This window comes from Macaca fascicularis, chromosome 16 (genome assembly GCF_037993035.2).
Source record: "Macaca fascicularis isolate 582-1 chromosome 16, T2T-MFA8v1.1".
NCBI lineage: Eukaryota > Metazoa > Chordata > Mammalia > Primates > Cercopithecidae > Macaca > Macaca fascicularis.
This window is the reverse complement of record NC_088390.1, coordinates 37,179,881-37,251,969: the sequence shown is the minus strand read 5'-3', so window position 1 is coordinate 37,251,969 and position 72,089 is coordinate 37,179,881. Positions and strand designations below refer to the sequence as shown.

The 72,089-nt window shown below is 46.4% G+C and overlaps 1 pseudogene across 1 annotated transcript; it reads left to right on the top strand.

Annotated features, from left to right (window-relative positions):
* Positions 1-11,872: 11,872 nt before the first annotated feature.
* Positions 11,873-38,723, top strand: TBC1D29P (TBC1 domain family member 29, pseudogene; annotated as a pseudogene). The gene is made up of 13 exons (XR_012425051.1): positions 11,873-12,069; positions 14,186-14,250; positions 32,120-32,160; positions 32,647-32,727; positions 33,159-33,266; positions 33,596-33,705; positions 34,957-35,005; positions 35,531-35,655; positions 36,364-36,457; positions 36,826-36,891; positions 37,353-37,456; positions 37,823-37,970; positions 38,666-38,723. The product of XR_012425051.1 is annotated as a TBC1 domain family member 29, pseudogene (transcript).
* The last annotated feature ends 33,366 nt before the right edge of the window (positions 38,724-72,089 follow it).

The following is a 72,089-nucleotide window of genomic DNA, read 5'->3' as shown; positions in this document are numbered from 1 at the left end:
CAGAGCAAAACCTTGCCTCAAAAAAAAGAAAAGAAAAGAAAAGAAATTAGTAATCAAGATATCCTCCACAACCCTCAAATTCTCTGGTCCTGATAATTCCATAGGTGAGTTTCACCAAACTTGCAAGGAATAAAACCTCATGTCTTGTGCAAGTTGTTCCAGAAAATAAAAATAGAAAGTTACTCAAATCCTTCTGTGGAGCTGGTATAAACTTGATTCTAAAGTCATATAAAACAGTAAAAGAAAATAAAATTAGGCTCATTTTACTTATCAACAAAAATGGGAAAATTCTAAATAAAATATTAGTAAATCAAATAGAAAAGAGGACAAAAGTCGGGCTCATCAAAGTAATGTGACATTAGAAAATTAATCAGTATAAAAGCAAAACAAGGCCAGGCAAGGTGGCTCGTGCCTGCAATCCCAGCACTTCGGGAGGCTGAGGTGGGCGGATCACCTGAGGTTGGGAATTTGAGACCAGCCTGACCAACATGGAGAAACCCTGTCTTTACTAAAAATAAAAAAAAAAAATTAGCCGAGTGTGGTGGTGCATGCCTGCAATCCCAGCTACTAGGGAGGCTGAGGCAGGAGAATTGCTTGAACCCAGGAGGCGGAGGTTGTGGTTAGCTGAGATTGCGCCATTGCACTCCAGCCTGGGCAACAAGAGCAAAATTGTGACTCAAAAAAAAAAAAAAAAAAGAAAGAAAGAAAAAAAAAAGCAAAAACATACAGGTATCTCAGTAAATGCAGAAAAAGCATTTGGCAAAGGTAAACAGCTATTTATGGTTTTTTAAAAACTATCAGAAAGTTAGGAATAGAATATCTCTAACTTGACATCTACTAAAAACCTACAGAAAGACATTATAGTTGGATGAGAAATTTCAGACTCATTTTGCTTTGAATTGGGGAAAAAAGGTAAAGATAGCCATTGTCAAAACTACCTTTAATTGTAGTATTGGAGGTCTTTGCCATCATTATAAGGCAAGAAAAATAAATTAGAGTTATAAGCATTATGAGGGAAGCAAAAAATTTATGAGTCAGAAAGTTCACCAACGTTGCTGTGTAAATGATCACTTAAAAAATGAATAGCCAGGCGTGGTGGCTCACGCCTGTAATCCCAGCACTTCGGGAGGCTGAGGTGGGCAGATCACAGGGTCAAGAGATCAAGACCATCCTGGCCAACATGGTGAAACCCCATCTCTACTAAAAATACAAAAATTAGCTAGGTGTGGTGGCACACACCTATAGTCCCAGTTACTGGGGAGGCTGAGGCAGGAAAATGGCGTGAACCTGGGAGGTGGAGGTTGCAGTGAGCCGAGATCGCACCACTGCACTCCAGCCTGGGCAACAGAGCAAGACTCCGTCTCAAAAAAAAAAAAAAATTAATAGTCAGGGATCTCTAGAGAAACAGAATCAGTAGGGTGCATTCATTTATTATAAGGAATAAAAAATGACTTATTAGAAGGAATTGGCTTGTGCGATTATGGAGGCTGGCAAATCCAAATCAACCCAAGTCTGAGTCGATGTCTCAGTTTAAGTCCAAAGTAAGGAAGCTACTGTAGAACCAGGAAGAGCCAATGACTCATTTCAAAGGCCACGAGGCAGGAGAATTCTCCTCCTTGTGGGATGGCCAGCCTTTTGTTCTGATCAGGCCTTCAACTTATTGGATGAGGCCCACCCACATTATGGAGGACAATCTGCTTGACTCAGTTTACCAATTTAAATTAAGCTCACCAAAAAACACCCTCACAGAAACACCCAGAATAATGTGTGACCAAATACCTGGGCACCCCATGGCCCAGTCAAGTTGACACATAAATCTAACCAATACAGTGTTCCTCCTCACTAAGGTAAAATATTAAAAACTATCTCCAGTGAATCATGCCTCTCCGGACCCACCCCTTTGCAATGTGCCTTTGCTCTCCTGCCCACCAGCAGGCCCTCAGACATGTTAATGAAGCCATCTTGAAGCCTCTAAGAAAGTCCAGTCACCCCACTGATGTCATGTGGAGCACTTTCTGCAGAGAGCTGCCTGAAACTCTGACCCCCAGAATCATGAGTAATAAGATGGTTGTGTGTGTGTGTTTTTGTTTTTTTTTTTTTTTGAGATGGAGTCTTGCTCTGTCTGTAGCCCAGGCTGGAGTATAGTGGTGTAATCTTGGCTCACTGCAACCTTCGCCTCCCGAGTTCAAGCAATTCTCCTGCCTCAGCCTCCCGAGTAGTTGGGATTACAGGCGCCTGCCACCACGCCTGGTTCATTTTTTTGTACTTTTAGTAGACACGGGGTTTCGCCATGTTGGCCAGGGTGGTCTTGAACTCCTGACCTCAGGTGATCTGCCCGCCTTGGCCTCCCAAAGTGCTGGGATTACAGTTGTGAGCCACTGCACCTGGCCCGGTTATGTTCATTCACTGAGTTTAGGGAGTGGTTTATTATGCAGCCATACATAAGTGATATAACTGATACTACTGATTTAGTAAGTAATGAGAAAATATGAATTAAGATATGACACAATAGCACCAGAAATTATTGTGTATCCTGGAATTAACCTAACACAAATGCACAAAATCTTTATGAGGAAAAATATAAAACTCTTTCAAAGGGTGTTTTAAAAGACTCAGATAAAAGGCATGACTTTTTTTTTTTTTTTTTTTTTTTGTGACGGGGTCTCACTCCATCACCCAAGCTGGAGTACAAGTGGCATGATCTCTGTTCACTGCAACCTCTGCCTCCCAGGCTCAAGAGATCCTCCCATCTCAGTCTCCCAAATAGCTGGGACCACAGGTGCACATGACCACACCTGGCTAATTTTTTTGTACTTCTGGCAGTGGTGGGGTTTTGCCATGTTGCCCAGGCTGGTCTTGAACTCCTGGGCTCAAGCAATCTGCCCACCTTGGCCTTCCAAAGTGCTGGGATTACAGGTGTGAGCCACTGCACCTGGTGACGTGCCATCTTTATACAGTTTTATTGAAGTGTAGCTGATCTACAGTTGGCAGTACATTTTAAAGTGAACAATGTAAGTTTTGACATATGTATATACTTGTGCAATCACCACTCCTAGAACTACTGAACATATATCCATCATTCCCAAAGGTCTTCTCAAGTGCTTTTGTAACGCTTCCCTCTTACCTCTCCCTGAACCCTTGTCCCTGTCCCCAAGCAGCTACTAACCTTTCTGTATCACTATAGATTAATTTTCATTTCTAGAATTTTATACAAATAGAATGATCCAGCAATCTTTGTGTCTGGCTTCTTTAGCTCAGCATAATTATTTGAGATTCATCCCTGGAGTTGTGTGTATCAATAATTTATTCCTTTTTATTGCTGAGTAGTGTTATTCCATGGTTTGTATATACCATAATTTATTCATTCACCTATCGATGCACATTTGGATTGTCTCCAGTTTTGAACTAATATAAATGAAGCTGCCATGAATATTCATATCCAAGTCTTTATATTGACTTACACTTACACTCTCATATCTCTTGGATAAATACTTAGGAGTAGAATGGCTGGGTCTTTCAGGAGGTATTCCAGAAGAAGGAATTGTTAACACAGGAGAGGACAGCTCCATGCGTGTTATTTCCCCTGAAGTCCTTCCAGTGGGACAAGACGTGGAGGTGGAAGACAGTGATATATTAGTGATATTGATGATCCTGACTATTTGTAGGCCCAGACTAATGTGTGTGTTTGTGTCTTAGTTTTGGACAAAAAACCTAAAAACTAAAACAACAACAACAACAACACAAACTTTTTAATAGACAAATGCTTATAGAATAACGATATGAAGAAAGAAAATAATTTTGTGCAGTTTTACAATGTGTGTTTTCCACTAAGTGTTATTCCTAAAAAGTCAAAAATTTAAAAATATTAAGAAAACAAGTTAAAAAGTTACAATAAGCTAAGGTTAATTTATTATTGAAGAAAGAAAAATAGTTAAAAAATAGGCTAGTGCAGTGGATGGCTCACGCCTGTAATCCCAGCACTTTGGGAGGCCGAGGTGGGCAGATCACCTGAGGTTGGGAGTTTGAGACCAGCCTGGCCAACATGGTGAAACCCCATCTCTACTAAAAACAGAAAAATTGGCCGGGTGTGGTGGCTCACGCCTGTAATCCCAGCACTTTGGAAGGCTGAGGCCGGTGGATCATGAGGTCAGGAATTTGAGACCAGCTTGGCCAATATGGTGAAACCCCGTCTCTACTAAAAATACAAAAATTAGCCCAGTGTGGTGATGTGCGCCTGTAATCCCAGCTACTCGGGAGGCTGAGGGAGGAGAATTGCTTGAACCCGAGAGGCGGAGGTTGCAGTGAGCCGAGATCATGCCACTGCACTCCAGTCTGGGCGACAGAGCAAGACTCCGTCCCAAAGAAAAAAAAAAATTAGCCGGGCGTGGTTGCAGGCGCCTGTAATCCCAGCTACTCGGGAGGCTGAGACAGGGAGAATTGCTTGAACCTTGGAGGCAGAGGTTGCAGTGAGCCTAGATCACGCCATTGCACTCCAGCCTGGAGTACAATGACAGCCTGACAGAGCGAGACACCATCTCAAAATAAATAAATAAATAAATAAATAAATAAATAAATAAATTTCGTATAGCCTAAGTGTACAGTGTTTAAGAAGTCCACGGTAGTTACAGTAATGTCTTAGGCCTTCACAGTGATTCACCCTCATTCACTGACTCACTCAGAGCAACTTCCAGTCCTGCAAGCTCCATTGACAGGTAAATGCCCTATCGAGGTGTACCATTTTCTATGTTGTATGCCATATTTTTACTGTACCACTTCTATGTTTAGATACATAAATACTTCCCGTTGTGTTACAATTGCCTACAGTATGCAAGACAGTAACATGCTGTACAAGTTTGTAGCCCATCCAATAGGCTATCCCATATATCCTAGGTGTATAGTAGGTCATACCATCTAGCTTTGCATAGTACACTCTACGATGTTTGCACAATGATAGAATCATCTGACAATGCATTTCTCAGAACATATCTCTGTTGCTAAGTGACACACGACTGTACTTATTTGCCATCTACATGTCTTCTTTGGTAAAATATCTGTTCAAATATTTTGCCGATTTAAAAGAATTGAGTTCTTACTACCGAGTGTTCAGAGTTCTGAGTGGATTCTGGATCCAAGTCCTTTATTAAATATATGATTTTCAAATATTTACTGCAGTCTCTGGGCTGTCTTTTTATTGTCTTACCAAGATCTTTCAAAGAGCAGAGATTCTTAATTTTGCTGAAGTCCAGTTTATCAATTTCTTCTTTTATGGATTATGTTTTTGGTGTAGATAAGAAATCATTGCCTAATGCAAGGTCACAAAAATTTTCTTCTATATTTCTTCTAGAAATTTTAGTGTTTTAGATTTTACCTTTGGGTCTATGATATATTTGAGTTAATTTTCGAATATGTTGTGAGACAGGAATCAAAATCCATTTATTCGGATGTGAACGTCCAATCACTCTTGTACCATTTATTTAAAAGACTGTCCTTTGTCCACTGAGTTGTCTTCGCACTTCTATAAAAAACCAGTTGTCCGTATATGTGCAGGTCTATTTCTGGACTCTGTTCGAGTCCATTGATCTATTTTTCTCATGTCAATGTTGTCAGTCTCCACCTTAAGAATCTTTTTTTTTTTTTTTTTTTTTTTTTTGAGATGGAGTCTCACTCTGTTGCCCAGGCTGGAGTGCAGTGGCGCGATCTCGGTTCACTGCAAGCTCTGCCTCCCGGGTTCACGCCATTCTCTAGCCTCTGGGACTACAGGCACCCGCCACCAAGCCCGGCTAATTTTGTTTCTGTATTTTTAGTAGAGACAGGGTTTCACCGTGTTAGCCAAGATGGTCTCCATCTTCTGACCTCGTGATCCGCCCGCCTCGGCCTCCCAAAGTGCTGGGATTACAGACCTGAGCCACCGCACCTGGCCCACCTTAAGATTCTTAAAAAAGAAGAGCAAATTAAATCCAAAGTAATCAGAAGAAAGGAAATCGCAAAGATTAGAGTGGAAATCAACACGCTAGACAACAGAAAAACGATATAAAAAAATTCAGTGAAACAAAAAGCTCTTTGTTTGAGAAGATCAGTAAGATTGGAAACCTCTAGCCACACTAATCAGGAAAGAAAGGGAGGATACAAATTAGCGATATCAGGGATGAGACAGCCAACATCCCCACAGACTCTCAGATATTAGGGAATGATAAGGAAATTCTATGAACAATTTAATGACTTTCTTTTGAGATAAGATCTCACTCTGTCACCCAGGCTAACTGCAGTGGCATGATCATAGCTCATTGCAGCCTCAAACTCCTAGACTCAAGTGATCTGCCCACCTCAGACCCCTGAGTAGCTGGGACTACAGGCATGTACCATCACACCCAGCTAATTTTAAAAAATGTTTCGAAGCGACAGGGTCTTGTGATGTTGCTCAGGCTGGTCTCAAACTCCAAACCTCTGACGATCTCCCACCTCTCTGGGATTACAAGTGTGAGCCACCATGCCTAACCTTAGGAGAATTTATATGACAACTTAGATGAAATGGAAAAATTTCTTGAAAGACACAAACTGCCAAAAGTTATTTAATAAGAAATAGATAACCTGAATAGCCCTTATCTATTAAAGAAATATAATCTGAAGTTAAAAATCCTTCCAGAGAAAAATTCAGGCTCAGGTAACTTCTCTGGTGAATTCTATCACATTTAAGGAATAAATAATGCCAATTCTACACAAACTCTTTCAGAAAATTGAAGAGGAGTTAATACCCCCCAACTCATTCTATGAGGCCAACATTACACTGATACTAACCCAGAAAAAGAGTTTGCAAGGAAGAAGAAAAGAAACAATTCCAAACCAAACAGCTACAGACCAATATCCCTCATGACAAATATCTCTCTTAAAATTTTAGCTGCTGGGCGCGGTCGCTCACGCCTGTAATCCCAGGACTTTGGGAGGCCAAGGTGGGCGGATCACCTGAGGTCAGGAGTTCGAGACCATCCTGGCCAACATGGTGAAACCCTGTCTCTACTAAAACTACAATGATTAGCTGGGCATGGTGGTGAAAGTTTGTAATCCCAGTTACGTGGGAGGCTGAGGCAGGAGAATTGCTTGAACCCAGGAGGCAGAAGTTGCAGTGAGCCAAGATCACACCACTGCAGTCCAGTCTAGGCAATAGAACAATACTCTGTCTCAAAGAAAAAAAAAAAGTTAGCAACATGTTCATGGATAAGATGACCTTAACAATTCTAAGATGTCAATTATCTCCCCAATTCATTGACAAATTTATGCAAGTCCATTCAAAATTCCAACAGGACTTTTTCAAGTAAAATTTGAAATGAAGTATATACAATGTAGAGAAATCTACACCAATCATAAGTATGCAGCACAATAGATTTTTGCAAAATGAATAGCTCGTATAAACATGACTCAGATTAAAAAACAAAACAAACAACAAAACAAAAAAAACACTAAAGTATTATCTGCACCTCAGGAACACCCCCAGCATCCCCAACCCTGGTAACTAGAGAATAGCTTTGCCTATTTTGTACCTCATATAAATGGAGTGTAGGCCAGAGCCTGTAATCCCAACACTTTAGGAGGCCAAGGTGGAATTCCTGGGCTCAGATCACTTGAGCCCAGGAATTCGAGGCTAGCCTAGGCAACATGGTGAAACCCCACCTCTACAAAAAATACAAAAAAGTTAGCTGGGTCTGGTGGCACGCACCTGTAGTCCCAGCTACTCAGGAGGCTGAGGCAGGCAGATTGATTGAGCCCGGGAGGTTGAGGCTATAGTAAGCTGTGATTGCACCACTGCATTCCAGCCTGGGCAACAGAGTGAGACCTTGTCTCAAAAAAAAAAAAAAAAAAAAAAAAAAAAAAAGACTGCAGATAGTGTAAAAAAGGAAAGTGCATAATTGAATAAAGCAAGATCATTTCCTTGGTGATGATAATGTACCATTAATTGAGAGGTATGATGAATTCAACTGTCTCCACCTGAGAGATCTCCAAAAACCTACAAAACTAGCAGAAAATAAAGCCTTCTGGTAAGCCTACCTTACCAAGTCGAAACATGTCTGAATTCCAGTGGTAGACACAGTTTAGGTTCTTCCTGTTTCCATCTCCCCCACCCCCACCAGCTCCAAATAGAATGAAGTACTTTTGGGACTGATAACATCCTAGACTGGGTGGGTGTTAGGCGCTCCTCATTCTTGTAGTTGGGCTCTTCTCATCGCTCAGTTTCTTCATCTACTAAATGGGTTTACTTGTCCTATCTAATTCACAAGCATTTGAGGAGGAAGATCAAAATAGGATGAGATATCTGAGAACAACTAGTTAACTGTAAAAGTATTGTTAAAATAAAAACCACTGTAATTATTTATAAAGAAAAGTGGCCAGAGTTTGAGGCCAGCCTGGGCAATACGATGAAACTCTATCTCTACTAAAATACAAAAAATTAGCTGGCGTGGCAGTGTGCGCCTGTAGTCCCAGCTACTGGGGAGCCTGAGGCAAGAGAATTGCTTGAACCTGGGAGGTGGAAGTTACAGTGAGCAGAGATCACGCCACTGCGCTCCAGCCTGGGCAATAGAGTGAGACACTGTCTCACAAAAAACAAAAAAAGGCCGGGCGCGGTGGCTCAAGCCTGTAATCCCAGTACTTTGGGAGGCCGAGACGGGCGGATCACGAGGTCAGGAGATCGAGACCATCCTGGCTAACACGGTGAAATCCTGTCTCTACTAAAAAATACAAAAAACTAGCCGGGCGAGGTGGCGGGCGCCTGTAGTCCCAGCTACTCGGGAGGCTGAGGCAGGAGAATGGCGTAAACCCAGGAGGTGGAGCTTGCAGTGAGCCCAGATCCGGCCACTGTGCTCCAGCATGGGTGACAGAGCGAGACTCCATTTCCAAAAAAAAAAAAAAAACAGAAAAGTTTCAGGCCTATGTAACAGTGCTGCACATCCTGTACCGCTGAATTTAAAATAAAAATTGAAGAAAAAAAAAGTTTCAAACAACTCCAGCCTGGATTTAAAAAAAAAAAAAAAAAAAACAAACCCTTTATTTTATAATGTGAAATATTTTAAGACAATATAAGTATTTTGACTTGTGGGAGAAAATGAGCCTCTAAATTGAACTCTTAAGTGCTATGGTTTGTGTATATTGCTTATTTATTGATGTGTTAAACTTCAGATTACTTGCAATAAACTGTTTGTGGTGCAATGCTATTGATTTCCCTGCATTAGAAGCTGAATTAAATGTGCATTACTCTGGGGCTGGTCATCATAGGGGAAGCTTAAAAGTTTTGACCAAAAATAAGTGAAGAACATTAAGGCTTGCTAGGCCCCACCTCCCGCTGATCCCTACCACCCCAGGGAAGTTTTACTGCTATTTGGTCGTGTGGACATCCTTGTTTTAATGCTTCCTCTAATGGTATCTAATGGCTGCTTGGCTACATCACTTACTTTATAAAGACAAGGCTGCCTTCTCCAACCTTGTCTTGGGCACATTCTAGAAAAAAGTGGCACTTTGGAGTATATCCTGTATGAAATACAAAATTCCATGCTGAGTCTCTTTTGTTTCATGTGTTCATTTGCTCATTCATTCATTCAACTAACACTTACTGAATATTTATTGTTCTAGGCATTTGGCCCGTTGGTCTTCATCACCAAATTTATCACCACATAGACAAATAATACTTCGTCTCTGTGATCAGTACTTGGAAATGAATTACTACTCACTTGTCCTTGGAGAATGCCAGATTATTGGGAAAAGCAAAGAGGTGGAGTCCTGGATTAAGATCCCACCTCCCTTCCCACCCAGGTGGGCTGCCTTGGTCAAGTTACTTTTCAGAATTGAGATCTTCCTTGTGGCCTAGTATATAATCAGTTTCTATAAATACTGATTATATGTTTGGAGAAAATGATATTTACTGTGTATGGGGTACAAAGTTTAGTGTGGAGACATTAAATCGATACAGTAAATTGTTCATTAGAATTTTCCAAATTCGTATAGTGTTTTTTCTTATTTTTCAAATTTAAAATGTGATCAGACTGCATTTAGACCTTGTTTAAATTAATTCAGCCCAACACTGTGTGACCTTTTGAGCTTCAAAGTTTACTATATTCACTTGAATGTTTTCCCCTGCTTGACTCTTTAATTGCTTCTATTTTTATTTTACTTTAATTAATTAATTAATTTTAGAGAGACAGAGTTTTGCTCTGTTGCCTAGGCTGGAGTGCAGTGGCACAATCATAGCTCACTGCAGCCTCAAACTCATGAGGTGAAGAGCTCCTCCTGTCTCAGCTTCCCTAGTAACTGGTACTACAGGCACGTGCTTCCACACCCAGTTATTTAAAAATATTTTTTATAGAGATAGGGTCTCGTATGTTGCCCAGGCTGATCTTGAACTCCTGTCCTCAAGTAATCCTCCTGCCACAGGCTATTGCTTCTATTTTATCTGCCCTGTGCCTTTCTTCTGGGATTTCTATTATAGGTGCCTTTAGCCACAATTCCAAAATTCTGAAGTCTGAAAACCCAAAATGTTCCCATGAGTTGGCAACATGTATTTGGCAGTAAACGCTGACCGAACATGATGTGAGACTATTTGTCGTCTTTATTTCCCTCTGTGTTTTCCTGCAAAAGTGTCGATGGTTTTGATTACAGGGTACTGACCTAGACTTTGCTGGGAGGTGTATATAATACCAGCACAAGCCCCACACTGTCTTTCTAAAATCCTCCAGTGCTGAATTTTGGAACACACCTGACTACAGGCGTTTTGTTGGATTGTTGGTCTGTACATATGTCTACATTGGATCTCCTGAACAAATCTTCCACACATCACTCTTGATTTTGTGGTTTTCATATTTCTTGTCTGCATTCTAGGTGAATTTCTTGTGTGTCTACACTAAATTAGTGTTTGGCATTTCTGCCTCTATGTAGTTTCCTTCTCCGTGAAAATCTTTTTGGATCTAGAGTGATTCCTCCTTTGGACTTCTTGCTCTGTATCGGTCAATGGTCCCTTCAGTTTGACTGGAAGAAAACATGAAGCAGAAGCTCCGCTTGCCAGAACACGTCAAATGCAAGAAATAAAAACCCGGCTGGAACTGGCTTTAGGAGAAAGGGAACGTTACTGGGAAGATACTGGGGAAGGTGGTGAAACCAGGACATCTCCAGGAACCTCAGAGAGAGACTGGAACCAGGTGCTTTTCTATCTCTCTCTCTTTCTTTCTCATCTGTCCCTGGCTTCACTGGCTTCATTTCCTCTCTCTCTGCAGTTAGATTTGTGTCCCTTGGTTAGAAACAGGAACACTAGTAGCGTCAAATTCACCTCCTTTCAGCTCCGGATAGAGTTTCTCTTTTCCAGCTTCAGGGAAACATTTCAGGAGAGGCTGATTGGCCTAGCCTCGGTGTCATTCCCAGAACGGTGTCCAATGGATGAGGCCAATTATTATTATTTTTTTTTTTGAGACAGAATTTTTTTTTTTTTTTTTTTTTTTTGAGACAGAGTCTCACTGTCATCCAGGCTGGAGTGCAGTGGTGTGATCTCAGCTCACTGCAACCTCCGCTTCCCGGGTTCAAGCGATTCTTCTGCCTCAGCCTTCCAAGTAGCTGGGATTACAGGTGTGCACCACCGCGCCCAGCTAATTTTTGTATTTTTAGTAGAGACGAGGTTTTCCTGTGTTGGTCAGGCTGGTCTGGAATTCCTGAGATCATCTGTCTCAACCTCCCAAAGTGCTGGGATTATAGACGTGAGCCACCCACCCTGCTGAGGCCAATTATCAAAAGAGGTAGGGGAGGGATGCTGAACAGATTAAACAGCAACATCCACTTTCTACCTTTTCTGAAATGTTGATACATTCACTTCAAGTTGGGGAGTTTCTCCTGCTTCTCCCGGATGGTCGTCTTTGATTTGCAGCGTCCTTTCCCGCATTTGCTCACGTGGGAGGAAGCCCTGCGGGGTGGATCTGCTGCCTGGTTCAGCGAGAAGGCTGTGCGGTGCAGGCCTCCTGCGTGCTGGGTCGGCCCGCCCCCGGCCCTCCAAGACGGGAGAGGAGAAGGGCTCTGTCAGGGTTCCCCTGTGCTGGCGGCAAGGTGGCTGCCACAATTCTAGGCCTCACCTGACAACATCCCCAGGAAGACAGCCTTTTCCAGCAGCGATCTCTTCAGCACCCGGGTGAAATGTCCCAGAAGCTGCCAGCAGACTTCTCCTTACATCTCAGTGACTCCAACCCCTTTGTGAACCCATCCCCGTGTCCAGGGAGATGTCATGTGCGAATCCGCTCAGGCCTGGATTCCTGAAACAATCAATGGTTGGAGATAGAAATCCTCTTAGGCCAATTGGACCAATCCCTGGTGCTGGCAGTGAGGTCAGTCTTGAAGCGCACGGGTTCCGTGAGGGAAGGTGGGAATCTGAATAAAAGTTGGGATACTGTAGGGCAGAAGGAAATGGGTGCTGGGTAGGAAACCCCTTAACGAGCACTCTGCCTCCTTTCCTTTCGGTGTCTGAGCCAAGTCCCTGCCATCCCAAACTCTGTTGGAAATTCCCCCGTGAGAATCCGGGAGGGGAGATAAACTAAATGTTCACACTCACCTTGCCATTGTATCCCCCAAACCCTTAGCCACCACCCAATTCAAACCCCTCATTTCACAGATAATGAGGCTCAGAGAGGAAAGTGACTGCCCAAGGTCATGCTGTGGCTACAGTTGGCTGAAAAGTCATTCAAACCTTTCCAGGTCTTTTTCTGAGACCTGTCTATGATGGGTCGTTTTATGTGTTAACTTGGCTAGGCCACAATACCCAGATATTTGAGCAAACATTATTTTAGATGTTTCTATAAAGGTATTTTTTACATGAGATTAACATTTAAATCAATAGACTTTGAGTAAAGCAGATGACCTTCGATAAGGTAGGTGGGCCTCGACCAATCAGTTGAAGGCCTTAATAGGAAAATGATTACCTGCCCAGAAGAAGAGGGGATCCTGTGAGTGGACTGCCTTTGGGCTCAGCTGTACCTCTTCCGTGGGTCTCCAGCCTGCCTGCTGACCCTGCAGATTTTGGACTTTGCCAGCCTCCACAATGGTGTGAGTCAATTTGTAAAATTAAATCCCTCTCCCTGTGCATATATATTCCATTGGTTCTGTTTCTCCAGAGAACTCTGACTTCCCTAAAGGCTCAACCTATTCTTTATCCTGACTTTGGACCTACACCTATGTTTAGAAAAGTAATATTCTAAACGAGTGGCTGCTCAGCAATGGGTATAGGATTATTGAATACCTAGTTTTCAGTTAGTGATGAGCTGGTGGAGTGTATAGACTAATGTTAGGGTTCTCACCACTGCAGCAATAATGTAACTGAAGAAAAGAGGCTTACCCTGTTGATGTTCAACATCAGCAAAGATCTTTTTCTCCCTGCTGCAGCTCGTCCTGCTTGAGACAAAGTGTCCATGTTATCAGGATCTGCTCTGGGCCATCAGGCTCCCTTTAGTTGCCCTTTGGGCCACCCACATCCCTTTCCTCTTCCAAACTTCCTTTTGGGGCGTTACCCTTCCCCAGTGTGAGTGGCTAATTGTGGCTGGTGCTCCTACTAGGGATGCTTAAGGGGCCAGACCTATCTCTCCTGGCTCCAGTTCAGCCAGAGTGTGAGCACGTAACTTCAGCCCGGCCAATCATGGAACTCTCTCTGGGACTTTCAATCAAGTGACACTAGAGTAAGACTGTATTAGTCCATTCTCATGCTGCTGTGAAGAAATACCCGTGTCTGGGTAATTTATAAAGCAAAAAGGTTTAATTGACTCAGTTCCGCGGGGCTGGCAGACCTCAGGAAACTTCCAATCACGGCAGAAGGGAAAGCAAGCATGTCCTTCTTAACATGGTGGCAGCAGGGAGAAGTGCAGAGTGAAGGGGAAGAGCCTCTTATGAAACCATCGGATCTTGTGAGAACTCACTCGCTATCACGAGAACAGCATGGGGGTAACTGCCTCCACGATTCCATTACCTCCCATCAGGTCTCTCCCACCACACATGAGGACTCTTGGAACTACAATTCGAAATGAGATTTGGGTGGGGACACAGTCAAACTATATGAGAAGGTTGGTGCCATGCATTGCAGAAGAGGCAGTAGAGGCATCAACCTTTCAAACCGGCTCCTCTGGTTATGAGATGATTTATGTACTTTCTGTGAACTCTCTCCAGCTTCTTGGCCTTCCAGCGTGCTCGTGCTTCCAGCCATTTCCAAGCCTGACTATCGGGCTCCTGTCAATTCTGCAAGCCCCTGTGAGTCTTTGCTTTGGTTATCCAGGATTGGCATCTAACCAGCAACCAAGTTCCCCGGCTGATACAGACCGTTGAGTACTGTTTCCAGCTCTGCTTTAACTTAGTGATGTCATTTCACTTCCCCAAGCCTCAGTTTTCTCATATATAAAATTAGGGAAGGAGCCTAGATCTGTGTTCAGCAAATATGTTTCAAACACAAGAAATTTCATGCAAACAAATTTTCCTCATGGGAGCAGAAAAGTAAAACTTGTCAATGCAGTGCTGCTCTGGTTAAAGGGAATCCTGTCCTCTTGGCGCTTTCTCAGTAGTGCCCTGCTGTGACTCCTGCAGGGTTCCACGGAGCACACTGGACTGGACACTCTCTAACACCATAAAGGGACAGGGGTGTACTCTCCCTCCCTCATGGCAACGAAAAATAGTCTGGGTTGATTTCATTAACTCAGGGAGGCATCATATCCACAGTTTCTTATTGACAAAAACTTGTTTCTTCTCTTCTTGAAGGAAATGTGCCTAGCAAATGTTTATGAAATGTTTACACACACACAACCCCGCCCCCCCCGATTTAGCTGGCAAGTTTTAAGAGCACTTTTTATCATGGAGAAGGCACAGCAAAACCACAAAAAGCAAACAACAACAACAAAATAGTGGAGTGGGGATGTTTTAAAACATTTAAAGTGTCTCTTTTTTTTTGTTTTGTTTTTTGTTTTTGAGACGGAGTCTCGCTCTGTCGCCCAGGCTGGAGTGCAGTGGCCGGATCTCAGCTCACTGCAAGCTCCGCCTCCTGGGTTTACGCCATTCTCCTGCCTCAGCCTCCCGAGTAGCTGGGACTACAGGCGCCCGCCACCTCGCCCGGCTAGTTTTCTGTACTTTTTTAGTAGAGACGAGGTTTCACCGTGTTAACCAGGATGGTCTCGATCTTCTGACCTCGTGATCCGCCCGTCTCGGCCTCCCAAAGTGCTGGGATTACAGGCTTGAGCCACCGCGCCCGGCCTAAAGTGTCTCTTTTTAACATTTTTATTTTTTAATGAATTAATTAATTTTGAGACTGTATTATAAGACTGGCTAATTTTTTTATTTTGGTAGAGATGGGGTTTTGCCATGTTGCCCAGGCTGGTCTCAAACTCCTGGGGTCAAGCGATCCACCTGCTTCAGCCTCCCAAAGTGCTGGGATTACAGATGTGAGCCATTGTGCCTGGCCTAAAGTGTCTCTTTAAGGCATTTGTGAATAGAATCTTGTCCGTTTTAGATTATTTTATTGGGTCTTTGAGATATGGAATTGAGTATTTCTCCATGATAAATGTATAAATCAGCACTTTTTTTTTTGGTGAGAAAAACAGAACTAGCGTAACTTCCACCATTAAGATCTGCTGTAGGGGCTGGGCGTGGCGGCTCATGCCTGTAACCCCAGCACTTTGGAAGGCCAAGGTGGCTGGATCACTTGAGCCCAGGAGTTTGAGACAAGCCTGGGCAACATGGCAAAAGCCATCTTTACAAAAAATACAAAAAATTAGCTGATGTGGTGGTGCCTGTGGTCCCAGATACTTGGGAGGCTGAGATGGGAGGATTGCTTGAGTCTAGAAGGTTGAGGCTGCAGTGAGCCAAAATTAAGCCACTGCACTCCAGCCTGGACAGCAGAGTGAGACCCTGTCTGAAGTTTTTTAAAAAAATCTGGTTTAGGCCTGGCGTGGTGGCTCACACACCTGTAATCCCAGTGCTTTGCTGGGCTAAGGTAGGAGGCAGGAGGACCACTTGAGGCCAGGAGTTTGAGATCAGCTTGAGCAACATAGCAAGATTCTGTTTCTACAAACAATTAAAAGAAAAAATAATTAGCTAGTCATGGCGGCATGTGCCTGTAGTTCCAGCTACTCAGGAGGCTGAGGTGGAAGGATCACTTCAAGGCTGCAGTAAGCTGTTACTGTGCCACTGCACTCCAGCTTGGGTAACAAAATGAGACCCAGTCTTTAAAAAAAAAAAATCTGGTGTATATTTAATTTCATGCAAGAAATCAAACACTATCACTCCCCTTGGCCTATAGCACCAGGTACTATGCTAAGGATTTTCACACACACACAATCTCATGTATTCTCAAACAACTCTCTGGAAAACTACCAAAATGATTCCTATTTTATTGTTGAGGACACTGAAGCTCAGAGAGGTTAAGTCATTTACTTAAGCTCCCACAGCTAGTAAGCAGCCACTAACTGCATGGCTGCAAAGCTTATGTTCTTTCAAATATAACACTCTATACTCCTTTAGTTAACACTATGCATTTGGAGATATTAAAGTGTAGAATAATTTGACTACATATTTCAGTGGTCTTTCAGCTTTCTCTTGTAGAGACCTTTGGGTGCCTCCCTTGGGTTCCATGTGTCTCTGCAGGGACACTGGCAGAGTTCGTTCTTGAAAGAAATGGTCCTTTTAACCCTGAGCAGTCTTATTTCTTTTAATCCAAAGAGTATTTATTCATTCCAATGAAGTTAATCAACATTTGCATTTGTGGTTTTTTGGGCAATAATACATTTCTAGGTACTGGTCCTGAATATGCCACTTCATAAGTAACTGTGTGCTCTTTGGTAGGCCACATAAGCTCATTGAATCTTACTATCTTCATCTCTGAAATGAGGGATTTAGATGAGGCATTCTGTAAATTTTTTCTTTTTCTTTTTTTTTTTTTTGAGACGGAGTCTCGCTCTGTCGCCCAGGCTGGAGTGCAGTGGCCGGATCTCAGCTCACTGCAAGCTCCACCTCCCAGGTTCACGCCATTCTCCTGCCTCAGCCTCCCCAGTAGCTGGGACTACAGGCGCCCACCACCTCGCCCGGCTAATTTTTGAATTTTTTAGTAGGTTCTTACTTTGCTGGTTACTTTCAAGGACCTGGGAGCTATGCAATCCCAACTGTGTCCAGCAGAGGTCAGGCGATATCGCTAAAAGCTCTGAGGTCTACTTTAATCCCAGTTAGCTGTGTAAATAGTTTTATGGTAGTCCCTATTCTCTGTGTTTCTTATCTGATTTTTAAAGTTTGGGCAGGCTTTTTTCTTGAAAACTTAAAGTAGAGATGCATTGTGTGCTTTAGGCCTCTGTCAAATGTAAACCATTTCTCCACTGGCCAATGCCTAGTGAGCAAAGGTAAATTGCCCAGCAAAACGTGATACGTGGGAACAGTTTAACCTTTGGTAAATGTAAGCAAGTATGGATGCTACAGAAAATTCCATTTCATCCAAACTCTCTCTTTATGACAAAGTATTTCTAAACTGTAGCTAGTGATCTAATATTTTGAAAAATTTTCAGGATCCCACCACTGCACTCTAGCCTGCGCAACAGAGTGAGACGCTGTTTCATAAATAAATAAATAAATAATAAAAAGAAAAGAGAAGGCCGGGCGCGGTGGCTCACGCCTGTAATCCCAGCACTTTGGGAGGCCGAGGCGGGCGGATCACAAGGTCAGGAGATCGAGACCATGGTGAAACCCCGTCTCTACTAAAAATAGAAAAAAATTAGCCGGGCGCAGTGGCGGGCGCCTGTAGTCCCATCTACTCGGGAGGCTGAGGCAGGAGAATGGCGCGAACCCGGGAGGCGGAGCTTGCAGTGAGCCGAGATTGCGCCACTGCACTCCAGCCTGGGCGACAGAGCGAGACTCCGTCTCAAAAAAAAAAAAAAAAAAAAAAAAAAAAAAAAAAAAGAAAAGAGAAAAGAAAAGAAACATATGTATCCAGCAAAATTCTTGTCATAGTATGGGCTTCAATCAATATTTATCTTTTTCTCTCTCTTCCGGGTTTCATCAGAAAAATTATCCAGGAAACATACCATTGCAGAGATAGAGACTCCTAATAAATATTTAAATATTATAAACATTGGTTTTTTTAAGGCAGAAACAGGAGGACTGATTTAAATGTGGATTGAATCCAAAGAATTGGGAATCAGAGGAAGACCCTGCAGCAAGGTCAATCCCGTCCCAAAGAGCTGTTTAAAGAAAATGTAGTAGAGAAAGTCTGGTGGTTAAACTTGACTCTGGGTAAGACCTCCATTTAAACCTTGGTCAAGTTATTTGGTAAAGTTTTTAACTTCCCTGGAGATAAACTCCTTATGTACATAGTGATGACAGTGAAAAGACCTCATAAATGAATTAATACACATATAAATGATTAAATGAACTAATACACATATGAAAAGAATTTAGCAAAAGACCTGCCACACATTAAATGAGCAATAAGTGAGAGCTATTGTCATACATCAATTAGAGAGGAATGTTTTAGAAAAAGCAAACAGGAAACAAAATCACTATGTCTTTTTCTAAATCTGTTTCCTGACTATCTCAGACTAGGTTTGATGAGGCTGTTGTGTGTTTCAGCCACTGGGGCTGACAGACCCCGACCTGGCCACCTGGCCTGTTGATGGCCATGCAGAACTGACTGGCACCATCATCCCTGGCTCACAGGAGCAGCAGAGGCAGCTGGATGCCCATTCCTGCCAGCCAGTCCTTATCCGTCTGCCAGCCCGTCAGCCACAGGCAGAGGCTGCCTTCCCCATGGAGTAGGGACGGTCGGTGGCCTTTCCCCTCTCTCAGCCCCATGTGGAGCCTGGGCTGGTGCTGGGTTGTCTGCTCCCTGCTTGGAGGTCAACTTCCACGCAGTGCTTCACCTTTGGCCTCCAAGGCTTTTCTTTTTTTCTTTTAATTAAGCACTCAGGCCGGGTGAAGGTGGCTCATGCCCGTAATCTCAGCACTGTGGGAGGCTGAGGCTGGTGGATCGCTTGAGCCTAGGAGTTCAAGACCAGCCTGGGCAACATGACAAAACCCCGTCTCTACAGAAAATAAAAAAATTAGCCAGCAGTGGTGGCGCACACCTGTAGTCTCAGCTACTTGGGAGGCTGAGGTGGGAGGATCTCTGGAGCCCGGGGAGGTCGAGGTTGCAGTGAGCTGAGATCGCGCCACTGCACTATAGCCTGAGCAATAGAGTGAGACTGTCTCAAAAAATATATAAATAAATAAATAAGCACTTGATTTATTCATCGTCATTATTTCTTCCCCTGCTCTGGCAGGCTCCTCTAGAACAGGTCTGCCCTGATCTCTCCCACCATTGCTAACCCATGGTAGGATGAACTGGGCTCTGAGAAAGCTGGGAACACTGGACCAAGCAGGGCGGGGAGGCTTATGTGTGTCCTGCAGGAGAGAGAGCTGGGTCGTGCTGAGCTCTGATGATGAGGGGTATGAGCTGGGCGGCAGGAAGCATGGACCAGGTGGAATGGCTCCCACAAAGGTTGGAGAGGGGCTGGCAGGGGGGCAGTTGAGCAGAACTTTCCAGATCAGCTGTGGCATCCATCGCCCAGCCTGGGCTGTCCTGCGGTGGCGGGGGGGGGGTGGTCAGAGCGGGATTGCTGCAACCTGCTCACATCCCTGAGACCCTTCCAAAGACCCAGGCTAGTCACCGAGGGATCTCCCAGGGACTCAAGTTCAAAACCAAAGATTAAAAGGGAGATGGCTGTCTCCTTACACTGACCATAGCTCCAAACTCTCTGAAAAAGGCTTAAACTCTTAAGGCTTCTGCTTACTCAAATGGAAAGAAAGTGCAAGGAAGTGTCGATTCAAAGAGAAACTTTCTGTTTCCATCTGAAGATGACTGCAGCCTAATTCTGGCTCTCAGACTGTCTTGTCCAGACACAGCCAAGCTCCTGGCTCCTCTGGCCCTTGCTTTTGGTGCCTGTAAGGCAGCTCTGGAGTAATGGGGGCAAGCCTTGCCTGTGAGGAGTCAGGGAAGGCGTGAGTGTGATTTGTGATTGCCGGTACGTGATGCCCACACACCCCATACATGGCATGTATTGCTGTCGGTATAATTTAAGATATTTTTATAAGACCAAAAATTTTTTTAGAAATTTAGTGTCTATCTTGTTGGACTACTCCTTTGGGAAAGTGCTAATACTCACTATTGAACATATATCCATTGTGTTTATAATAATCCTAATAATAGCTGCCATTTATTTAGAAAAAGTACGTAGAACGCCATGGTGCAGTAGCACCATTCTTCCCATTTTACAGACAGGGATGCTGAGCCTTAGGGAGTTGAAGCAATCTGCCCAAATGCAGGCCGCTAGGGAACAGTGGGCCCCAGGCATGCATGAGCTCAGAGCTGGCGCCCTTAAACCCTTCTGGGTCTCTCCGTGCACAGTAAGTTCCTGCTTGGCCCACCCTTGGGGCTCTGGGGACAGGCCTGCCTGGGGACCTTTGCAGGTGCTGCTCTTTCCCCTTGGGATTCCTCTTCTCCCTCCCTCCCGCCTCCCGCCCTTCTTCAGGCCTCTGCCCCATGCCCGCTATTACTGAGCCTCTCCCTCCCACATGAACGGGTCCACCTTTCCCCTCTTTCCCTTTCTTGCTTGCCTTCCTCCCTTCCTCGTTTGATCATTCCCTGTCTCCCCAACTAGAATGAAGGCGTGTGGGGTCTTTGTTTCATCTTTGTTTTATCCGTGGCTGTATCTTTAGCCTCTAGGAGAAAGTGCTCCTTCACTATTAATTTAAAAAACTTGTGAATGAATGAGTGGCTGCCAGGATTAGCGGGGCTGCTGGGCAGAGCAGAAGCGGTCTGAATGTCTGGATGCTGGGATTTGAGGGAAAGCCCCCTCCAAGCCCTCAGGACTCTCTGTGGAGTTAACTGCTCCACAGGGCCCAGCTCTGGCAGAGCACAGTTCAACAGCTAGGAATGAGCCCAGCTCCCTTCCCCACTCCCCCCTTCATCAGAAGACTGACCAGCTTTTCCCCACCACCCCACATTCAGCAATACTCCCCTTGGCTTGGAGCAGTGACTCACGCCTGTAATCCCAGCACTTTGGGAGGCTGAGGCGGGTGGATCACGAGGTCAGGAGATTGAGACCATTCTGGCTAACACAGTGAAACCCCGTCTCTACTAATAATACAAAAAAATTAGCCAGGTGTGGTGGCGGGCACCTGTAGTCCCAGCTGCTGGGGAAGCTGAGGCAGGAGAATGGCGTGAACCCAGGAGGCGGAGCTTGCAGGGAGCCGAGATCGGGCCACTGCACTCCAGCCTGGGAGACAGAGAGAGACTCCGTCACAAAACAAAGCAAAACAAAACAAAAAAACCTCCCCTTGGGGCCTTTTCTGCTCATTCTCCCTTGGGAGGTTCTGTGGGAGTGCTGGGGTTGGGGTGGGGGGCAACCGTGAGGGTCTCTGGGAAGGGAGATCTGTAAACACTTCCGTTTTAGCCCTGAAATCTCACTGCAATCTCTTCCCTCTGGCTGGTTTGTTCAGCCAGAATACACTTTCTTTTGGGGTGAGCAGCTTGGCTGGCTTTTCAAGACTCAGTTCAGACATCTTTGCCGTCCGTCTTCCAGGTTAGCGCCCTCCTTGCTGTCCTCAGGACGGTCTCAGCCCTCTCCTTGCTTCTCACAGCAGTGTTGCCTCTGTCTGCTTCTCAGAGAACACTCACGGTCTGGGGTCGTGCCTTTCTTCCTCTGGGGCCCAGGCCCAGAACAGCAGGGCCTCAAATCAGTGTTTGCTAAGTAAATGAAGTGGGATGGGGAGGGTACTCCAAGACAAAGGCAACCGATGTTACCGTCTGAAAACCAGCACGGCGCATCCTCAGTGTTTGCATGCCTTCTCCAGCTACAAGTGCCAGGGCCAGCCACGAATCCAGAGGGGACCACATTTTATTTAGGCCATAGGACTGACTCAAGACAAACCAGTGTTGCTGGTAGCAGGCTGCCCTGCAGTTAGTCCCTACCCAGCTCAGAGAATGAAGACACTAGCACCACATGCATCTCCCTCCCTCCTCCCCTCCCTCAAGCTCCAACAGCTTCTTGCCTGCATCCTCAGGCTAACTGTAGAGTGAGGGCTGAGGAGTGGGGAGTTCTCATTTATAGGGGGAAAGACATTCTGGGTTGGGGGAGAAAGTGGAGGAGCAGTAGGGGAAGCCCTGAGGAACAAGTGAGCACCCCTAGAAGCCCAGAGACCTTGTGAGTTTCCGTTCTGACTGGTCGGTCTTCCAGTTCTTTCTAGCTTCTTTTTGTTGAAATGGAGTTTCACTCTTGTCGCCCAGGCTGGATCTGTGATGGCATGATCTCAGCTCACTGCTACCTCCGCCTCCTGGGTTCAAGTGATTTTACTGCCTCAGCCTCCCAAGTAGCTGGGATTACAGGCACCTGCCACCATGCCCGGCTAATTTTTGTATTTTTAGTAAAGATGAAGTTTCACCATGTTGGCCAGGCTGGTCTTGAACTCCTGACTTCAGGTGATCCACCCACCTCAGCCTTCTAAAGTGCTGGGATTACAGGTGCGAGCCACTGCACCCAGTCTTTAGCTTCTTGGCAAGGACAGAGGCCCCTACTGAGAGGGCTTCAGGAATGGCCGAAGTCTGAGATTGGTGCAGTCTCAGCCACACCCAGAAAGAACTTGGAAAAGTCTGTCTTGCTGCTTTTCAGTTTTTGTTTGCACCTCCTGGGTAGGACTAGCCCGCCTTCATTCCAGCCCCACCAAACTGACAGGTTAGAGTGACCCAGGGACCACCCCCTTTGTCAGGCAGCTCCCTCACTTGGTGGACTGATTGTGACTCCACAGTGTGGGTGGACCCTCTGCATACAGCTTTAGCCAGCAACTACATTAGAGAACTCTCTGTCTAGACTAAAGCCACATTTCCCAAAGTCGTCAGATTAAAGACATCACCTGGAAGTTCTGATTGGGTCTGTCTGGGGATGCCCTGAAATCGATGTCTGAAGTGCATCGATGATTTATAAAATAGCTCATTAAAAACCAACCTCATAGGGAGTGACAGAAAATGTGAAAAGACAAACAAACCTTATGAACACCTGGCCGTTTCCCAGCTGTCAAGCCTAAATTGCTGCGCATGCGCCCTGAGCTTCCTCTTGCGGTTTGCTCTGCCTGGAAGGCCCTTTCCCACCTTTGCCTATCTGGAGAGCTGTGAGTCTGGGTTTTCAGCCTGCGAAGGCTTTTTCCATCACCTTCTTGCGGCCTCTCACAGAGTTAGGAGAGTCCTCTGCTCCCATAGCTCTGTGGGTGTTTCCCATCTGGAGCCTGCAGCAGGCTGGAACGAGAGGTGGCAGTAGGAAACCAGCCCTCCTTCTGAGTAAATGTGTATTTGGTCACCGATACAGCTGAAGTGCTGGTTAAGTCTTGCTTTCCCCGGAACAATGCTGCTGATTTGTACAGTTGATGACTCTCGCTCACCAGCCCCAGATTATTTCAATGGCTCCCCATTATGCCTGGGATCGAGTCCAAGGTTCAAGTGCCTAGCATGCTGCAGGAGCCCTAAACGACCTGTGGGTCCCTCCGGCCTCATCTCCACCCATCCCACCCCTACCCTCCTTGCATTTCCTCACAAGGGCCACACTCTCGCACCTCCCACCTTCATTCATGATGTTCCCCCTGCTTGGAATACTTTATCCTCATGTCCTACCCTGCCTCATCTGACTCCTGCTCATCTGTCAGAAGTCACCTCCTCTGGGAAGCCTTCCCAGGTTAATGAGAGGTGAGTCAACATCCCCTAGCAAGATGGAGAAATCAGGATGCCCCTAAATAGGGGGTTGAATAAATCCAGGATTCTACCTCCACAAAATGAAATAAAAACAGAGATGTGAATTTTCTTATTTCTTTATTAGGCAGTTTTACAAATACTATTATGTTCATGGCAATATATTCAAGAATGTGAAGTGAAGAGTAAGTCCCCTCTTCCTGGTTTCCGTCTTCCCTGAGCCACTCACTGTTGTCAGTTCCTTGGGTGGGTCTTACAGAGACGTTCTACCCCTACACAGGTATACACGTATGTCAAGCTGAGCGAGGGGTAAAGATGGGGGATTTGAAATGTATTTAAGCCATGGCCCCTGCACCTGAGAAACTCATAGCTTCTTGGGAAGGTTAAGTCAGCCCTACCCCATGAGTTACAGTATTAAACAGCATGTGGGAACCTGAATGAGGTCACTCACTCAAAGCCACTCAAGGTCACTCAGAGCCAGGATTCAAGTCCCAAAGAGATTGAATGGGCTTGTTCTATAAACCACCCACCTGCCATCAGTGAAGGGGACACCTTTCATAAGTGGTATCAAGACAGAATTCCTAAGCCCCAGTCCGCAGGTATAGTTTGAATGCACATTATTGTAATTCCTCTATTGCAAGGTCCTGGTTCTTGGACTTTTAAAGCTGGGACATAGCTGAGTCTGGGGCTGGAAACCAGGACTGGCAGGTGCAATAAAAGTAATGGTCCATCAAGCTTTGTTGCTTGAACTATGGTTACCACAAGTTATTACAGGAAAACCAAACAAAAACACTCCATGAAGCTGAAGTATTAAAATGAGACTCCAGCTTTGAGAACAGAAACAGTTTTAAAATTGGGGCATCTTTTGGTCTGGCATCTCCACCCAGGCCATTTGACATGTGAGAAAATCTGGAGAGGTGAAGAGACTTGCCTGAGGGCACTGGGTTGGTTTTGACAAAATGGAGACCAATATGCCTGGTTCGTATTCTGAGTTAGTCACTGTCCACAGCACCGCCTTCCCCACCACCAAGGGGAAGAAAGGCTGCAGGACAAGGTGGGTGTGCCCATGTCCTTCCTGAGACGCAGCCTGCGCACTCTTGAAGTATTCTCTTACTTCAAGGGAGAACGGATGGAAACGTCAGGCTTGCAAGACCAAGTCAGGGACTCAATTACTGCCTCACTGTCATTGTTCCCAGCTACAAACCATAGACACCGTCTGCCTGAATGGAGAAGAAAATGTATCGTAAGGTAAACAGGCAGCTCACAGAACCACCACAAGACCCTAAAACTAGGTTTAAAGCTGCACAGTCTGGCCAGGCGCAGTGGCTCACGCCTGTAATCCCAGCACTTTGGGAGGCCAAGGCGGACGGTTCACGAAGTCAGGAGATGGAGACCATCCTGGCTAACACGGTGAAAGCCCGTCTCTACTAAAAATACAAAAAATTAGCCAGACATGGTGGTGGGCGCTACTTGGGAGGCTGAGGCAGGAGAATGGCGTGAACCCGGGAGGCAGAACTTGCAGTGAGCTGCGATCGCACCACAACACTCCAGCCTGGGCGACAGAGTGAGACTCCGTCTCAAAAAAAAAAAAAAAAAAAAAAAACCTGCACAGTCAGAGACAACACCCCCAATGCAACCCAAGCCCTATGCGCCTAGAAACCTCAATGCGTCCCCAGCCGGCTCAGCAGCCCCTCTTGTGCCAGGAATTCAGATGTGCTGCACTGCCCACCATCCACAGTGGACATTCTCGGGAGTCCTGGCCTCCCTCAGACCCCACCAGGCTCCCCCAAGGTCTGGCACAGGCCCCTCTGGTTGACCAGCCCTGGTCACATGCGCTGGCTGTAGTTGCAAAAGGGAGGCTGAGAAAGGGGAAACAGAACATTTCCTTTTCTCTAGTAGAAGGTGAGGACCTCCTCCCGATCAAACCACAAAGTGAGAGTCCCCCAAACATGAGAAAGGGGTTCAAACATGAGAAAGGGGTTCAAATGCCCGGTGGCTCCAAAAAAGAAGATATATGTCCTCTACCTGTTGGAAGTGGAGCATAAGGAAGGTGGATGAGTCCTAGAGCAGGGAGGGAGAGGAGACCCTCCACAGGGCTGGGGCAACTGGCTCTGTTAACCGCAATTTGACTTCGTGGTGCAGGAATGTGACACGTGAGGCGTAACTCCACTATCCCAATATCACAGGGCCACCAGGGTTGCCTGATGAAAGTCACATGCTGCGGGAATTGCAACACAGGAAGAGAAACTGAGCAATCCCAGGGAGAAATGAAGTCTAAGTATGTTAAAGAAGAGGGGAAGGCTAATCTCTTCCTACCCTGGTTAAGAAAGAATTTGAATGGAGAAGAGGAGGAAAGGAGGCTGACTTGTATTAAGCACCTACTATTTTTGAGCACCAGGCCTGAAATGTGGCTGGCACATTCTCCTTTAATATGGAGAAAGATTAACAGTACAATCTTGATTATTTGGGGGTTCGAGAAAAGACTCCTTTCTGTGTGTTTCTTCCGTTAGTGTCACAGCCTCCTGGCCTCTCTCTCCTTCCCGCAAGCCCCTCGTGGAAGGAGGAGGTAGCTGTGAGCTGCAGAGGACAGTGTAAGCCTAGCTCTGCCTGCCTCCTGCTTGCCCTTGGGTGGGGCCTCCCATTGGCAGCTGGCGAGCATAGCCATCAGGCAGCCAGCCCTGCAGTGAGGCCCGCGTGTCTCAGTCCTGCCTATGACCAGGCAGGTGGATCTAATTCTGGGTATGACATTAGGATGTTGGTTGTTGCCTGGTTCATCTAAGCCACACCCTCAATCCAGGCCTTCATCAGCAATGAGGGTGATACTGCAATCCATATCTATTTTACTCCTTTATGTCTCAATAGTTTAGAACTCACACTGAGGAAAAGGGATGCTCCTTACTGATCCCCCTCCTCAAATCTCACCAGTAATTTCTGATAGCATTAGCACAGCATTTGACAAATATAAAAAGATTCCATTTTTTTTTTTTTTTTTTGAGACGGAGTCTCGCTCTGCCGCCCAGGCTGGAGTGCAGTGGCCGGATCTCAGCTCACTGCAAGCTCCGCCTCCCGGGTTCACGCCATTCTCCTGCCTCAGCCTCCCGAGTAGTTGGGACTACAGGCGCCCGCCACCGCGCCCGGCTAGTTTTTTGTATTTTTTAGTAGAGACGGGGTTTCACCGTGTTAGCCAGGATGGTCTCGATCTCCTGACCTCGTGATCCGCCCGTCTCGGCCTCCCAAAGTGCTGGGATTACAGGCTTGAGCCACCGCGCCCGGCCAAAAGATTCCATTTTTAATCATCCTAGGAAGTGGGGCTAGTAACGTAGGGGTTTCGGGATGAACTTCAGAGCATGGGGCATTCATTTATTCATTCCTTTTTTTTTTTTTTTTTTTGAGACAAGGTCTTACTCTGTCAAACAGGCTGGAGTGCAATGGCACGATCTTGGCTCACTGCAACCTCTAGCTCCCAGGTTCAAGCGATTCTCCTGCCTCTGCCCCCCAGGTAGCTGGGACTATAGGTGCGCATCACCATGCCTGGCTGATTTTTGTATTTTTAGTAGAGATGGGATTTTGCCATGTTGGTCAGGCTGGTCTCAAACTCCTGACCTCGGGTGATCTGTCCACCTCGGCCTCCCAAAGTGCTGGGATGACAGGCGTGTGCCACCATGCTTTCCCCCTCTACCCCAGAGTCTGAGGGAAAAATACTTTCTCTCCCAGATAGTCTTGCAGCTGAGAGTCTCACATAGTTGGCTAGTGAAGTATAAGCTGAATAATTCTGGGAGCTTCTAGGAAAATTTTCCTTCCTTGATTGCAACTGTGATTCTTAAAACTATGGTGGCCACACCAGGCGCGGTGGCTCACACCTGTTATCCAAGCACTTTGGAAGGCTGAGACGGGTTGATCACGAGATCAGGAGTTCAAGACTAGCCTGGCCAAAATGGTGAAACCCCATCTCTGCTAAAAATACAAAAATTAGCAGGGCATGGTGGTGGGCACCTGTAATCCCAGCTACTCAGGAGGCTAGGCAGAGAATTGCTTGAGCCAGGTAGGCAGACGTTGCAGTAAGCCAAGACTGCAACCACTGCAGTCCAGCCTGGGCAACAGAGTGAGACTCCATCTCAAAAAAAAAAAAAAAATTATGGTAGCCACTTTAGAGGTAAGAGGCAACATAGAGGCCTCAAAGGTAGCTTGATAAAGATGATGAAAGAGGAAGATAGACGTTGTCTGAATTCCTGATGGCATTGTTTGGATGACTCCAGTCTTTAGAAAAGGCACAAAATAATTTTTCAATGAAATGAATGAGGTGGGAACCAATTTGTGGAACCTTGAGAAAACAAATAATACATAAAATAGAAAAACAACTGTAAAAATTAATTACTATTTCAACTAGGTAAGGGAAGATCCTGCAATTGCAAAATGAGATTAGGATGCTCTAAAAAAGGAACAACTGGCCAGGCGCGGTGGCTCATGCCCGTAATCCCAGCACTTTGGAAGGCCAAGGCGGGCGGATCACAAGGTCAGGAGATCAAGACCACAGTGAAACCCCGTCTCTACTAAAAATACAAAAAATTAGCCGGGCGCGGTGGCGGGTGCCTGTAGTCCCAGCTACTCAGGAGGCTGAGGCAGGAGAATGACATGAACCTGGGAGGCGGAACTTGCAGTGAGCCAAGATCGCGCCACTGCACTCCAGCCTGGGCAACAGAGCGAGACTCCGTCTCAAAAAAAAAAAAAAAAAAAAAAAAAAAAAGGAACAATCAGAGAACAAGTTTCTTGAAAAATTAAACATATGATAGAATACATAAAACATTCCAAAGAATCACTGGAAGATCAAGAAAATCTTCCTGAAGGTAGAAAAATAAGAAAAAAAAAAGGCCAGGTGCCATGGCTTGTGACTGTAATCTGAGCAGTTTGGGAGGTCGAGGTAGAGGACCGCTTAAGCCCAGGATTTTGAGACCAGCCTAGGCAACAAAGTGAGACCTCGTCTCTACAAAAAAGCAAAAACTAAATATTATCTGGATGTGGTGGCATGTGCCTGTAATCCCGGCTACTTGGGATACTGAGGCAGGAGGATCTCTTGAGCCCAGGAATGGTGTTTGTACCACTGCAACACCAGCCTGGGTAACACAGCAAGACCCTGTTAAAAAAAAAAAAAGAAGAAGAAGAAAAAGAAAGAAAGGAAGAAAGAAGGAAAGAAAGAAAGAAAGAAAGAAAGAAAGAAAGAAAGAAAGAAAGAAAGAAAGAAAGAAAGAAAGAAAGAAGGAAAGAAAGAGAGAGAGAAAGAAAAAAGAAAAGAGATTTATGGGACCAGTCCAAATACAAACAATTCCCTACTCCCCAGCTTATGATGGTTCAAGTTTCTGGTGGAAGAAAGCAATAGAGTACCCACAGAACCGTTCCATTTTTCATTTTCAGTACAGTATTCAATAAATTACATGAGAATTCAACACTTTGTTATAAAATGGGCTTTATGTTAGATGATCTTGTCCAACTGTAGGCTAATAGAAGTGTTCTAAACATATTTGAGATAGGTTTAACTAAGCTATGATTTTTTTTTTTTTTGAGACAGAGTCTCACTCTGTCGCCCCGGCTGGAGTGCAGTGGCGTGATCTCAGCTCACTGCAAGCTCCACCTCCTGGGTTCACGCCATTCTCCTGCCTCAGCCTCCTGAATAGCTGGGACTACAGGCGCCCGCCACCACGCCTGGCTAATATTTTTGTATTTTTAGTAGAGACGGGGTTTCACCGTGTTGGCCAGGATGGTCCCGATCTCCTGACCTTGTGATCCACCTGCCTTGGCCTCCCAAAGTGCTGGGATTACAGGTGTGAGCCACCGCGCCTGGCCAGCTATGATTTTTGATAGGTTAGGTGCATTAAATGCATTTTCGATTGACACTAGTTTCAACTCACAGTGGGTTTATCTGGATGTAGCCCCATGACAAGGTGAGGAGCAACTGTAATCTGAAGCTCCCTCTGTCCCCTGAAGTGCAATGGGAGACCCTGGCCATGGCCTTTGGGAGACAGTGACACATGGACTTTTTTTGTTCTTTCTTTCTATTTTATCTTTTGAGACAGGGTCTTGCTTTGTTGCCTAGGCTGGAGAGTAGTAGTGCAAACATGGCTCACTGCGGCTTTGACCTCCTGGGCTCAAGTGATCCTCCAGCCTCAGCCTCCCGAGTAGCTGGGACCATAGGTGTGCCACCACGCCCAGCTAATTTTTTTATCTTTTGTACAGACAAGATCTTGCCATGTTGCCCAGGCTTGTCTGAAACTCCTGGACTCCAGTGATCCTCCCTCCTCAGCCTCCCTAAGTTCCAGAATTATAGGAAGGAACCACCACACCTGGCCAACACATGGACTTTCCAGTCTACTTGGAAGTGGGGTCACTCAGAGTAGTGGTGACCTGTGCCTTGTAGTGGAGAAGAAAAGAAGCTGCAGGGACCAGAGGCCCTAGGAATCAGCCTGAATTATGAAGCTCACACTCTAGGCCTCTTTGATTTAATTAAATTAATTTATTTTAAAAATAGAGATGGGATCTCACTGTGTTGCCCTGGCTGGAGTACAGTGGCTATTCAAAGGGGCAATCACAGTGCACTATAAGCCTTGAACTCCAGGGCTCAAGCAATCCTCTTACCTCAGCTGCCCAAGGAGCTCATACTACAGGCATGTGACACGATGTCCAGCTTTCTAGAGCCTTATTTTAAAAATTATTATTTGTATATCATCAATGTAGTTTTTTCGTATAGATAATACTCTAAATATTCAAAAAATTTAAAGTGAAAAATCTCCTTCCCACCTAGCACTCCAGTTCCCCTAACTGGATCCCCTTTCCCTCGGTTTCCAGCAACATTTTTCTTCAAGTCCTCAGTCTGTCCAAATGCCATCAGGCTTGTGCAAATAGCCTGGCACCTTAGACTTACACAAACACTCTCCTCAAAGTCCTTCCAGTTTCCATTCCCTGCCGAATTCCAAAGCCACTTCCACTTCCATATTTTTAGGTATTTGTTATGACAGCACTCCATCAAAATCTATATTAATTATCTATAGCTGCACAACACATTAACCTAAATTTTAGCAGCTTAAAAAATATAAAAATATCTATTTATTAGATTAGGAATTTGGGCACCTCTTTCTTAGTGGGATGGTTCTGTCTTCGGATCTCTCGTGAGCTTGCAGTCAAATGTCAGCTGAGGTCACAGTCATCTGAAGGGTTTTCTTTGTTTTGTTTTTGAGACGGAGTCTCACTCTGTCGCCCAGGCTGGAGTGCAGTGGCGCGATCTCAGCTCACTGCAAGCTCCACCTCCCAGGTTCACACCATTCTCCTGCCTCAGCTTCCCAAGTAGATGGGACTACAGGTGCCCACCACCACACCCGGCTAATTTTTTGTATTTTTAGTAGAGACGGGGTTTCACCATCTTAGCCAGGATGGTCTCCATCTCCTGATTTCGTGATCTGCCCGCCTCGGCCTCCCAAAGTGTTGGGATTACAGGCGTAAGCCACCGCGCCCGGCCTGTCATCTGAAGGTTTGACTGGTCCCCCATTTCCCTAGAGCTACAGCCCTCGCTGTCCCCATGGGGAAGTGGGAAAGGCATGGGGACAGTGGGGGCTGTGGTCCTAGGAGAATGGGGAGGAAGACGGGCAGGGCCCCATTCTGGGCATCTCACGGTGAGGCCAGGGAGGCAGAGGGGCTTTCGGCTAAAGACCCTGGGTCTGGTGCTGGGAAGGGATCTGGGGCCAGGTAAGAGGAGCCCATCCCTCAGGGATCATAGGATGGAGAGACAGGATCCCAGGGGAAGTAGAGTGGGAGTGAGCTTGTGAGCCGTGCCACTTTTGAAATGCAGGGTGTGTGGCTCAGATGCAGGGAGAGGCAGGTGGACCCTGGGAAGTCAGAACCTGCAAGGGCCTTGGGGCTGTCAAGCGGGATGGGCCCCTGGTGCACCCAGGGCGCACCAGGCAGGTCTCAGGGCAGGCTCCCTTGACCCTGGTAGCGTAACGTGGTCACTCCCTGAGGGACTCCTGTCAGGGCCCAGTCACCCACCCTGGGTGGCCCCCATCTAATCTCAGGCCTGACCTTTCTCAGCTCCAGCAGAAAGCATCACCTCCAGTCCAGGACGGGCAGCCCCATTGTGCAGCCTGATCACCCCCCACGCCAGGGGCCCCAGTAACTCCGCCCAGGCTGGCCCTGCACTCCCTCTTCTCCCAGGTCCTGCCCCTCCTGGGAATCAGCCACACAGGAAGGCCCTTGTCCTCCCTTCCCTGTGCCTTCTCCCGGGCTGAGCCCTGAGCTGGAGAGGGACAGAGCCAATCCTTTCTGGGGGTCAGCTCCCTGACTGGGGCGGCTCCAGGCCATGTGCAGGTCCTCAGCTTTGCCTATGTTGGCTTATAGTGAGACAGAGCTGCCCCCCGGTCACTGCCCAGGAGGCGAAAGTAAGAGCCTGATGCATGGGGGCGCTGGTCCAGGGATGTGGGCGGGTGGTCGATGAGGCAGAGGAGGCAGCTGGTCTGTGCAGTGGCAACTGAGGGCCACATGCTGTCACTGGAAGGGGCAGCAGTCCCTGCTGGACCTGACCCCAGATTGCTGTAACTTGGGCAGTTTGATAAAATTCCAAAGTGAGAAGCACAGTCCTGACTTGGGGGTGGCTGCCCGCCTGTGTCAGGACCCCACCTAGAGACTGGGACCTGATCTAAGACTGGTGTGTCTGTGGCCTGAGGATGGCACGTCCCGGGGTCCCAAAGCCAGCCCACTGGTGCTCATTTGCTCAAAGGCTCTCAACCCTTAGGGTCTGCCCTTCCCTGGCTCCTTCCAACTGGGTCCCACCAGGACCCAGTCCTCTAGAGCCCAGGACCCAGCATCCAGGGGTGGCTCTGGGAAGCCTGGCAGCTCCGCTAACTCCAACATTCCTCATTTGACAGCAAATGCGGCAGCAGATGAGATGAAAGAGTAAGTGGATGGAAATGCTGGGACAGTGGGAGACATATAAGAACAGTAAAAAAGTAATGTGTGGAGGGAGAGGCCCCCGGAACCACTCTCTGCAGAGACAGGGGACAGGCACCCATGGTTGTGACCTGGCACCGTCAGCCTCTCAGAGGGCGGGTGGCACACTGTCCTCACCCAGAGGACTGCAGGCCTGGTCGCCAGATTTCCTATTTATGGAAGCGTCACCTTGCTGGGAGGGAATCTGAATCTAGGGCTGGGACCACCCGGAGCTCAAGGCTAGGGATGCGCCGGTGACTTGAAGGAAGGAAAATGTTCAGATCAGAGTCCCGACTCTGAGTGTCCATCCACTCTTTCAATCCTGGGAAGGGAGATGTGTCCCAGCTTAATGTCACCTCTAACGAGGGATCGTGGGACCAAAACCAATGATTTCCAGAATCCTCGGGCTCTGGCCCTCACTGTGGTCACCCCGTGGCTTTTCTGCCCACAGCTGATAGATCGAATATATAAGGGCATTCCCATGAACAACCGGGGCCAAGTGTGGTCAGTCCTCCTGAACATACAGAAAGTCAAGTCGAAAAACCCCAGAACATACAAGGTACGCTCAGCCAGAGCACAACAAACAGGACAGGCCGTGTCAGGGGCCCAGGTCTCCAGCTGGAGGGAGCATCTAGCCCAGGCTGGGGGGTGGGTGGGATGGTCAGATGCACATCCTGGGCACGGACGGTGACATAGTCACCACAGACAAACTCGGCTCCGGTGACCCTCCCTGGCTTCAGTAACAAGCCAAAAAGCAGCTTTGTGCAGAAGGAAACCTTCCTGCTTTCCTTCCTTCCCAGAGTGCTGACTGTGGGCTGACTGCCATTTGGGGCCGGGAGTCTTCCATCTGTTCTGAGGCTGCTTCCTCCTCTTGGCCCTGCCCTACAGGTCATGAAGGAGAAGGGCAAGAGGTCATCTGAACACATCCACCAGATCAACCTGGACGTGAGCAGGACACTAAGGAATCACATCTTCTTCAGGGATCGATATGGAGCCAAGTAAGCCTACGGGAGCCACAGGGTCCCAGCGAAGATGGAGTGAATGAAAGGGATGGGGGCTTCCCCGGAGAAGAGGCCAGGGTCACCCAGGAGGGATGACAGAGCTGCCAAGAGCTCTCCTGGCTCAGGGACCAGCCGGCACCAAGGACAGAGCACTTCCCTGCTTCCAAGCCCTGGGCCAGGCCAGACTGGAACATGTGGGGCCAGAACCCAGGAGGATCCTGAGGAGACAGAAGGCAGCAAACAAAATCATGCACAATGGTGAAAGGTGCTCTCCCTGACCCACGGGGACCCATGGTAGGACTCACGGGAGGGTGGCAGGATGGAGGGCCCATGAGCCTCTCCAGGCAACACTGACAGCACCAAAAGCTGGGTGGACTAGGGGTCCTGGAAACTGTCATCCATGTCTGCTGAGAACATGACATGGCACAGCCACTTTGGCAGCCAGTTTGGCAGTGACTCACAACGCTCAATGGACTTGAACCACGTGTCCCCAAAGTGTCACAGATATTGAACCCACTGATTTGAAAACTGACATCCACATGAAACTTGCATGCCACGTCCACTGCTTGATTCATCGTCACTCACACAAGGAGCCTTCAGGGACAGCCTTCAACATGGGAATGGGGAGAGCAAGGCTGGTCCTCCCTCCAAATGGAAGACACAGTGAGAAAAGGGAATGAGCCAGTGATGCCTGCACGAACGTGGGTGGATCCTAGGTGCATTTTGCTGAGGGAAAAAAGCCAGATCCAATAAGCTACCACGTAGGATTCCCATTCCTGGGCCATTCTGGAAAAGGCCAAACCACAGGGACTGAGAAGCAGTCTGGGTGGCCGGGGGCTGAGGGATCAGGGAGAGGCTGGGTGCATAGGGGCCACCCTGGAGACTTAGAAGATGAAGGAGTCGCTGCAGGAGGGGCTGGGGCAGTGGCCAGGAAACTCTGCACATTGGTTTAGAACCACGGAGGAAATGTACACCCAAAGACTGAGCTGGCATGTGTGCAAACTGAAAAAATAAAATCATTCAGAGTGAAAAGGATCAGGCAAGTCACTGTACAACTGGGCTATCTGCATGTCACAGATGTGGATTTTACTGAAACATTTCCTCAAAGTCAAAGGCCCTGAAGAGCTCACTGCTTATCTGGTGAATCATCTGAACCTAAAGTGGGATTTGTTGTTAGGCTTTGTAGACAAAGTGAAACTTACGGCATCTGCACAAAACAAACAAAAGCCTCATTTCTCTGTTTCCTAGGCAGCGGGAACTATTCTACATCCTCTTGGCATATTCGGAGTATAACCCGGTGAGTATTCCCGGCAGTGACGTTCCCGGGCAGTATTTCCCTGTTCACAGGAGTGGGTGTCTGGTGGGGGTGCCATCACTTCTTTTAAAGTTAGTGTTTGTGACCCACCAGGATATAGGAGGTAGAACTCCAGCTCACCGCTGGCATAAACCTCCCAGCAAGGGAGTGGTCTCAAGGGGTCAAGCTGAGACACAAAGGAGTCGGGGCCTGGACTCCTGGTGTCACCTGGGTCTGACCACCACTTCTCAGAACAAGAAATGACGCCCTCCTCCTGGGGCTGCCCCAAAGCCCAGGAGCTTGGCAGGGTCGCATGCGGGATGGTGCCATCAGGAGACAGTTTGGACAAGGTGCTGAAGTGCCTGATGGACTTGGCTCTTGTCATGAAATGAATTTGCATCCTGAGGAAGCCTCTTCTTCAGTGAAAGCCTCCCCAGTCACCTCTGCCCTCTCCAATGATGTGAGTCCTCCCAGGTGACCTCAGCCCTCCCAGATGATGTCCTTTCATGGTGACTCTGGCTCTTGCAGGAGGTGGGCTACTGCAGGGACCTGAGCCACATCGCGGCCTTGTTCCTCCTTTATCTGCCTGAGGAGGATGCATTCTGGGCACTGGTGCAGCTGCTGGCCAGGGAGAGGCACTCCCTGCAGGGTAGGTGGACAGCTGCCCTTGGGACCTCATGCAGCCAGACCCAGGGATGGCCACCCTGGCCAGACGATCTCGGCTTTCAGCCAAGGCACCTTCCTTGTGTCGCTAGCTTGTTGGGAACCTTTAGGATGTCTCTGCTGAGGGTCCCACAGGAGTCCACGGCTGACCCCCAAAGCCCAAGTCAGACGCCTTTCATCCCCATCAGCGGAGGGCATCTCATCCTCCCCGTGGCCACCCTCTGTGTCCTGCTGCCACGCCCTCTGGCTCTGATTCTGTGCAGCTGACTCTCCCCTCCCTGAGAGTCCTCCTGCCCCACAGCTGCCTGGGCTTCAGCTACCCTTGGTGCTCACAAATGGGCCAACCAAGCCCAGATGGCAGCATCTCCCCATCCCGTGTCCCCTGGCCCGACCCCACTTCCAGGAGACGACCGGGAAGCCCAGCACCCACCCTGTTCTGGCCACCCTGTCGTGGCCTCAAGTCAGGCTTGCCCTTTTTGCACCCTGGTCCAGGAGGCCTCCAGGGGAACCTCTAGCCAGGCTCCAGGGGATGTTCCTGCCCCACGTCCCCAGGGCAAAGGTCGCCTGGTGAGGTCACCAGATGGGAGGGTGGGAGGCCTTGGGATTTGGGGGCCTCTCCAGCTGCCCAGCTCTTCCAGCTGATGGCTCCACATCTTGGGGGAAGGCTCTGATTTCATGATGGGCTGGGGGCTTCTCAGATTCCACAGCCTAAATGGTGGGACAGTCCAGGGGCTCCAAGACCATCAGGAGCATGTGGTCCCCACGTCACAACACAAGACCATGTGGCATCTGGTGAGTTAATGGTCCCTTCGGCTCTTCCCCAGAGGCCCTGCCTCCTGTGGGGCTGGAGGAACGGAGACTGGAGCCCCTCATGGGGCTGGTGACTGGCTGAGTCCAGCCAGGGCCTGACCTGGGATGTCGGGTTCTCCATGGGCCGGGAGTTGGTCTATAGGACAGAGGCACAGGGATGGGGCCCAGCTCCCGCAGAGCAGGGCAAAGGGCAGTGTGTCCACCGGGAGTGTGGGAAGGGGCCGGTGTTGGGGGGAGCCCTGGACACCGCCCAGTGTTCTGCACTAGGGGAAGAGTCTTCAGAGGCCCTGGAAGAGGGAGGTTTTTAGGGCAGCCCAGGGGGCCCTGAGCACCTCTGTTCCTCCCATCAGGACAAGGAAGGTCTTTGCGCGCAGGGTTCCTCATTAGGCTGGCTTCACCGGATGCTGAATGATGGGGTAAGAAGGCACAGGGAGACCCTGGCTCCGGGACCCTCCTTGCCCTGCAGTGCCCTGCTTCCCCAGCCCGGGGGTCTGGCTCACCCACAGCCCACAGGAGGCTCAGGCGGGTCCCCGAAGTACTCACAAGCAAAACCCTCTGCCCAAGAGGGGTCATCCCAGGGCAATGACTGGGGCTCAGGACCAGCCTCATGGGCAGACTGGGCCAAGACCCGACTTGAGAGGGCTCAGGGAAGCCTCAAGCCCTGGGCAAGCCCCTCTCTCCAGGAGTCACATCCCCACTCCAATGAGTGCCCCCATGAGGAGCTGCAAGACCTTGTCTGACCCAGCGCCCTGGAGGGCTCAGGAAACCCTCATGGGGAAGGTCACTGACTCTGGGGACTGTGCCCCAATGTGTGCAGCTCAAGCCACCAGCCCCAGCCTGGAAGGGCTACAGTCTCCCACACCTGCTATCCCCACAGATCTCTCTTGGGCTCACCCTGCACCTGTGGGACGTGTATTTGCTGGAAGGAGAACAGGTGTTGATGCCGATGACAAGCATTGCCTTTAAGATTCAGAAGAGTAAGTCTCCGTGTGCCCAGTGGGGCCTTGGGAGCCCTGGGGTCAGATCCCAACTGGCCCAAGGGCAGCTTCTTCACAGGGTCCTCATGATCCTCTGTTCTGACCCAGAGGGAGGTCTGGCCAGGTTGGCTGGGCAGGGCACAGTGACACTGAGCCCGTCCCCCACATGGCCCAGATGAAAGTCGGGAGTGTGGTGAGCACTTCCCTGCCCAGGTCGTCCCCCTGCCACAGCCTCCTGTGCACATCTGGACCCCTGGGGTGGCCACAAAAGGATCCGGCACTGCCCGGTGGGAGACTGAAGTGGTCATGGGGTATCAGCTGTGCCCCCTCCCAGGGAACTCTCCAGGCCTGATGTCCACCCTGTCCCTAGAGCGCCTATGAAGACGTCCAGGTCTGGCCTGTGGGCACGTTTTTCAGAACCAGTTCTTCCACACCTGGACCCTGGATGATGACACTGTGCTCAAGCATCTTAGGGCCTCTACGAAGAAACTAACAAGGAAGCAAGGGGACCTGCCACCCCCAGGTGGGCTCCAGTGCCATGTCCCCTCCCATGTCACCCTCTGGGGTAGTCAATAGTGGGGGAGTGCCCAAGACCCACAGCCCTACTACCTGGGCCTTCCTCTTCACCTTTTCCTCCTCCTCTTCCTCCTGGACTCTAAGAAAGTGCAGGAGGCCACCGGTGCTCACGGCAGGCGCTCAGTGCGTGTGTACTGGATGTGATGTGCCCGCAGGAGGGCGATGTGGGCATGACCCTCCAACAAGCCCCCTCCCACTTTCCACAGTGTCTCTGTCTCCCCATCACAAGGCCGTCAAGGGCACTGGAAGAGCCAGACTCATTTGTGGGAGACTCCACCCCTCGCTGCAAGCACCCACAGCCTCAGAGAGCAGCAGAGGCCCCTCACTACTGCACGCTCCTCCAAGGGTGCCAGAACAACAAGGCTTGAGCCAGGGAGACGAGGGAATCAGTGTCTCTGACCCCCAGAGCATTCAGGGAGAGGGCATAGGCGGGACCCCAGGCCCAGAGCCAGAGTCAAGAGTTCAGCCAGATGTGGGAACAGTCAGTCCTGGCATGGACTGGGCAGCCCAGGAAGGCAGAGGGTGACCCACATCCGGGCCCAATCACCCACTGTGGAGATGGGTCCCCATGTGAGGTGGCAAGGGGCTGGGGGACATCCAAGGCCCCTCCCACCTGAATTCGAACTGGGGGCTGTATCCCTGGCCCAATAGCCCTGGGACGAGGGTGTGTGGTAGGAAGCCCCCAGCCAGTCTGAACCCTGGCGGGCAGTCCCAGGAGCCACCTGCCATGTCCCGACAGCTTCCCCATGCCAGGCAGCACACACCCCTCCCTCTGGCATCAGCAGACTACAGGTGTGTCCTCAGTGTCAGACCACAGGGGCCACACAGAGACCCCGAGGACTCCAGAGACGCAGGCAGGTGGGGCCCAGCCCGGAAAGGCCTGCATAGGCTCACAAGGGACACTGACCACGTCTGTTTTCCTTTCAGCCAAACCCGAGCAAGGGTCCTCAGCACCCAGACCTGTGCCGGCTTCATGGCAAGAAGACCCTCTGCAAGGGGGACAGGCAGACCCCTCCAGGCCCACCGGCCCAGTTCCAGTGGCTCATTTTGTTAGCTTCCCTGCCACAGGCACCTGGTTCTTTCACATCCTGTCTTATTGAGGCTGTCCGGGAAGATACTTATCCTGTGGGCACTCAGGGTGTGCCCAGCCCGGCCCCGGCTCAGGGAGGACCTCAGGGTTCCTGGAGATTCCTGCAGTAGAACTCGATGCCCCGGCTCCCGACGGACCTGGATGTAGGGGGCCCTTGGTTCCCCCATTATGATTTTGAACAGAGCTGCTGGGTCCGTGTCCCTTCTGAATGTGTCCTGGACAGCCCCGGGACTGTGGGACAGGGCCAGCTGGAGAAGCCCACGGGGACCCTGACACCAGGCCCTGCCCAGGCCCATCAGGACTGAGAGAGGTCGGGAGACATCCCACTGCAACAGGGCACCCCGTCTACAGACAAGAGACTTGCACCCAATTTCTACAATGGCACCGTATCCCAGGAAGACCAGCTGGCCACCTGCTGGCAGGCGGAACACCCTGCGGAGGGGGTGAGATTGGCTTTCACTACACTGAGCCACAGTGTGGACATGGACTTCCAGCCCTGCCCTGCACCCAGCACTGATTCCAACCAGGACACCCCCTTAACAGCTAAGGACGAGCAGCAGTGCACTCCCACCTCAGGGCTTTGTCTCTGCCACCTTGGAAAGTTCTCAGTTCCCTCCAGGCTTCTAGAAGCATCTGGGCCAGGGCTCGTGGCTGGATAATTTCCCAAGGCTTAACAACCCAAGCAAACTTCACGTATTTGCTTTATTTTTTGTTAAACTTACAAAAACTTATTAATAAAGTGCACAGCATGGAAGACGTTCACAGATGGAACACACCAGCCCCCAGATCACAAAGCCAACCATGCCCAGCCCCTCCCAGCACCCCCAGCCCTGCGACCAGCATTCTGAATTCTGACGACACCGTGAGCCTGCCTTTGTACTTTAAACTCATGGAAGGTTAACCACATTCATGTTTTAAATAAATGTTTCCTGTTGAAAAGATTTAAGATATACAGAAAGATTGAAAAGGCACCATAGTGTCCTCCTACACCTTCCATCCGGCTGCCCATAATAATGACGTTTTGTAGTCCCATGGCACATCATAAATTTAGGCCGGGTGTGGTGGCTCACACCTGTAATCCCAGCAATTTGAGAGGTCGAGGCGGGAGGTTCAGGTTCACTTGAGTCTAAAAGTCTGAGCACAGGTGGACCCTGGCTCTAGAGAAAAGTCAAAGAAATTCGCCAGGCATGGTGGCGTGTGCCTATAGTCCCACCTAGTCAGGAGCCCCAGATAATAGTTAATGGCAGAACCACGGTCAAACTCCAAAGACATTGGTCTAAACTAGTACACATGACTGTCAGGCTACATCCACATTCTGAGAAAATAATTTGGACTCATCTCTGGGTGCAGATAAATGAGCTTTCGAGGTCAGAGAATTCTGCTTCATCTAGTGTGGCACTTGTAATCACAATTTCATTAGTGTAAAATAACTGCTTTGAGCAAAGCAACTCACTCTAGAGGCTTCTGAGTGCTCAATCAGATTAAAAGTAGGTGCCATCCACCCAAAACTGTTACTTTGGATTTCAGTGAGTTGAGGAACAGCATGTGGCCCTTATTGCTGGCTGTTTACTAAGGCCATTTTGAGCTTGTGAAAAGAAGCCTGATCCAAGTATAGCACAGTGGCTGAGAGTGAGGACCCCGGAGTGTGACAGGTCTGGTTTGCATGTGCTCCACTGCTTGATAGCTGTGTGACCTTGGGAAAATTAACTGCCCTTTCAGGATCTCACTTCTCTTTTCTGTAAAGGGAGGATTATAATTCCTACTTCAATGTTGGACAGACCAAATTACAATCTATGTACACGTACATACTCCTGGCGCAGAGCCCTCAACACTGGCAGCTACTATTCTTGTGGATTTCTGTGAAAGGGGATGCGTGTCTTTCTATTCCCTAGAGCAGGGCACCTACAGACAGCTCATGCAAACTGTATCATTTCATTAAGGAAATATTTCCAGATAAAGAAAACTCAGAATCTGCCCCTATTTTATTCTGCTGGATGTTGTAAACCATGAAGAGACTCCAAGGCCGAAGCTAGTATTACTGTCACTTCCATAGCTCTATGTGTGCTCGTGATTCCCATATGGAGGTCAGGAAGCTTCGTATGTGACCAGTTCTGCCTCAAGAGTCATTAGCCAGGGGAGGGGCAACAAAATCACTATCTTAAATAATTTCCTCACAAGGTGACAAAGAGCATAGTGATTGTCTACAGGGGACTGTCATCACCCAAACAGCTCCTGCTCCCAGTGAAAGCCTTTACAACATGACAGGGTCATTATCAGCAATGGCTTGTGAGTACTCAGCTCTTCCAAATATCAGCTCCGCTGCTCCCCATGCTCGGAAACTAGAGCATGAAACCAAGGCCTGGGTTGCTGGGAGGGGCCTGTGAGAGACAGCTGGACCCCACAATAAGCATGCGTCCTTCCACCTACACCTCTTCAGCTTGTACCAGACCTAGGCAGTGTAGCAGGTCAGCCTAAGAATCTGAGCTCAGGACAGATCACCTGGACTCAGATCCTGACTCCAACTTAGTAGCTGCGTGACCAAGGACACGTTATTTAACCCCAACGTCATGTTGCTGGGGGAAGTTTCCTCTGATGACAACACAGATGGGCAGAGATGGGCTGAGATTTATGTCTTCCCTCCCAGCATGTGGGTCCTGGCTCATGACACAGGTATTTGGAAGCTTAAGCCCCAACAAGAAGCTGACTTTTCTGGATTCTACGGACCTGTGTTTAGCATTAAGTATTTTCAAGCAAGCTCTCTAAGCCAAGGGAAACAGCTTCCTCCACCTAATAATTAAGACTACTAAAGAATGGTGGCCACTTTGAATGACAGAGAAATGGGACAGGGAGAAAGGAATTGGCATATACTGGGCACTTCTCTGTACCAGATTTTACCCCCCACCCCATCTCCTATCTCCACCTCCTTTAAAGATCAAAAACATTATCAGAGGTTGTCTTCATTTCACACATGAAGAGACAGTAGCTTGCCCAGGTTTGCCCAACTTCATTCCCCAAGTCTTTCTGATTTCAAATCCCAACCTCTCTCCTTCACATGACACTGTTTATGACTTTTCCTCACACACTCCCGTTTACCTGATTTTAGATCCAAATATTAATATTACAGGCCTCAGGTCTTGGCCTAGGAACAAGGACTGGCATCCTCTTTTCTTCTTCTCCCAATCTTCACAGAACTATCTAGAATTCCTCATTCAGTCACACTATCTGAAATGTTAACAAGTAGAGACTTCCTAGAGTAAAAAGCCTCCTGGCATGTTCAGATGTAGGGAAAATCCCATATTTGATTATAATAACATTTTACTTCCTCTTTCCAACTTGAACAATCTTAAGTCTTCTTGTATTATAGGTTTTCAGAAATGTGGATCCCTCTTTTGTATCTAAGTTTTTATTTCTCCTTTTGCAAAAGCTGCTCCAAATACCAGCTGGGCTGCTCCGCAGGCTCTGAATGTTCAGAAGAACATTCTCGTTATGAGGATGACTCCGTGGAATGCTGGACCACTAAGTTTGGTAAACAGCTGCTCAGTCTTTTTCACTTTAGCCGCAGCTGGGGAGGCAAGCCTCTATATGAGTGGCAGAGGCTGGCTGGCTGTTTAGCAGACTCATTTCTTCTTTCTGAGGACACAGTAGCTTACATTTCCTAGCTTTCTTTGCCATTGGTTTGCCATGGCCATGCAATTGAGTTCTAGCTAATGGAATATAAGCAGATGTGATGCACCCCACTTCCAGGGTGAGCCCCCGAACTCCCCTGCTCCCCATGCATAGCCTTCCACTCTCTCCTTCCTATTGCTGGCATGAAGCACATAAGCAAGCTGTCTTGGAAGCCACGCATTGAAGCTGGTGAAGACTACAAGATGGAAGGAGCCTGGTCCCGGAATCACCACTTGGAGGAAAGCTGCTTGCTGTTCACATACACCAGCTTTGGATTTCACACAGGGAGGGATAACCAGTAAAGAATAACCAGTTAAACCAGTAAGACTTGGATTTCTGACCCCCTAGCTGACCGACAGATTAGCTGTCCCCCTTCTGATCCCCTAGCTGACTGACAGATTCATGAAAACGATTGTTATTTCAAGCCACTGAGCTTTGGGACAATTGACTTTTGTTGCAGCAGCTGATTAAGACAATGCGGATTCTCATTAGTTGCATCACTTTGACAAGTGAGTCTAACCTCTTTCTTCTACCAACACCACCACGACCACCACTGCCACTGCCCTCCACTGTACTCCTAAAGAGAGTGGCTACTTTTGGGGATTTTTAATTTCTTGAAGTCGCTGTGTGGAGGCCAAAGCAACTCCACGTTGGATGCTAATCTGCCATGTTGACTTCAGATTAACCTCTGCTCTGGGAAGACCATTAAGATTTCCAGTTTGTCTGTTATTCCTTGTGTAAGATCACATACTTACTGTAAATCCTGCCCTCACGGTAAACCAGCTTTGCTGTTATCATACTTTAATTGTCTTACACATCACTTCTGAATCATACATACCCTTTCCCTGTGGTATATCAGCCCTGGGTCTGCAGGGTAATGGTGCAGGGATCCACGATCTCATCTCTCCACCACCAGACACTGACATGGCTTCTGTTTGTAAGTCCCTATTAAATGTTACTTTCTTGTTTTGTTTTTTTGAGACAGAATTTTGCTCTTCTTGCCCAAGCTGAAGTGCAATGGCGCAATCTCGGCTCACCGCAGCCTCTGCTTCCCGGGTTCAAGCAATTCTCCTGCCTCAGCCTCCTGAGTAGCTGGGACCACAGGCATGCACCTCCACATCCGGCTAATTTTCTGTATTTTTAGTAGAGACAGGGTTTCACCATGTTGGTCAGGCTGGTCTCGAACTCCTGACCTCAGGTGATCTACCCACCTTGGCCTCCCAAAGTGCTGGGATTACAGGGGTGAGCCACCCCATCCAGCCACTTTCTAAGGGATAGGATTTGTCAGCCGCTTTCTTCAGCCTTTCAGCTTCCTTGTACTTTGGGGGTAGGTTTGCATAGATTTGCCCGCCGTGGAACAACTATGAATTTTTTCTGAAAGAATGGCGGTGTTATAGTTGTGGAATACCATAGTCATATTACATTCAGGGAGTGGCAGCCCCTGCTGTGCTTCAGATGTAATTTCATTATTTCCTATAGGCTGGTGAGGCCGGAAGACTTTGGGGTTACATCATTGTGCATTTTGTTGGCGTAGGAGAAGGTGATATTTGTGAGTCTTGGGTTTTCAGCATGTAACTGAGAAAGGGAAGCTCAGTGAAGAGGAGAACAATGGTAGGGTGGACACATTATTTTTTGAAGTTGGACCAGCCTGAAATAAGTAAAGATTTCTGGGCCACCAATGACTGTCTATGGCACAGATCCAAGCATACCAGTCAGTAAGCAGCCACTTCCCAGGGAGCATCATGTAGCTTTTAGACTCCAGGGACACCACAAGCCACTGTCAGGTGAGAGGTGCAATTCACACAACCCAGCACAGAAGCCCCCTCTTTATTTCTCAAAGTTTTGGGAGAACCCAAGACCCATAGCCTTTATTTTAGGGGCTGTTTAATAGGCTTGGCAGAGAAAGAGACTATGTAATTGACCCAGGTCTTCTGAGCTCTTAGCATTAACCGAGATCCTGTAACATAGGCAGATTTAGCCCTTTTGTTTCTATTTCTATGTTTAATATAAATTTATATTAAATTTTTGCAAAGATTTAGCTTTTGGCTAAAGTCAGCCTTTGGCCACAGAAGTTGATCAGCAGGGAAACAGAAGGAGAAGAGGGATTTTCACACTTAGCAAGCAACTCATGTGTGCCAGTTGCACAAAAGTGAGGTTATAGTGAGATATCCAATTCCCATTAGAGAAACAAGGGAGCTGGAACTCAGAGAACATAAGTGATTTGCTGACAGTCAAGGCTTGTGAGTGGCGGTGCTGGGATTGGAGCCAGGCTCACTTGGCCCTGAGGTCCATGTTGAACAGAAACCTTCTCTATGATTCCCCAGCAGACACACATAGCCATGCTGTTTCAGGTCCACTCTCAGGTTGCTTCTGCTGGGGCCTTATGTGCTTGAAGGCAGAAAGTCATAATCATTTGAGGACCCACGTGGTGTTGCAGTCCAGCATGACCATTTCAAACTCTAACCACTCCTGCATCTGCAAAATGGCGTTTTCCCTGCTGGGTGTCTAAGGTAGGGTAGCATCCTACCCTGTATGGTTCCTAGCTGGGGCCCTTGTCACCAGGGAAATGGTGCTGGTTCTCACCCAGAAATAGATAAAGAGGAAGTGTCTCAGCTGAATAAGAACGGATATGCAACCTATCCCGACTCCCTGCTCCCTGAATGAAGCAGGGCCTCCTGGCATCGCTTGATGTTTGTGAAGCTATCCCAGGTTGCATTGGCAGCAGCCAACACCAGGGTTTTCCAGAGGCTGAAGTCCAACACGCGGTTAATGTCATTGCCTTTTCTTCCCTTCCTGGGTATCAGAGGAATAAACATCTCTTACTTAGAACTGTTCCACACAGACTTAGAGTGGCAGAGGAGTAATTTAACCTATCAAAGGCTATTTGGAGCAAAAGTCACCTTGTGTCACTGAAGCTGTAGAACTGAGCCACAGAAGGAAGCTGTTAAAGTCGCAGGGTCGAGGACTAGGTACCTATGTTATCCTGACAGCACAGAAGCACAGCCTGAGTCTCTTCTTTGGCTGAGCCAAGGGTGTGCTGGAGAGACCTGAGGGAAACAGGAGTGGCCCTAGTGACCAGTGCCCTTTCAGTTCAGAAGGAACGTCTCCTCTTGTTGAAGTGACTTGGCTGAGCTTGCTACTTCTGCTTTGAGAGTCAAATATCAGGATCAAGACTTTAATTATCCCCAATTTACAGATGATGAAACCATATTGGGCAGGAAAGTAAGTCACCCCAGGAGAGCAAGTTGGGCCTGGGCACTGGCTGAGGACACAGGGGAATGATCATTTGGGATATAGCTTGTTAAGGGGCCTCACAGGTGTTCTTGTGATCCAGGTGTCGAGAGGATAGAGCAGAAAGGTTGCTAGGGAGACACTGGTACTGTGCACTGCGAGAGTGAGAGAAATTAAAGAGAACTCGCAACAAAGCCTTGGGACACTGGGAGGGGGATGGCCCACCCTGTTTTGTGCTGCGGGAGAAGAGAGTAAGAAAAGGAATCTGTATTAAATCCTGGCAGCCTGCAGGAGAAGCAAATGCCCTTCATTTGGTTCATCCGCAGTGCGACTGGCATCCCATTAGCTTCGGGAAACCAGGCTAGTGTGGATGCCAGCTCACTCCAGTGGCCTGATGACTGGGAGACCATGGGCTGGGGTTCTGGTCTGGGGCTCCTAGGCCTGATGGGAGGAGAGTTCAGCCCCAGGTTTCCTGTACTTCAGCTCATATCCAGACGATGGTAATTGTTGGAATGAGAGACTCAAAGGAAGCTGGAACCTGAACTTTGTTGTTGTCCCATGTGGACACCTGTGTTCACTTTCTAGTTCTACCTCTTGCTGTCTGTGTGTCCTTAGGTAACTCACTTAAACCTTTCTGAGTCTCATTTTCTTCATTTATAAAATAAAAGACGTAAAATTTATCTCAGATATTGTCCTGAGGATTAAATGGGAGAAGGAGGAGCCCCTTCTGCATTCCCCTGGCTTCCAGTGGGTGGAGGCCAGAGAAGCTGCTAAACATCCTGCCAGGCACAGGACAGCCCCATCACCAAGAACTGTCTGGCCCCTGATGTCAGTAATGCAGTACTCAGGAGCCCTGGTGTGGGGGAAAGAGAAGAAACTCAGAAGCTTGGCACATCTCAATTCAAACCCTGGTTGTACCACCTCTAACTGAGTGACCTTAGGCAGGTCTGTGAACTCTCTGAGACTTGGCCTCCTCGTCTGTAGAATGAGAGAGACAAAACTGCCAAGCTCACCCAGAAATAACCCCATGCATATATGGTCAACTAATCTTTGACAAGGGCATCAAGAATACACAATGTAGATTCTTTTATTCCTTCACTTTCTTAATAGACTTGTTTCACTTTACTCTAAAAAAGTATATACAATGTAGAAAGGAAATTCCCTTCAGTAAATGGTGTTGGGGAAGGTGCCTGCAAAAGAATGAAATTGCACACTTGTTTTACATCATATACAGAAAATTAACTCAAATGGATTAAAGATTTAAATATAATATCTGAAACTGTATAACTCCTAGAAGGAAACATGGGGAAAAATCTCCTTGACATTGCTCTTGGCAATAATTTTTTTTCACTATAACACCAAAGCACAGGCAACTAAAGCAAAAATAAATAAATGGGACTACATTAGACTTAAAAGGTTTTACACAGTCCCAGCTACTCGGGAGGCTGAGGCAGGAGAATGGCGTGAACCCGGGAGGCGGAGCTTGCAGTGAGCTGAGATCCGGCCACTGCGCTCCAGCCTGGGCGACAGAGCGAGACTCCGTCTCAAAAAAAAAAAAAAAAAAAAAAAAAAAAAAAAGGTTTTACACAGCAAAGGAAACAATGACAAAATCAAAAGGCAGCCTATGGAATGGAAGAAAATATTTGCAACCCATATATTTGATAAAGGGTTAATTGAAAATATATAAGAAATTCACACAACTTAATAACAAAAATTAATAAATACATAAATAGCCCAATTAGAAATAGGCAAAGGACCTGAATGGATTTTTTTTCCCCAAAGAAGACATACAAATGGCCGGCCAGTATATGAAAAGATGCTCAACACCACTAATCATCAGAGAAATGCAAATCAAAAGCACAGTGAGATACTGCCGCATAGGATAAGACGGCTATTATAAAAAAAGACAACAGGTAAAAATTGTTTGCAAAAGTTTAGAGGAAAGGAAACCCTTGTACACTGTTGGTTGGAATGTAAAGTGGTATAATATTTATGGAAAACAGTATGACGGTTCCTCAGAAATTAGAAGCGGAACTACCATACAATTCAGCAATTGAATTAGAATCTTGAAGAGAGATCTGCACCCCATGTTTATTATATCACTATTCACAATACCCAAGATATGGAAACAGCCTAAGTGTCTATCAACAGATGAATGGATAAATAAAATATATATAATCAATGGACTATTAGCCATTAAAAAGTAGAAAATCCTGTCACGGATAAACGTGGAGGATATTATGCTAAGTGAAATAAGCCAGACACAGAAAGACAAGTTTTGTATGATCTCACTTATATGTGGAATCTAAGAGAGTCAAACTCATAAAAACAGATAGTAGAATGGTGGTTGCCAAGGGCTGGGGGTGGGGAAAATGGGAAGCTATTAATCAAAGGGTATAAACTTTCCATTATAAGATGAACAAATTCTGGAGATTTAATGTATAGCATAGGTGGTAATGGATGTAATAAATTTGTGATAATTAGTACACAATATATACATGTATGAAATCATCATGTTGTATGCATTAAATATATACAATCTTTATCAACTAAATATATATTTTTAAAAATTTTTAAATGCTTAGGTGATAAGAATTCTGAGAATTAAATACAATAACATATATGAATGGACCTGCTATACAAAAGGTGGTAAATAGATTTGTTTTGTTTTATTTTATTTCAACTCTGACAGATGTAGACTTATTGGGAAAGAATGTGCACAAAGCATTATCTATATGATGACTAAATATCCTGTATACATGCAATGTCATTTCTATTCCTCATTCATTGGATAATAAAATCAGAACCAGCCTTCTGGTGGTCATAAAACGTTTTGACATGAGAAAGGCTGATCATGAGCAATTTGGCAATGTACATCCCAGAGCATGCACGCCGTTTGACCCACAGCTACCATGATGTCATGTCTAGCAATTAGTCCTAAGGAGATCATCAGAGATGTGTAAAGAGATTTGATTCTAACTGCATCCTCTGTAGTGGTACATGTCAGGAGCTGGCAAACCATGGCCAGAGGAGCAGGCTACATCTAGCCCACCACCTGTTTTTGTAAAGTTTATCAGGACACAGTCTTGCCCATTCATTTACACCCTATGTATGGCTTCCTTCCTTGCAACAGCAGAGTTTAGTGTTGCAACAGAAACTTTTGGCCTTCAGAGTTTAGAATATCTACCGTTTGGCCTTTTATTTAAAAAAATTTGCTGACTCCAGGTGAGTATATTAAGAAAAGGTTGAAAAAACCTAAATCTTCAAGAGTGGAGAATTAGAAAGTAAGACGCGTTGTATATAAGAGAGATAGTATGTGTGTGCACTTATTTGTAAATACATTGTTTAGAAATAATGTTGTCAACATACGTTGCAGGTCTTAAAAATTGTTCAATATATAGTGTTAATCAAATAACAGGCAAATTATAAAATGTAGACAGAATGTGATTGGGTATTTTATGCATCCACCAACAGAAAAGGGTGTTAGGAAGCCTGTGGACCAACATGCCAAGTGTGGTTCTTTTGACAGTGGTATTATGGATTTTTTTTTTTTTTTTTTTTGAGATGGAGTCTCCCTCTGTCACCCAGGCTAGAATGCAGTGGCATCATCTCGGCTCACTGCAAGCTCCGCCTCCCGGGTTCACGCCATTCTTCTGCCTCAGCCTCCCAAGTAGCTGGGACTACAGGCACCCGCCACCACACCCGGATAATTTTTTGTATTTTTAATAGAGACAGGGTTTCACTGTGTTAGCCAGGATGGTCTTGATCTCCTGACCTTGTGATCCACCCCCCTCAGCCTCCCAAAGTGCTGGGATCACAGGCATGAGCCACCGCGCCTGGCCAGTATTATGGATTTTTAAAAAATCTCCTTGGTTTTCTGTAGATTCTGACTTTCCTGTAATGATTACGAATAAATATGTATTTCTTGAGAAATGTAAAAATAACTTTATCTTCCCGGATTTCTCGTAATTGAAAATGTTGGGGCTGGGTGTGGTGGCTCACACTTGTAATCTCAGCACTTTGGGAGGCTGAAGTGGGCAGATCACGAAGTCAGGAGATCGAGACCATCATGGCTAACACGGTGAAATCCCATCTCTATGAAAAAATACAAAAAAAAAAAAAAAAAAATTACCCGGGTGTGGTGGCAGGCGCCTGTAGTCCCAGCTACTCGGGAGGCTGAGGCAGGAGAATGGCGTGAACCCGGGAGGCAGAGCTTGCAGTGAGCCGAGATGGTGCCACTGCACTCCAGCCTGGGTGACAGAGCGAGACTCCGTCTCAGGGAAAAAAAAAAAAAAAAAGAAATGAAAATGGTCCTGGGACAGATCTTTCCATTGAGAAGGGCAGAGGGGAAGCCCTGGGGATTCAGCCGGGTTTCTGTTGCATTTCTAGAAACATACAGTTGTGAAAGGCCAGTGTTGGCCATAGCCCAGGGCAGACTGGGATAGAGGAAGTCAGGATTGAGGGACCGGAGAACAGATGTGGCCACAGCCCTTCCTGACCCACTGTGTTCCCTTCCACAGCCCCCATCTTCTCTTCACTGACGCACATAGATGCCTGACCAGAGGAGAGGTTTAGTTTTCATCTGAGGATTATCTGTTATGTTGCAGTTCTGAAATTCCCATAATGTTTAAACTAGAACACAATTCATTTCATTATCTCCAGTGTGTATGGCTTGACAGAAATATATTCCATTATGTAGCACCTTAAATCCAGATAAAACATAAGGAACTTCTATTCCATGTTTGTATGATCAATGTTAATACTATAAAAAAATCTAAAAAGTAGCTATTTCCTATATTACAGTATGAAAGAAATATGTTGACTGATTTGTTTTGGGGGGTGGGGAAGGTGTAAGGCTGAGGAGGGGGCTGTGGAGAACAGTGACAGGAGTCCTTTCTTAAGGGTTGGGTTTTATATACATCTTTTAAAATAGATGATGTCATTAATAAATTATCTGTGGGCATCATGAAAAAAGTTTGTAATGTAAAACTTTATGAGCTTGACAGTTGGTGAAACACTTTTCTGTTTAGAATTGTATTTGGCCCTCCCCAAGAGAAATGTTTGCTTATGAGTATTAGGGTAGTTCCAGTAGCAATGCCTCAAAAGAACCAGGAGGTACAGTGTTGTCTAAAATGTGGACTCAGGAGCCAGACTGCCTGGCTGTGCAACCAGCCTTGTCATTTCCTAGATATGGGGCAAGTTAATTAACTTCTCAGTGTTCTTATCTGTAGAAGGGGGATAATCATAATATATATCTCAGGGTTATATTAAAAATTGAAAAAGTTAATTTTGCAAAGCACTTAGAATAATATCTGGCAAATAAAAGTGTTTACAAGAGTAAACCCTGTAAAAGTATTTACTCATTACATACAATAATCTGAAACCATTAGTGATTTAAACATTTGTAGCTGACTTGGTAATATTTATGAAAATAAATACTGTATTTATAATCTTTGACCTTATTTTACTCCTAGGAATTTATTGTCCAGTAAACAGTTTCACAGGCAGACAAAAATATTACTATAAAATCATGTTTATTACATTAATCTGTGCAAAAGGAAAAGACAGGCAAATAAAATGGCCATCAAAAGTGGTATTGGTTAAATGAATTATAGTAAATTCATTCATTAGTAATCATATAATCCAAACAGAATGAGTCATATTTATGTGACATGGGAAGGTCCACAACTAATGTTAAATGGTAAAAGATATAAAATGTTATGCCTAAGAAAATACTTTCTGTGAGAGAATATATGTTAATTTATGCAAGTGGCGCCGATGTGGCGGGTTTGTGCTAATTTCTTCATACCTCACAGACAGACCTGGGCTCTCCCACTCATTATCCATGTGGCCTGGGATAAGTCATTTAACTGCTGTAAGCCTCAGCTTCTTGATCTGTCAGCCAGTGATAGCCTGACTACTCTGCAGGGTAACTCTGAGATTTAAACGTGATAATCTCAGAATATGCCTGGCAAACAGTAGGAGCTCAGAACTTGATGTTTTTTCCTACAGCAACTACATGACTTTTGGGGGTAGCACTTAATGCTTGAGGTTGGTAAATCCTTATATACATCAAATATTGTAGAAACATAAGTACATGCTACTATTTTTAACCTCCCCCACCCTTTTTTTTTTTTCTCTTGAGACAGAGTCTCACTCTGTTGCCCAGGCTGGAGTGCAGTGGTGTGATCTCTGCTTGGCTCACTGCAACTTCCGACTCTTGGGTTCAAGTGATTCCTGTGCCTCAGCCTCCCGAGTAGCTGGGATTACAGGCATGTGCCACCACGCCTGGCTAATTTTTTTGGTATTTTTAATAGAGATGGAGCTTCACCATGTTGGCCAGGAGGGTCTCCAGCTCCTGACCTCAAGTGATCCGCCTGTCTCAGCCTCCCAAAGTGCTGGGTCAAACCTTTTATATCCAGTAAAACAGCCTCACTGGGTCAATGGATATCCTGTGGCTGCCTACCATTTTTACATTATCAGAGGTCCTCATGAGGCCATTCGAAAGTATGAATCAAAACACTTTAAGATGAACAGGGGCATAGGTTTGCATGAGGCTTGTCAGTGGACCTCCAGGATGAAGACCAAAGTAATTGTGCAATTTCTAGTGGAATGATTTACACTTAAGAGCTTATTTATTTGTCAAAAGACCCCTATGAGGTAGGAATTCTTAACCCCAATTTGCAGAAACTGAGACTTTGGGAGCTTGAGCAACTTGCCTGACACCACAGAGCTAGGAAAAGGTAGGCATAAGATCCTCACCAAGTCTGACTTCCAAAGGAAGATTTGAAAAGAAACTTCCTTGCTACCTGCCAAATCTCTGCAGAGCCCACAGCCATATTCACACATGAAACGGGGCAATGACAATAGCACCAGGAATAGCTACTCCCGGTCAGATGCCCTCATGAACTCAACTCCGCAGGATGGGGCCACCAGGCCCTGCTTAGGGGAAAGAAAGGGGGTTTGTAGATGAAGCCCAGCCAGCCAGCCAACCAGAGATGGGAAAAACCCATTGGGAAGAACTTGCTTGCTCTAGCTGGGCTTTGCGAGGAACAGGAAAAGATGATTCTGGACAGACAGAAATGGGCCCGAGTGCGGAGCCTGGCCGAGAGCATGACTCAGGGCGTGGTCAGCAGCTGCCACACCAGGACACACGATATGCAAAGATGCTGGGTGGTTGGTTCTTAAAGATTTTGTGCCTTAAGAAAACTAAAGGATGCAGACATGGGTAGAAGGTGGCTCTTTAAAAGTGTTTCATGTAAGAGGCATTATGGCATGGTGGGAAGCGGTCTGGTTTTTGAGTTGAGGAGAGCAGCCTTGTCATTTATTTTTTTAACAGATCATTTCACCTTCTGGTAGTTTCCATGTCTGTGCAATGAGAATAATATTATAACTAAGATGTAACAGGAAATGAAAGCACAAGTATTAAAATCTCCCCATACTTTCACCTCATCCACTCTAACCAGGGCTGACATGGATGGTTTTACAGGCTGTGCACTGAGCAACTATGTCTGGTGGCCAGGATGAGTGGGACCATCATCCATCTCCAGTGTCATTTCTGAAGTGCCACACGCTGGCAATGCCTGCACCCAGAGGGAGGGGCACTTTTCCTGAATAGGATAAAGGTGCTGTCTGATTACCCGTGGGACTCTGTCTACTGGAAGGGGGTCTTTTTCTAATTCTCACAGAGGCGTCATTTAAGCTAGTGGTGGTCTTCACCCAGCCTGCCATGACTTTCTGCATTCCAATGCAGGCTGTTTACACACACATTTCTCACCCTCTATAGAGCTGAGGCTATGGTTTTCCTGTCTGGAACCAACTACTCTTTAGGACAAACTGGGGACAATTGTAGGTGTGAAAACCTAATGGGACTCTGTTTATTCTGGGAATAGGGTAGAGATGACTCCTGCCTGGGATGTGGGAAAGGAAGAAAGCCTTTGACTCATCCCTTTAAGAGAAGGGGCTTTGGACAATCTGGGGTCTTTATCTTTTCTGAGTTCCTGACTGCAACTGATGTTTTAAAGGTTAACACAGTTTGGAAGGTCCAACTCCCAGGCTGACTGTTAACTCCAGCCCGTGCCACAAGCACCCCAGGAAGCCAGGGTTGGAACCCAGAGCCGGGGAGAAGGGTGGCAGCCCAGGCTCACAGGAGCCAGTTTCCCGAGCCTGGTGCATGTCAGGCAGAAGCAGACAACGCCTGTGCTGAGAGTGCTGGAGCTGGGCTGCCTGGAGGCGAAGAATCATGCACAGAAAGGAGCACCCTGAGAAGTGCCCCCAGGCTAGGAGGAGAAACCCACATGACTATTGTGGAAAGTGTGGGTTTTGGTGTAGAATTTTTACCCTTTGATGATTTGAGCGCTTTTCATCACCACAGTGGGCAGAGGACCTGCCCCAGCCCCCAGATATTGCTCCAGACAACGAGTCTTGCAGCCCCCAGTGACTATTTTCCCTCTTCAGCTGCTTTACTTCAGAGGCCGGCTCTGTTAGGGAGGGGCGGGCATCCCTGCTCCCCCGCCCCAGGATTGAAGCAGGATGAAGACGTACCCAGGAAAGCCGCTGTGGCCAGCCTGAGCGTAAGAGAGACTGAGACTCCCTGCCCAGTGGAAATACACTGTACTGCAAGATGCCAAAATGAGCCATTCAAATCCTCTCTTTCAGAAAGTCAAAAGTACAGTGAGGCATGAGAAGAAGGATCTCCAGCTCCAATTTGTTCTCCCCCTTGTGGCTGAACACACTGTTACCAGATGCTTATCAAACCATTCGCATATGATACAAGCCCATGTGGGAGAAATGAGAGCTCTGTCAACTTCTACCCATCTTCTGTCCTCTCCTGACAATGCATTTCCATCATTAATGGTGGCCTCCGGGTTTTACTTTCTTCTATGCACAAAGAAAACAACGGGGGGCACCTGTACATAGAGAATTCCAGAGGCAGGAAACTCTCCCTACTTTTGGACAATGTACAGCAAAGAGAATGTAGTTGGAAGTTCAGCCAACCTGGGTTGGAAGCCACCTGTAGCAGCATGGCCTTAGACAAGTCACATGACTGCTGGGAGCAAGTCTCCAAAAGAGAGTGGTGAAGATACCTACGTCATCAGAAGGTTAAACAGAATAACACGTGTGGCTGGGCAGAGCACACAGAAGGCACCAAATATGTGTTTTTTAGATTCTTTCCCAAATCTAGGAGATGCAACTTAGCAATGAAATGCCTTGAAACCTAAAAAAAAAAGTTATAAAAATACAATCATGGTCATGGAAAAATATAGGCTATAAATACATGTAAGATGTAATGTAGGCCGGGCGCGGTGGCTCAAGCCTGTAATCCCAGCACTTTGGGAGGCCGAGATGGGTGGATCACGAGGTCAGGAGATCGAGACCATCCTGGCTAACACGGTGAAACCCCGTCTCTACTAAAAAATACAAAAAACTAGCAGGGCGAGGTGGCGGGCGCCTGTAGTCCCAGCTACTCGGGAGGCTGAGGCAGGAGAATGGCATAAACCCGGGAGGCAGAGCTTGCAGAGAGCTGAGATCTGGCCACTGCACTCCAGCCCAGGCGACAGAGCGAGACTCCATCTCAAAAAAAAAAAAAAAAAAAAAAAAAAAAAAAAAAAATGTAATGTAATAACTAGTTTGCACACAATCTTACAAAATGAAAGTTCTGTAAGGATATGCACTGGCCGATTTCCTACGGCTAACTCTTCTAGGTTCTAGGAGCCCTGACAGGTTTCTGTTGCATTTCCCAGAGAGCACGACCCCTAAGCCCCTAAGCCCCTAAACCTCCCTCTTTTCTGCTCACAGAGAACTGATGAGAGGAGAGACTCAGCTCAAAAGTGTTTAGCGAATGAAGTCGTTTCTTAAAATATTGGGTTTATAGTTTCCTTTTTAAAAAATAAATGATATAGTTTATAAGCTTTTTGCTCGAAAAATAATAAAATCTTTTTTAAAAACGTGTAATGTTAACGTTAATGAGGTATTTTCCCACTTAAAATCTCATTTGATTCTCCCATCCAATAAGATTTATTCTTTAGGATTGGAGTGATTCTGGGAACAAAGCCTAAATCAATCAGGAAGGACAACACAGTCAGCAAGTGCCTGGGCGCTGCAGACCCTGGTTTCCAAACCAGCTACTTTCTGTGTAACTCCTGCCAAGTTACTTGTCTCTCTGAGCCACGGTCTTCTCATGTATAAAACAGAGTCATTGTAGTTTTCACCTCAGGATGTCGAGAAGGGTCAAGCTCTAGGAACAGGACCCAGCACAGCACAAGCAAGATGTAAGTATTTGCTAAGTGAATGAATAAAAATATGGTAATCTTTTATTATGCTGCCTGATTTGGTAACATGTGTTAGTAAATGTTTATAACTAATTTTATCATCTCACTCTTAGGAATTTTAAAAAATCACTTCCAGAGGTGTACAAAAATACTTACATATGATCCTGTTCATTTCAGTATTATATTCAAGAGCAAAAAATTGCAAACAATTAAAATGTTCGCTAAAGGAATGTTGGTTAAACGGATTATAGATAAATACAAATTCATTTAATGGAGTGTGACATAGTCCTTAAAAGGATAAAGTAGGTAGATTTATAGGTTGTTAGAAGTATCTGTTCACAATTATTGTTAAATGAAAAAATATGTCATAAAAGGTTAGGTATAATATACATTATATAGCATTAACATAGCCTGTTTCCACGTGTATAAAGTGATGATAATATCAATTATTCTGCAGAGTTGTTTTAGGTTGTCTTGTCTTGTCTTGTTTTATTTTGTTTTGTTTTGAGATGGAGTGTAGCTCTGTTGCCCAGGCTGGAGTGCACTGGTGCCATCTAGGCTCACTGCAGCCTCCACCTCCTGAGTTCAAGGGATTATCGTTCCTCAGCCTCCCGGGGTAGCTGGGATTACAGGTGTGCACCACCACGCCTGGCTAATTTTTGTATTTTTGGTAGAGATGGAATTTCATCATGTTGGCCAGGCTGGTTTCGAACTCCTGGCCTCAAGTGATCCTCCCATCTTAGCCTCCCCAAATATTGGGAGTACAGGCATGAGCCACCGCGCCCGGCCCTGTTGTAGGTTTAAATGGCATCATCTCCATGAAAATCCCTAGCAAGCAGCAGGTACTCAGGGTGGTGTTTGTTCCCACAGTGACTATATGTATTTGGGGGACAACACGGGTAATGCATAAGATTCACAAGTCCATGTGTAACTCACACACTGTCTGTAAAATTAATAAGTGATGTGTACTCTTTTCAAATATAAGTAGAGACTGCTGTAAATAACACAAACTCCTATTTAGTGGCATCACTGAATCTATTAGGCAGGTAGACAGATACTTTAATACTACAAATTTAGCTATCCTATGAGTAATTTAATGTTTCTGATGTTTTAAAAGGGCCCTCATGAGGCAATTTGAAAATACGTATCTAAAGCCTTAGTATTAGGCAGGGCCCTGGGCTTTGAATAGAGACTTGTTTTGAGGTCCACAGAGAGGAGACACAAGGTCACAAGATGGTCCCAAGGCTAGCAAGTGGCAGAGTCCAGATCCAAAGGATGTCTGTCTGACTCCAGACCTCAGGATCTTAACCCCACACAATGCTCATGTTCCTTACTGACCCAGGGAGGTTCAGAGAAGGTCCATACCTAGTGCCAGCTTCACACGACCATTTATTGAGCACTTGCTGTGTACTCACTAAATAAGCACTAAGAGCTGGGTGATCGCACAATCTCATTCAAATCTCAGAACAAACCTACAAGTAGAAACTATTATGTCCATTTTAGGATGAAAGACAGAGGCGCTGGGAGTTTGATTCACTCGCACAAAGTCACAGAACTAGGAACAGGAGGGTTCAGGGTTTGAATCGAGTCTATGTGACTTCAGCCCCCCTCACAATGCTATGCTGCTGCCCGCCTCGGTGAGGCTGGGACTATGATGGCAGCTCCAGGAATGGCTGGCCCAGTCGGAAGCCCCCATGATCTCATGTCTCACCCAGCTGCTGCTTAGAGGGCGAGAGAGTGGTTGTGGAGGATGCCAGCCAGCCAGCCAGAGATGGGAAATCCCACTGGGACAGAATTTGCTCCAGTTTGGACTTGGCAGAGAGCAGGAACGCATGCGTCTGAGCTGGAAGAAACGGTCCCGTGCATGAGTCAGCAGCTGCCACAGCAGAAAGCATTTGTGGCCGCTCTGTGCAAAGGTGCTGGGTGCTTCTTTTGCTGTTATCTTATAGTTTGAGTGGTTTGGAAGAAAATGCAGAACGATGTGGACGGCAGCTCCTCATGATTACTTCATTCCGGGAGGCAGCACGCTGTGCTGAAAAGTGTTCTGGCTTTGGCGGCAAAGAGATGAGCTTTGCCATTTACCAACTGCTTGATGTGGGACACAGTTCATCTCCCAGAAACCAAGTTTCCAAGCATTTGAAATAAGGATAACAATATTTACTTCGGAACCGTGTTATGAAGACTAAATGCAGATGTGAAATTTACAGATATTTCCACCTCATCTGCTCCAGCCTGTACTGCAGTGTGGAAAGGTCGTGCACTGCACAGTGATTGCCAGTAGATGGCGCAAGGGGCCTGCCGCCATCCCAGATATTGTTTCTGAACCTAGCAGGAGACGGGACACCATTAGCTACAGCGACCTCCTGGGGTCACCATTTGCAATATAATCCCAGTGACTTAAAGGAGAGAGTAGAAAGGAATCATGGTAAGGTGAGCAAAAGAAAAAAACATTTTATTGATTCCTCATTTTCCTCATCTGTAAAATGTGGGTGCTTATAAATCCACACATCATGAAAAGCTCTCAAGATTAAAACAAAATGTACTCGAAAAGACCTGACACAAAAAGGGTGCCAAATATGTGTTTCATTCATCCTTTTCTTACTCTGGGGGATTCCAACTTACTACAAAAGATTGTTGAAACATTCCTCCAAACAAGTAAATATTTCACAAACATAATTGAGGGTTTTTTTTTTTTTTTAATGTACGTTACTTAAAATTGTAAACTCATATGAAATTATACCTACTGTCAAATAGTGAAAAATTAAACTATATCCAGTATTTGGAGGTTGATGAAAACTTTTTGGCATAAAAAATGTATCCTCATAACAGCAATTTGGCAATGTATTTTTGGAGTTTAAAATACGTAAAATACAGTGGCACATGTCTGCAATCCCAGCTACTTAGGAGGCTGAGGTGGGAGGATAACTTGAGCCCAGGATTTTGAGAGCAGCCTAGGCAACAGGGATCTCTAATTTTTTAGGGGCCTCTAAAAATTAAATAAAATTAAACTGTAAAAAATGCATGTTTTTTCACCAAGACAAAGAATATTTCCTGAGGAAACAAGCAACTATGCATGGAAAGATTTCATTCTAAGGGAACCTTTTGAAAACTAAATGTCCATTGGTCAAGAATTAGTAAATAAGATGTGGTATATCCACATGGTGAGAATGATGTGAAGCCTTGGGGGAAAAATGAAATTGTAGAAATACTTCCACTGACGGGGAAACCTATTTACTATATATTGTTGAGTGAAAAAAAAAGAAGAGGTTCAAAATTATGTAGAGTGTGATGCCTCGATTATTTTGCACACACACCCCCTGGATCAAAGTAGGAAAGGACGTGACAAAACATGTAAGTATGTTTATCTGCTGGTAATGAGATTATGAGCAAGTTTTACCATCTGTTTGTTCTATACATCTGACTTCGCTATAATGAGTATCTATTCCTTGGGAAATATGAAATGACTTTTCAGGATTCTCATACTTGAAAATGTGGGGGTAACGGGTCTTAGGATCAGCCCTTCCCTCAGGAAGGGCGAGAGCAGGAGGAGCCCTCAGGCCTTTGGGGGCATTTCTGTCACATTTCTGGGTGACCACACTACTGTGAAAATCCAGATAGCACCAAATCCTTAATCAGTCCTGGACAGGCCAGGTGGAGAAAATCAGGACTTACCTGCTTGAGGACGAAGGGGGTGGAGAGACATAGATGTGGCCGCAGCCCTTCCTGATGCAACATTTTCCTTCATCATAGTCCCTGCCTTTTCTGCATCGGTGCACACAGATGCCTGGTCAGAGGAGAGACTCAATTAAAAGCTTTTAAGTCTTACATCTTGAAAATAACATTTTCAAATGCCTTTTAAGATATTGTCAAAACCATCAATTACCTGGAGATAAATCTAAAAAGTCTTGTGCAGAAAATTACACATTACTAAGAAAAACTTGTAGGTGCCTTAAAAAATGGAGGGATGTGTCATGTTTGTGGATTAGAAAATTCATTATTATAAAGCTGTCAGTTTTCCCCAAATTCAACAATAAATTTAATACAATCTCAGTCAAAGTCTTAGAAGGATTTTTCATGAAAATTGATAAACCGATTCTAAAACTTATATGAAATTCCAAAAGGCCAGAATAATCAAAACAATCTTAAACAAAGTTGAGGAACTTAAGCTACCATTTAGCAGGATTTATTATAATGTGGCAATAAATGCAATAGCAATGCAAGATACCAAATAGACCAGTGTAACAAAAACACACCATCTCATAATTTATGAGCCACTGCAGTTCAAAGAGAGAAAGAATGCTTTTTCAGTAAAGGTAGCTGGATTAATTTGCTTATTCATATAAACAAAAAGGAACCTTGACTCCTACCTCTCACCACACACAGAAATCTGTTTCAAATGGATCATGGACCTAAATGTAAAAGAAGAAACAATAAAGCTTCTAGAAGATATTGTAGAAATAGTTTCATGATCTTGGAATAGGCAAAGATTTCTTTTCTTTTGTTTACTTTTGCTTTCTTTTCTTTTTTTATATTGAGACAGAGTTTCGCCCTCATCGCCTAGGCTGGAGTGCAATGGCACGATCTCAGCTCACTGCAACCTCCGCCTCCTGAGTGCAAGTGATTCTCCTGCCTCAGCCTCCCAAGTAGCTGGGATTACAGGTGCCCATCACCATGCCCAGTTAATTTTTGTATTTTTAGTAGATGGGGTTTCACCATGTTGGCCAAGCTGGTCTCAAACTCCTGACCTCAGGTGATCCACCCACCTCGGCCTCCCAAAGTGCTGGGATTAGAGGTGTGAGCCACCATGCCTGGCTGATTTCTTTAATGTTACAGAAACATCATTGATTATAAAGATAGGCAGATAAATTGGATCTCATTACAAATGGGGAGTTTTCTTCATCAAATGACATGATTAAGAGAGTGAAAAGGGAAGCCCCGTTGGATGAAAATGTTTACAGCACATGCACACAACACACTGCTTGTATCCAGAATCTGTGACAAGTCCATAAAGATAACACAGACAACCTAATGGAAAAATGGGCAAAAGGATTGAATAGACAATTCACAAAGGTGGGAGTTAGAAGTTGTTAAAAATAGGCCAGGCACGGTGGCTCACACCTGTAATCCCAGCACTTTGGGAGGCAAGGCGGGCAGATCATGAGGTCAGGAGATTGAGATCATCTGGGATACCACAGTGAAACCCCAACTCTACCAAAAATACAAAAAATTAGCTGGGTGTGGTGGCAGGCGCCTGTAGTCCCAGTTACTTGGGAGGCTGAGGCAGGAGAATCGCTTGATCCCGGGAGGTGGAGGTTGCAGTGAGCTGAGATCACGCCATTGCACTCCAGCCTGAGTGACAGAGTGAGACTCTGTCTCAAAAAAAAAGAAAAGAAAAAAGTCAAATTCTGGGAAGGTGGCTTTAATTATGCAGTATTGACATAGTTTTTGAATCTTCCAAAACCTCCCCATTCAAAACACACAGAACAATTAAACCAGCAAAAGTCAAACAAAGCACAAAGACAGTAAGACTAGAAGGAAGATTTCCCCTCCAACTCCAAAATAGAAGTGGAGAGGCGGGGACAAAGGCCATCATCATCACCCACCAGACCCACGAGGTCTCTGCATCTGCGCCGGGGAAACTGAGGAAGGGAATGAGGTATGATGGAGACGACTGGGAATTGCGTTCCCATGAGAACTCCCTGAGGAATCCACTAGAGATCAAGCTTCAGCCAGCCAAGCAACTGGCGAGACATCAAAATGGGGACCAGGTAGGCCATTAAATATATATTTACTATAGAAGTAACATCAAATAATAGTTGAAGAAGAGAGTGTTTGCAACAGCTCTATGCTCTGACAATCTGAGCACAATATGCCTTTGACAAATGTAAACACAATATATTGAAAGTTGAGGCAGGGAAACCTAATTTTCTTATTGCCAAATTAGGGATGTAAATGTAAAAAACAATAGGACATGTGAACAATTTTCATAGCACAGGTTAATGTAAATAAGCAATTGCACATACTATAGGATTTTTTTCAATAATTATCTTGCCTTTTAAAGTTATTCCACTAAACTGATTCAGAATATCAGAAATGGCAACAACAGAAGAATTACTAGAATTTCAAGGACCTTGGAACATTCTACCAAAACTCAGCAGAATCACACGAGCCATAAGAAGGCCGTGTTCCAAATGTGGCTCCACGTCAGAGTTGAGATCTTCTTAAACATGGAGATTTTCTAGATGATCTTGGGCCTAGGGGGGATTTCCATAACAGGTTTCATATAAAATTAAAATTACCCTCATGCTAATGAAATATAAAATCTAGATCTTTAGATTTATAAAATGGATACTGTAGGAAATAAATTGTAAATAACCTAAAAAAGAAAATTACTTTCTAAAAATAAAATAAGCAGGAGTGGGAGTGGTCTGGAAAGAGTATATGAAAAGCAGAGCAAGGCTGATGAGTACCTTGGAATGATTAGAAGGGGAAGAAAGGATATTACTTCAAATCAGCTGCCTTGGCAGGGGGCGGGGAATGGTGGAAGGAAAAGAATTAGCCTTAGCTAGTTTTGTTATTAATATGACTCATATCAGGACACCTACAGATGATAATTCAAAACAAGAGAGACCAAGGATCCTACTTAACGGCCTTAGTGTAAGGCAACCATTAGAACAAAATTAACCCTGTCCCCTTTTTTTTTTGAGACAATGTCTTGCGCTGTTGCCCGAGCTGGAGTGCAGCGGTGCAATCTTGGCTCACTGCAAACTCCACCTCCTGGGTTCAAGTGATTCTTCTGCCTCAGCCTCCCTAGTAGCTGCGATTACAGGTGCCGGCCACCACTCCCAGCTAATTTTTTGTAATTTTAGTAGAGACGGAGTTTCACCATGTTGGCCAGGTTGGTCTCCAACTCCTGACCTTGGCTTCCCAAAGTGCTGGGATTACAGGAGTGAGCCACTGCGCCCAGCCTAAAACCCTTTTAAAATACACAATGAATAGTGAGAGAGAGAGAAAGAGAGCGAGAGAGATTACACAAATAAAATAGATTACGCAGTGAAAGACCACATATGTAATAAGGACAATCATTAACTCCATTTTGTCTCTGGTTCTGAGCGTTCTTTTGCACGTCTTCCTGTGCCACGTTTGGATGAGAGGAGGCATGCCCTCCTGCTAGAGGGGACAAAGGTTCATGGACTTGGTAGCTTGCAGATACTATTAATGACAATTTTTGAGCACTAACCTTTTGACAGGCTGGTCAGACTCTTTATTTTTGCTGCTGTTGTTGTTGTTGTTGTTGTTGTTGAGATGGAGTTTCACTCTTGTTGCCTAGGCCAGAGTGTGATGGCGCGATCTCGGCTCACTGCAACTTCCACCTCCTGCATTTAAACAATTCTCTTGCCTCAGCCTCCTGAGTAGCTGGGATTGTAGGCATCCGCCACCACACCTGGCTAATTTTTTGTATTTTTAGTAAAGACGGGGTTTCACCATGTTGGCCAGGCTGGTCTTGAACGCCTGACCTCAGGTAACCCACTTGCCTCGGTCTCTCAAAGTGCTGGAATTACAGGCGTGAGCCACTGCGCCCAGCCTTGATAGGCTCTTAGTAAGCTTTAATTTTCTTACTATTTTTCCATTTAACAGACAACCCCAGAGGCAGAAACTATTATTTCCATTTGCTAAGTGAGGCATTGGAACTTAGGATATATATTCAATTTGACCGTGATACCCAAGATAGAAAATGTCAGAGCCAAGATTTGAACTCACCTGTGTGACTTCAAAGCCCTTGCTTATGGCCCACATGGCACGGCTTTGTTATTACAGTTGAGGAGGGGCCGTGGGGAATACCTGCTCCCTCACATATTTGATGAAGGTTTCATTCAGAATAGTTTTAGATTTACAAAAAGTTACAAAGATAGTACAGAGAGTTCTCATATACCCCACATCTTGAACACGTATTTTTGACAAAGTCTACAGGGCAACGGGTAAATTTGTATGTGTATACACACATATAATCTTGATTTAGAATACATCAGCGTCTCAGATAGGGAATCACTGGTCCCAAATTGTGTATCTTGGAACACATGCCAGAAAGCAGCAGTGGCCAGGAACTTGTTGGGTGCTGGACTGAGATTTAGCTTGAGATTATGGTTTCATTTCCAGAGCCTTCAATCTTCTCACAGTTTTTAGTGAAAACTTATTTTTGGCTTGCTTCTCCCTTTTTCCCTCGGCCCCAGTGACTCCGGCATAATCCATGAAGCTGGGGACAAATCCAGGTCACAGTTTCCAAGCCTGATCAGTCCCCTTTGCTCCAGCAAACAAGGCCTCATTACTGGGCTTAGACTTTCTTCTTTCCTTCAGGGTGAGTCTGTTCCCAATTGCTTCTGAGTTCTTCAGGTCTGAACAGGTACCTGGCAGAGCCACCTGATGGACTGGTGTGATAGCCCCTGGTTATTTGCATAAATTGGGTAAAGCTAATGTCTGCCATGGGGTGTCCAAGCTAGAGACAGATAGAAGGGAGGTTGGAGAGATGGTTACTTGCCTGTGTTCTCTAGTACAATGACTCATGGTACTTCTGAACCCCATTAGAGAGTGGTATCATCTTCTCTCACACCATTTCTTCCCAGAACACAGTGTGACAAGTAGACTGAGGAGGAATGAGAATCAATGCCATTGTCACCCTTGGAGGGTCTTGTATCTTTGAGAGCATCTGGAGAAAATGCACTGGACTCCAGCCACAGATGGCTTGGCAGTGAGCAGACAACACCAGGAAGTCTATGGAAGGACATGGTTTGGCCTTATTCTCCTTTTTTTTTCATATAAATGTATGGGGTACAAGTGTAATATAGTTACATGCATAGATTGTGTAGTGGTGATGTCAGCGTACCTGAATAATGTACATTGTACCCATCAGGTAATTCCTCATCATCTACCCTCTCCTACCCTCCACCACTGTTCCAAGTCTCTACTGTGTCATTCCACATGCTATGTCCATTGAATGTTTGTGTCCCCCCAAATTCGTATGTTGAAACCAATCACCAACGTGATTGTATTAGGAGATGATGGAGGGGTTGTGGAGGTGAATAGATCACAATAGTGCAGCCCTTATGAATGGAATTAGTGTTCTTATAAAATTGGCTCAAGGGAGCTAGTTCACTCATTCCACCATGTGAGGACACAGCAACAAGTCGGCATTCTGCAACCCAGAGGAGGACCCTCACCAGAACCTGGCCACACTGACACCCTGATCTTGGACTTTCCAGTCTCCAGAATGGTGAGAAATAAATTCCTGTTATTTATAAGCTATGGCATTTTGTTATAAAAGCTAGAATGAACTAAGACAGAAAGAGATGAGTTGGAGAAAGAATGGCTCCATTTTTCAAGCAGAAATTAGATTATAGAAAAGCTAGGGATTTCTAAGTGGGAAAACAAAATTATTTCTCACCTGCAGTCCCTCAAGCCATTAAGGGAAACTCCATCTCTACTAAAAATACAAAAAATTAGCTGGGCTTGGGGGTGTGTGCCTGTCGTCCCAGCTACCTGGGAAGCTAAGCTGGGAGAATCACCTGAGCCTGGGAGATGGAGGCAGCAGTGAGCTTAGATTGTGCCACTGCACTCCAGCCTGGGCAACCAGAGTGACACCTGGTCTCAAAAATAAAAAAAAGAAAAGGAAAGAAAAGAGAAAGAAAAAGAAAAGAAATTTTCCTCCCCATTCTGAGTTCCAATACCTCCCACCCTGTTATCTCTCCAGGAAGAACGACTATTATAATTTCTTGGGTTCTCTTCTAGAGATATTGTACTTCTATCTATCTATCTGTCTATCTATCTATCTATCTATCTATCTATCTATCTATCTATCATCTGATCAGTAGTTATATACATTTTTGCATATGTGCGTTTGTTCTGAGAATATTCTGATAATATTTCAATTTAATGCTTGGGTTAGTGTCAAGATCATTTGGAATGTGTATTTGGGCTAATACATATTTGAATTAAAGTCATGATATGGCCGGGCATGTTGGCTCACGTCTGTAATCCCAGCACTTTGGAAGGCAGAGGTGGGCAGATCACAAGGTCAGGAGATTGAGACCATCCTGGCCAACATGGTGAAACCCCATCTCTACTAAAAATACAAAAATTAGCCGGGTGTGGTGGTGTATACCTGTAGTCCCAGCTACTCGGGAGGCTGAGGCAGGAGAATCGCTTGAACCTGGGAGGTGGAGGCTGCAGTGAGCTGAGATTGTGCCAGTGCACTCCAGCCTGGTGACAGAACAAGACTCTGTCCCCTCCCCCCCACCAAAAAAAAAGTCGGGATACATATTTGTGCTGTTTTCTGATCTCTGACTGACTTTTTGTTTATTTTGTTTTCGGAGTGACTTTTTATCTTTTTTTTTTTTTTTTGAGACGGAGTCTCGCTCTGTCGCCCAGGCTGGAGTACAGTGGCCGGATCTTGGCTCACTGCAATCTCCGCCTCCCGGGTTCACGCCATTCTCCTGCCTCAGCCTCCCGAGTAGCTGGGACTATAGGCGCCCGCCACCTCGCCCGGCTAGTTTTTTGTATTTTTTAGTAGAGATGGGGTTTCACTGTGTTAGCCAGGATGGTCTCGATCTCCTGACCTCGTGATCCACCTGTCTCGGCCTCCCAAAGTGCTGGGATTACAGGCTTGAGCCACCGCACCCGGCCTATCTTTTTAATTATAAATCTCTTTGTGGGAGGAAGGGAAGATTAAAAAATGCTACAGGAGGTGGAAAACCCATTTTTCTGTTTGTGTTATATCACACACTGTAGTTTTCTGAAATTGTATCTTTTTTTCATTTTCTGGATCTACACTACGGATCAGTAAACTTTTTCTTTTTTTTTTTTTTTTTTTTTTTTTTTTTTGTGAGACGGAGTCTCGCTCTGTCGCCCGGGCTGGAGTGCAGTGGCCGGATCTCGGCTCACTGCAAGCTCTGCCTCCCGGGTTTACGCCATTCTCCTGCCTCAGCCTCCCGTGTAGCTGGGACTACAGGCGCCCGCCACCTCGCCCGGCTAGTTTTTTGTATTTTTTAGTAGAGACGGGGTTTCACCGTGTTGGCCAGGATGGTCTTGATCTCCTGACCTCGTGATCCGCCCGTCTCGGCCTCCCAAAGTGCTGGGATTACAGGCTTGAGCCACCGCGCCCGGCCAACTTTTTCTTTTTCTTTCTTTTTTTTTTTGAGACGGAGTCTCGGTCTGTCGCCCAGGCTGAAGTGCAGTGGCGCGATCTGGGCTCACTGCAAGCTCCGCCTCCCGGGTTCACGCCATTCTCCTGCCTCAGCCTCCCGAGTAGCTGGGACTACAGGCGCCCGCCACCGCGCCCGGCTAATTTTTTCTAGTTTTAGTAGAGACGGGGTTTCACCATGGTCTCGATCTCCTGACCTTGTGATCCACCCGCCTCGGCCTCCCAAAGTGCTGGGATTACAGGCGTGAGCCACCGCGCCCGGCTAGTAAACTTTTTCTGTGAAGGGCAGGAGTAGATACTTTAGGCTTTGCAGGCCATTCAGTCGTTGTGACTCCTTAACTCTGACATTGTATCTAGAAAGCAGCCGTGGACAATACGGAAACTACTGAGTGTAGTTATGTTCAAATGAAACTTTATGAGCACTAAAATTTGAATTCCATTATTATTTTACATATCACTAAATATTATTAGTCTATGTGTCTGTTTGTATTTTAAACATTTTAAAATGCAAAGATCAGTTTAGCTCATGGGATGTGCAGAGCAAGGAGGTGGCTGTATTTGGCCTGTGGGCTGTAGTTTGCTGATTCCCCGACTGTCTGAAAACTAATGAAAATCAGAATTCAGGCTGGGTGTGGTGGCAGCCTGTTACACAGGCTGGAGTGCGGTGGCACGATCTCAGCTCGCTGCCTCCTATGCCTCCCAGAGTTCAAGCGATTCTCCTGCCTCAGCCTCCTGAGTAGCTGGGACTACAGACATGCGCCATCATGCACTGCTAAGTTTTGTATTCTTAGTAGAGACTGGGTTTTACCATGTTGGCCAGGCTTGTCTCAAACTCCTGACATCAAGTGATCTGCCTGCCTCGGCTTCCTAAAGTGCTGGGATTACAGACATGAGCCACCACACCCAGCCGACTTCTTCATTCATTCTCTATGACCCTACTCTGACCCCCACTTTTGGTGCTCCCTCAGTCTACCCTACCATCTACCCTATATCTTTGATAGTTTGGCTGTGTCCCCTCCCAAATCTCATCTTGAATTTTAGCTCCCATAATTCCCACTTGTTGTAGGAGGGACCTGGTGGGAGATAATTGAATCATGGTGGGGGTTTCCCCCATACTGTTAGTGAATACATCTCATGAGATCTGATGGGTTTATAAGGGGAAATCCCTTTTGCTTGGCTCTCATTCTCTCTTGCCTCCCACCATGTAAGATGTGCTCCTCCTTTGCCTTCTGCCGTAATTGTGAGGCCTCCCCAGCCATATGGAATTGAGTCTATTAAACCTTTTTAAAATAACTTACCCAGTCTCAGGTGTGTCTTTATTAGCAGCATGAAAACAAACTAATACGATCTTCCTCTTCTCATGGAGGCTAAGCAGAGGGTCAGCCCCACTCACCCTTAGATTGACAGCAGTTATACCCAGATGCCACTAAAGATGCAGGAAGGGACTTGAGGGACTTTGTCTTCTTAGAATCCCCAGAATTGCTTTCAGGCCTCCACATGTGTGGGCCTTATTATTTTTATGCTACTTTTATGCTATTTGTGATGACACTAGTCCAGAAAGGACCCCTTAGAGGCCTTACATAATATAAAGACTCAGATTGGATAATGCCAGAATAGTTCATTCTGGGTAAGAGTTTTTAGGATCAAGATTTTCTGGATAAAAGTTTTCCTGTGGAAATTTCCAAAACTGAATAGTTAAAATAAGGCTATTTCTTCAGGTTTGTAGTTCCAAAGATGAAGAACAATCAGGGCTTGGGGATGGGTGAAGAATCTTCTGAAGAAGTGATCTGGCAACTCTTATAAAGGTCTGTGCCTCCACCTGCACAGTGGTCACTGCTGTTGATATAAAATATAGAATTTATCATGAGCCATTCCCTGCTTAAACACCTACCATGGTGTCCCATTTGAATCCAAGTAGGGTGTTTAAGGTGCTTCAGACTCTGTCTTGATCCTCCTTTTGCAGATTTCTCCCTGCCACTACCCTGTGGGGAGTGTCTTGCCACATCCTCCCCTGCTCTAAATCTCTATTTAGAGCTTTAGATAGAGCTTTAGATGAGCTTTGCTCATCCGGGGCAATGTGACAGCTGCTTCCTCTGCTTGGCTTGTCCTCTTCTCTCTGTTAACTCCTGCTCTTTGTCAAGATCTAGCTCAGATTATTACTTCCTCTCTGAAGACTCTTCTTGGTAAAGTTGCTGGCTCTGCACTGCTTCCTCAGATCTCTGTTCCCTTGTTACATGCTTTTTAATTTGTTTCATGGCTCTATCTCCCTAACTAGACTGAAAGCACTTAAGGATGGTGACCTTTTCATATTCTCATTATTTAGGCACGTAACACATAGCAGCTGCCCTGTGATTGCTGGTCCCTTTTCTTTCTCTCCTCCCCAACCACCCACCCTGTTGTCAGGCTGAAATAAGCCCAAAAGTCCACGGAAGTTGGACAGCTGTATTGACAACTGGGCTGTGTCCAGGATCAAGCTACCTCTTCTTAACTGCTTAGTGTGCTTCTAAGCATGGTTCAGGGAAGCCAGGACAACAGAAGAGCTCAGAGAAGGTGGCCAGAAGTCCTGGAATAGTCAAAACAATTCCTGCTTCCCTGTGGTTATCCTAAGGAAGACCAAAGCGTCATTTTCCCTGGGAGCATCTCAGGGGCTGGCTTTGGCTTGTTTCAGGAACAACTGTGCACACATGGCCACAGCCATTGCTTTGGCATCTCTTTCCCCTGGACAGGATTTGTCTCCTGGGCACATGTTAACACAAATACCATAGGCTCCTTTTGGCAGGTCCAGGAAGGCACCTATTTCAAAAGGTTGTTTTAGGAATGAAATTGGATACTGTTCAAGTTCCATCCACATTGTGACTTCATCCACTACTACCCATCCACCAGGTCCTCACATGTAAACTCTCCCTGCACTCATGAATGCCCTGCCACACGAGCGTTGGTTGAATGGAGTATTGTTTAGAAGCAAATCAGCCTTCAATGTGTACCATGGGCAGCTATTAGGCATGAAAATCTGCTGGTTGCGCTATGATTTCTGTGAGCCAAGGGATCCCGACAACAAGGGAAAGATGGATTCCCACAGACAGAGGCTGGGCAAAGGCATTTGGTCCATTTGTATTTAAGGCCTAAAATTTCAAGAGCTGCCTTGAAGTGCTTTCAAGTGCTCACAGGCTCCAAAGGTCTAACCCTGAGTTTTCCTGCTCTTTGGATGTGCCCCCCACCCAGTAGGAGAGGCTCCCCACCTGGCTACTTCCTCTATTATCAGATCAGCTGCACCCACCCAGTTCTTAACCTATGAGTCTCAAGTCCCTGCCAGCCCACAAAAAAAGCTAATCACATCTTCCTGTGGAAGTCAGGGGGCATTTCACCCTCTTGTTACTATTAGCTTGGTGCAAAAGTAATTGCGATTTTTGACAGTACTTTTGATGGCAAAAACCACAATTACTCTTGCACCATCCTAATACAAAGCCTGCCTTCCACAGCCTCTGCTGGTTCACCCTGCTCCCAGATGGAACCCCTGTGGGTCACTGCATGGCATGCAGTATCCTCCTCCCTCAGGCTGTGAGTATAGGTGACACTAATTCTTTTTTTTTTTTTTTTGAGACGGAGTCTTGCTCTGTAGCCCGGGCTGGAGTACAGTGGCCAGATCTCAGCTCACTGCAAGCTCCGCCTCCCGGGTTTATGCCATTCTCCTGCCTCAGCCTCCGGAGTAGCTGGGACTACAGGCGCCCGCCACCTCGCCCGGCTAGTTTTTTTGTATTTTTAGTAGAGACGGGGTTTCACGGTGTTAGCCAGGATGGCCTCGATCTCCTGACCTCGTGATCCACCCGTCTCGGCCTCCCAAAGTGCTGGGATTACAGGCTTGAGCCACCGCGCCCGGCCTAGGTGACACTAATTCTATGTGCTATTCATCTCATCTGTTCAGTGTCAGGTGTCATGTGATCAGCCATCTCATACTGTTTGGAGTGGGGAACCCATCCTTCACTGATGGAGTGGACAGGTGATCAGAGAACCATCCCACCAAGAGAAGGACCCTCTTGAGGCCCTCCATCTCTGCATGTCAGGTTCACATTAGGTCTTAACGATGCCAGACCTAAGTCCTTATGCCACTCTTCTTCTCTTATCACATTTGCCCCTTCTCCCACCCAGACACCTACATACACTGGGCCCCTGACTTCCCTCTTCCCAGCTTCCCTTTCTGCTATTAACTGGCAGCTGCTGCCTAAACTTGCCAATCACCCTGAGAGTTGTGAGAGGATAGCCTGGCAGCCTGTAGCTCTGTGCTGAGGGTGGGGAGGGCTGAAAGGAAGAGGACACCCACCCTCCCAATATCAAGTTGCTGAGTGAAGTCTCCTTTGATGACAACGCAGCTTTGATGACAATGCAGCTGGGCTAAAGTGGACTGAAATTTGTCTTCTCTCTCTCAGGCTGTGAGACAGAGCATAGAACTGGTGTCAGGTCACAGGAGAGTGATCCCCCAACACTCTGGGCCATGTTCCAACCCCGCCTGCCCCAATTCCCATTGTGCAAAATCCATCTGCAACCTATTCCAGGTGGGTGGAGAATCTTCCCTCCAGGTTAATTCAGCTTCCTGGCATATAGAGGCTGTGAG